The 72,089-nt window shown below is 46.6% G+C and overlaps 2 protein-coding genes and 3 pseudogenes across 2 annotated transcripts in view; 1 reads left to right on the forward strand and 4 right to left on the reverse strand.

Moving 5' to 3' along the window:
• The window catches only part of SELENOW (selenoprotein W), a 5,680-nt gene extending 4,522 nt beyond the window's left edge, over positions 1–1,158 (reverse strand). The window contains exon 1 of the mRNA XM_075537111.1: positions 935–1,158. Coding sequence (XP_075393226.1) covers positions 935–981 — 47 coding nt within the window. The 5' untranslated portion in view covers positions 982–1,158. The remainder of the gene's footprint in view (positions 1–934) is intronic.
• A 22,750-nt stretch (positions 1,159–23,908) lies between these two features.
• LOC142432717 (uncharacterized) lies at positions 23,909–44,436 on the reverse strand. The gene is made up of 4 exons (XM_075537956.1): positions 44,272–44,436; positions 34,693–35,184; positions 33,033–33,159; positions 23,909–25,633 (listed from the first exon to the last, which is right to left on the reverse strand). Exons 2-4 carry the CDS (start codon positions 34,963–34,965, stop codon positions 24,054–24,056), a joined length of 1,980 nt encoding a protein of 659 aa, XP_075394071.1. The 5' UTR covers positions 34,966–35,184; positions 44,272–44,436; the 3' UTR covers positions 23,909–24,053.
• On the reverse strand, positions 25,671–28,121 carry LOC142432513 (protein MIX23-like; annotated as a pseudogene).
• On the forward strand, positions 32,326–32,455 carry LOC142432812 (U4 spliceosomal RNA; annotated as a pseudogene).
• Positions 40,084–40,651, reverse strand: LOC142432102 (leydig cell tumor 10 kDa protein pseudogene; annotated as a pseudogene).
• Positions 44,437–72,089: the final 27,653 nt, after the last annotated feature.

Genomic DNA, 72,089 nt, shown 5'->3' on the forward strand with positions numbered 1-72,089 from the left:
AATCATCACATCAAGCTCACGGTCCAGCCCAGTGTCACAGAATGGAACCGAGCTACGGGTTTGTCCAGGCGTTGCCAACTGTAGGGAAGCAAGTCGCCAGGTCCTCTTTCCCCTCTGGGTGGATTCGAACTGTCACACCAGAGCCAAGAGCAGAATATAGGGATCAAGAGGGGGAAATCCTCGCCCCGCTGGAGGCGTTCGTTCCAGCGGGGGTGGGGAGGGATTCCATCAAGCACGCAAGGTGCCCCCTTGACGCCCTCGCCTCCCCAGAGCACCAGAAGCTCGCCTTTCCTCTTGCTACAAATAAGGGAAACGGGGCCAGAAACCAGATTTGGGTGAGGCCCACTGGGTTTGTCCTTGGGGGTGAGCCACATCCCAAGTCCTGTTCCAACCACACCCAGAAACATTCCAGAAATTGAAAACGGGGCGCAGATTGCCCTACAGGTAGAAAGACATAGGGCCTCTGCTCACTGTCTTCCGGTCAATAGCGACCCATAGCGGCCCGCAAGACCTAGGTGGAACTGCCCCTGCAGGTTTCCGAGCTTGTAATGGGGGTAGAAAGCCTCGTTCCTAACCCCCACACCCATCGCCCCCCACCGTACGGTGGCAGCGGGTGGTTTGGAATTGGGGGCCTTGCAGTTAGAAGCCACATCCCCACTCCCGGGACCCCTACACTGAGCCTCGCAGTGTTACCCCGGGTCACGGGGTGCCTAAAATGGACACACATTCTGGGTGGTCACAGACCAGAGGGAGGGGAGGATCAGCGCCCTCCCCGTGTTTTCGCCCATCCACCTGGAAACCCCTTTTCTGGACTCCTAAAGCCCCAGCCCCACCCCTAGCACCCCCCTTTCCCCAGAAAGGCAGCTCTCCGACCGGATGACCTAGGAGGATTGGGGGGGCGGAGGGACGGCGCGGAGAGGGATGAACCACTCACCAATAAACGACCCGGACGGCGAGAGCCATGGCTCTGGACAGAGACATCCGCTCGCCGCGGACACCACTCGGATGGGGAGCGCAGACGGCGCCAGCCCAACCTCAACATCAAGGGCAAAGCGACGGCTCCCCGGAGCGAACCAACCCTTCGGCGGAGGGGGGGGATCCAAGGGAGAGAGCCCAGACCCGCCGGACAAGGGGGTGGGGGGTCTGTGGCCCCTCCACGGAGGCCTTCTGTCTCGTGCCCTGTGGAGGGGGGAGGTAAATATATTCCAGACGGAGGGGGGCCTCGGAAGTCACGCCCTCGATGGAGAGGGTGCTCAGTAAAGGCGCTTTGCGCGGTTCCACCCAGGTGCCCACCCCCGGGCCCGAATGGTACAGGCTGGGGGGGCGGGGGCGGGGGAGGAGAGCAGGTTAACCCAACGGAATTGACCTTCGGCATCCCTTTACGCCTGGACGCTGGGGGAAGTGGGACCCGGCGGGAATGGAGTCCCCTCATTCCCAGGGAGCAAAAGGATTAGGGGTCGAAGCTGGGCTGGACCCCGCGCGCGCACCCAGAGCCCCCCCAAGCTGATGTATAAAGGCGTATGGGGCTGGACTACATTTTTTTTCCGTGGGGGGGCGGGGGTACTTTTTTTTAACGCCCATAAATAGTTACCACCTCGCAGGGCACTTTTACCCTGTCCTCTAGGGTCGCTTACTGAGTCGGCCGTGACTCGATGGCAGTGATTATGAGAATTGTGATTTTATTTCTCGAAACTATCTCAACGCAGATGTGTGCCAGTGGGGCCCGGCCAGGTCCCTACGTTCCCCTGCCCCCCCACCCTGGTCTCAGGGCTGGAGGCGACCCCGCTGGGCTACAAGCCCGCAAAGACTGGCCGGAGGGTGGAGGGGAGGGGGGCGCAAGCTCCTGAATGCTGTTTTGTTGAGCAGGCTCCAGAGAACTTGCCAAGGGCCTCCGAAGAGGGGGAGTCACCCCCGCTTTCACTGCTGCGAACAAAGGGATCTTTTGTTGCCCAGAAGTGGGGGAGGCTGGAGGAAATTTTCAAAAGCAAATCTGGGGCTGGGGAATCCGTAGGAGCACAAGAACAGAACTCGGGGCGGGAGGGTTGATGGCGACTTGTGTCACCGGATGAAACGGCTCCGTTCGGTTTTCTGGGCCTTCGTGCTGGTTTGGAAGCACCGGAGCTCTGGTTCGTTGTTGGTAGCTACCATCCAGTCGAGGGGGAAAGACGAGGCTTTCTGCCTCCGTAAACAGCTGCAGTCTGGGAGACCCACAGGGGCAGCTCTCCACGGACCTGTAGGGTCGCCATATGCATCGACTCCAAGGCAGGGACTGTTTTTTGGATCATGGGGTCACTACTGCCTTCGTGGCGCCCCCGTGTGTCACAGGGTGGAACTGCCCCGCAGGGTTTTTCTAGGCGGTTGGGATGTCTTAGTGCGGATTTGGGGCTGCCATTGCAAGATCAGCAGTTTGAAACCACCAGCCCCTCTCCCTGGTAGAAAGACTACTTTCTACTCCTGCAAAGAGAACTGTCTCAAACCCACAGGGCCAGTTCTACCCTGCCCTTAGGGTCGCTGTGAGTCGGCAGCGACTTGATGGCAGTGAACTGCGCAGCTGATCTTTAAGGAGTCCTGGAGGCCCTGTCAGGTAGGTGTTGGACTGAGCACAGAGTTAGCAGTTCAAAACCACCAGCTGCTCTTCAGGAGAAAGACGAGGCTTTCTATTCCTGGGAAGGATTGCAGTCTCAGAAACACACAGGGGCAAGTCAGTTCCACCCTGTCCTAGGGGGTCCCAATGGGTCGGACTTGAATTGATGGTAGTGAGTTTTGCTTTGTTTGCATTTTATCTTTCCAGAAGCAGATCGCCAGGCCTTTGTTCCCTGGCACTGCTGGATGGATTTGAACTCCCAGCCTTTTAGCTTAACAGTCGAGTGCAAAGTGCTTGCTCCACCGCAGAACCTCTAGCACTCATAGGCGCACAGCAACACAAACACTCACCTTCACGCAGCGACACAATGGCACATCCAGACCTGTCAAAACACAGTCGGAGACACGATGATGACACGTCCATAACACACGACGCCACGAAACACAGGAGACTAGCAATCTGACAGCCCAAACTCAAACCCACTGCCGCCCCGTCAGATGACTCAGAGCAACCCTACAGGACAGGGTGGAACTGCCCCTCTGGGATTCCGAGATGGTAACTCCTTATAGACGTTGGAAGCCTCATCTTTCCCCTAAGGATGGGCTAGTGAGATGGCAGCTCGTCATTCCCATATTGTGTCACAACCCCTCCACCTCCTGCCCCTTCACCCCAAGATGTATGAAGCACAATGGCACCCACCTCCATTCTGCCACAGGGCACCCCATAGCACAACACACATGCATCCACCCAGGTACACCAGCCTCCTACGCTCAGCCTCAAAACCCATACACCACTGACTTGGGACAGGGCATTGATACACAACAGCACAGCTGGCTGCACACACACACACACATGATCACTATCAACCATGAGACACAAAGAGAAACGTGCAACGCCATCAGCCACCATGAGACATAGCTACACAATGCCACACACCATCCATCATCCAGCCAAAACCAAACTCACTGCCAACTGTCAGGCAGAAGCGGGAGTTCTCAGGGCAGGTGAGCTAGGAGATAGAGCTGGTGAACACACTCCAAGGACACTAGGACAGGCCAGACCCCTCTTCCCAGCTCCTCCTCCTCCCCTTCGGTGGCCTCCAGGCCCAGGTGCATCAAAATCATACCCACAAGTAGAATTCAACTCACAGTAACCTGATAGAGCAGGATAGAGCTGACCCTGTGGGTTATACAGGCTGTAACTCTTCATGGAGGTAGAAAGCCTCATCTTTCTCAATCAGAGCAACTGGTGGCTTTGAACTGCTGACCTTGTAGTTAGCAGCCCAATTTGTAACCCATTATGCCGCCCAAGCTCAGAGCTGCCTTACACAGCACACACTGCCACACTGCTAGGAGTCAGCACACAGCAGTACTGGCTGGAGCACACATACACACCTAGAACCTGAACACAATCACTTAACCACATGACACTGGGTTGAAAGGTGGTCCTCAAAAGAGAAGTCTGCAGCCTATGTCCCTTCCTTTCTCCTTAAAGACTGCTGTAAGGCCAAGAATCCAAATTAGGAGTCTTTATGAGGCCAGTGGCCACAGGAGGGCAAGGGTCACTTAAAACCCCCAAGGTGTACCGACTAGGAGTCAGGCATGGTGCATATAGGCAAAAGCTGCATGCTGTTTTTCAAGCTGAAAGGGGCAGGTCTCCAGCTGCATCCTGTTTTCTGAGCTGCGGAGTACTTCCTCTCTAATTAGCCAAGCTGATTACAGAACTAAACAAAGCTGAAGCCTTAGTCTACATAACTGGGTGGGGGTACATACATCGTACCTGACAATAAAACTTATAGTAACATCCTGGAACGGGGTGGGGATGGAGCGTTCTCTGAAGGCTGCAAACTTAGATTTGGAAATTCACCAGGATAGCTTGACGTAGTAACTGCCAACAGGGCAGTGGGTTATAGGGGACATGGCCTTAAGGCAAGATGGCATGACCAAGGTAAACAAGCAGCCATCTAGCTAAGAAGCAGCAAAGCCCACATGGAAGCACACCAGCCTGTGTGATCACAAGGTGTCGAAGGGATCGGGTATCAGGCATCAAAGAACAAAAAATTATATCATTGTGAATGAGGGGAAGTACAGATTGGGAACCCAAGACTCATCTGTAGGCAACTGGATATCCCCTTACAGAAGGGTCTCAGGGAGGAGATGAGCCCGTCAGGGTGCAGTGTGGCAACGATGAAACATACAATTTTCCTCTAGTTCTTAAATGCTTCCCTCCCCGCACCCACTCCCCGCACCCACTATCATGGTCCCAGTTCTACCTTACAAATCCGGTGAGACCAGAGGATGTACACTGGTACAGATAGGAACTGGAAACACAGGGAATCCAGGACAGATGATCCCTTCAGGATCAGTGGTAAGAGTGGCGATACCAGGAGGGTGGAGGGAGAGTGGGGTGGAAAGGGGGAACCAATTACAGGGATCTACATATAACCTCCTCCCTGTGGGAGTGGACAACAGAAAGTGGGTGAAGGGAAATGTAGGACAGTGTAAGATAGGACAAAATAATAATAACTTATAAATTATCAAGGGTCCATGAGGGAGGGGGGAGTGCCGGGAGTTGCTAGGACCCATGGTGGGGGCCGGGAAAGAACCGAGTATTCTTACTCTTTTTTTTAATTAAATACTTTTATTGGGGGCTCATACATCTCATATCACAATCCATACAATCATCCATTGTGTCAAGCACATTTTTTTGTTTTGTTTTAAATCATTTTACTGGGGTCTCATACAACTCATCACCATCCATACATACATCCATTGTGTCAAACACATTTGTACATTTATTGCCATCGTCATTCTCAAAACATTTGCTTTTGGCTTGAGCCCCTGGCATCAGCTCCTCATTTTTCCCATTCCCTTCCCTTCCCTACCCTCCCTCCCTCGCCCCTGATAATTTATAAATCATTTTTTAATCATTTCATTGAGGGCTCATACAACTCATCACAATCCCTACATACATCGATTGTATAAAACACATTTGTACATTCATTACCCTCATCATTCTCAAAATATTTGCTCTCCATGTAAGCCCCTGGCATCAGCTCATTTTCCCCCTCTCTCCCCACTCCCTCCTTGCTCAGGAACCCTTGATAATTTATAAATTATTATTTTCTCATATCTTACACTGTCTGATGTCTCCCTTTACCCACTTTTCTGTTGTCTGTCCCCCTAAATCATTTTTCCATGTCTTACACTGACCAATGTCTCCCCTCACCCACTTTTCTGTTGACCATTCCCCAGGAAGGGGGTTATATGTAGGTCCTTGTAATCAGTTCCCCCTTTTAACCCACTTTCCTCCACCCTCCTGGTATCACCTCTCTCACCACTGATCCCTGTCCTGGATTCCCCAAGTTTCATTTCTATCTGTCCCAATGTACATCCTCCCGCCTAGTCAGATTTGTAAACTAGAATTGGGATCATGATAGCGGGGTAGGGAGAAGCATTTAAGAACTAGAGGAAAGTTAAATTCTTAGTGCTCTCAGCTTCACAAGGCATTGCTCTAGTGAAATCACCATGTTTGAAGGTGAGGGTGTGTTCTGTGCCGTACTGGGGCTCCCCAGAGGTTTTGTCCCAGATCAGATGCAACCAGGTGCAGAAGAAGTGGCGATGGAAAACTGTGTTCTCTGGACGACTTTCTTTTTTTAAATAAAAGCAATCTGTGGAGTTCAGTGATTGTGGTTCAGTAAGAGCATCAGGGTAAAGGAAACAACAGGAGCACCTGCTTTAGAACCATATCCATCAGAAAGGACGCCCACAAAGGGCGGGGGGGGGGCTCTTGCCCTCAGCTTCTCCCTTCGGCGATCATTTCTAGTTGGACACACTTTGTAGCAGAGTAACGTGATCTCTTCTTAAGCATGATCCGTCCCAGTTGTTCTCTTGACTGAAAATGAATCTCTTCTGCATCCTCTAACTAATACAAGGTTCATATACTCCTCAAAGCTTATGCTACGGCACATTCGCTTGCTCAGAGTCACACCTGAATCTGGGACGCAGGTAATTGAACACCTGAATCCAGGATGTTTTATGCAGGTGTCTGAAGAGGAGGTTGCTGGGCTGTACCATCCCCTTAGGCACTTGCTGGCCACGGTTCGCCCTTGCGGAAGCTCGGAGAGGCCACACTGAGCCACAGGCTAGCTTAAAAAGTGACTTCCAGGAGTAGGAGATGAGCCAGTCAGAGTGCAGTGTAGCAACAATGAAACATACAACTTTCCTCAAATTCTTAAATGCTTCCTCCTCCCCCACTATCATGATCCCAATTCTACCTTACAAATCTGGCTAGACCAGAGGATGTACACTGGTACAGATAGGAACTGGAAACACAGGGAATCCAGGACAGAAGAACCCCTCAGGACCAGTGATGAGAGTGGTGATACCAGATGGTGGAGGGAAGGTGGGGTAGAAAAGGGGAACTGATTATAAAGATCTCTATATAACCTCCTCTCTGGGGGATAGACAACAGAAAAGTGGGTGAAAAGAGGGAGACGTCGGACAGTGTAAGACATGACAAAATACTAATTTATAAATTATCAAGGGTTTATGAGGAAGGGGGGAGCAGGGAGGGAGGGGAAAAATGAGGAGCTGATACCAAGGCCTTAAGTAGAAAGCAAATGTCTTGAGAATGATGATGGCAACACATGTACAAAGGTGCTTGACACAATGGATGGATGGATGGATGGATGGATGGATGGATGGATGGATGGATGGATGGTGAAAAGAGCTGTATGAGTCCCCAATAAAATTATTTTTTTAAAAGATTTACAACAATGGAATCCCCATACCAACACCACCAAGAGCAACAAGACTCACTGCCATCCAGTCAATGCCAACAGCCGCTGTGAGTTTCAGACACAGTACCTCTTTGTGGGAATTGAAAGCCCCATGTTTCTCCCTCAGAGCAGCTGGTGGTTTTGAACTGCCAACCTTGTGGTTAGCATCCCATTGTACAACCACTATGCCACTAGGGCTCTGGAATTCCTATGGGACATTCTTTTGTGTCCTGTTGGACCAGGAGGAGCCACCATCAACTATTTTCTATAGACCAAAGGTTTCTGAATGAGACAAATTGTTTGCCCTCAACTATTAACCTACAATTCTGTGCTTTGTAACCATCCAACAGCCCCACAGAAGGAAGACTGGGCTACCTGGTCTTATAAGGATCCCAGGCATTAAAAAAAAAAAAAAAAGCTATGGGCCATCAGAGCTTACATTGTGCACACCCACTTTGCAGAAGGCTGTGAATGGCAGTGGAAACCCAGAATCCATCTGCAGGGTCCCCACTGGGATTAAGCCGCTGTGGAATCCCCTCTGACCACAGTCCAGGCACGTGAATAGCTTTGGTATCAGACAAGAGAGTGTTGTAAAGTTGATTGTAACAGATTTCATTAGGTTACAGTGTAACAGTAAAATATGTATATATATATATATATATATATTTAAGTGTAATACTGTATCATTTGATCTCCCTTTTAACCTGTTTTAAAATTGTTTCCGTTTTTAATAGTTTCTGCTTTCCTTTTGAATGAGGTTTTTCTGTGCGTTGTCTAGTCATTGCTGTTGGGTTTTGTTTGTTTGTTTGTTTCTTTTAATCATTTTATTAGGGGCTCATACAACTCTAGTCACAATCCATACAGACATCAATTGTGTAAAGCACATTTGTACATTCATTGCCCTGCTGTTGTTGTTGTTTTTTTTTTTTGGTATGTTTGCTTGCTTCTTGTTTGTATTTTTTATGATTGTCTGTTTATGAAATCCAGGACAGGAAGTTCTGTAGAGGCAGGAGCTGGATCGATAAGGGGCATGGCAGGGGAAGACGGGGGAAATGAATGCTAGCAACAAGGAGCATGTGAAGAAACTATTCTGAAATTGACTGTGGTGATAATTGCAGAAACCTTCTGAATACGATTGGACAATTCAATTGTATGATATGCGAAGGATGTCACAATAAAACTATTCTTAAATTGTGAGGGCCAAGTAAAACAAAGAAACCCTGTGGAGTAATTGTAATTTGTAACACACGGGCTATTTCCTTTTGTTTCTTTTCCACCCACTATGATGCCATTGACACTTTATAAGAAATCCCAGTTCAAACAGATCTGTGTACATATAGGTTTCGTATTTTTTAAATCATTTTATTGGGGCTCGTATAACTCTTAGCGCAATCCATACTTACATCCATTGTGGGTCAAGCACATTTGTGCATTTGTTGCCGTCGTGATCCCAATTCTACCCTACAAATCTGGCCAGCCCAGAGGATGTACACTGATACAGGTTGAGAACCACTGAGTCCGGGTCTTCATAGTTGTCTAATGGTCACCTGAGTTCCTCCCAAGCTCCTTAATGGGGGCCTGTGCTGACCCGGGAGGGGCAGCCCCCTTGTTCCTGATCTAGCTCCCTAACAATTTGTTTCTCTGGATCACCAGGCCTAACATACAAAGGTTGTACATTTGTGCCCTCCTCTGCTGCTCTGTTTGTGGTTTGTGTGTTCATCATCCAGCTGGTTCCAATACAGACATCTGTGCAAACCTCCTTTCCTAAGACATCTTTGGGCTGCAGCTTGATGTTCTATTTCGAGCCACTTTTCCCCCAGCGCAGCAAGTTGAGATTTTCTGTGGCATGGGGAATGGGGACTGAGGGGTGAAATAAAAATGCCTGGAAACACCCCCCACCCCCACCCCCGCCCCTTCACCAGGAGGTTCTTGGCTTGGGCTTTGCCTGAGTCACTCCAATACGAAGAGAGGGTGGATGGATCAGGTGGCCCTTTCCACCAATCATCAGGACACTGCCCAGCCTGCAGTGAACAGCTGCAGAGGCGCCTCAGTGACCAGACCTCCCTGTGTGTGTCCTTCATCCGGTTTCCTGCCATTCACAGCTCACTCTGGTGGCTCTGACTTTGCATGCATACGCATAACTCCCTTTCTGGCTATTTCCTTAAGACGTCTTCCCCAGAGGGCAATAACTGGGTCCAGAAAAATGAGAAGGGACAGAAACAGTTACGTAATGCCTTTGGCACAGATTGTAACTTTCCACACACCTTCAAAAAAAATTCCACTGGTGGCACAACGAGATTGCAAAGTGAGAAGTCAGTCACTCCAGCAACTCCATGGGAAATAGACGTGAGCGTCTGCTCCTGTAAATATCTATAGCCTTGGACGCTCTATGGGTCGTTCCTACTCCCCTAGGGGAATCTAAGAGTCAGAATGAACTTGAAGGCCAATACATTGGCTTAAGGACCTTGGGGACACAGGGGTTAAAGTATTCGGCTGCTAATTTGCCAGGGGCTGGGCAGAAGAAAGATGAAGCAGTCTGCCCACTCTTCCATTCATCCACCTGATTGCTTTATTCGAAGTCCCTGATGGTATAAATGGTTCTCTATGAGGGGGGCGGGGGGGGGGTAATAATAGCATGGAGACCCCCTGTCTATTAAGCTCACAGCGAGTAATCCTATAAGGGCAGTTCTACTCTGCTAACACCTGGGGTCGCCATTGAACCAGCAGTAACCGGGTAGGGTTGGAAGTGATGGTTTTTTGCCCTTCCAAGTTGCAAACATCACCATCCAGTCCTTGAAGGCCTCAGCTTGATCATCATAAAAATGCAGTCCCCTTTTTATTTATGTATGTACTTATTAACGTTTGGCTTCTTCATATAAAACCCAGAGAGGGAAATGCAATTCCCTGTGTTTTTGTTTTGTTGTGCACGTGGGGAACAGATGCACTTTCCTGAGTCATTAATGGCAAGGATTTCCTGAGGACGTGTGAAAGGTCTAGCCTGCTGAACATGCACAACTGTGCCGCTCCACCCAGGTATCCACATACGTATGGCCACCTGTGGGCATGGAATGTGGGTTGCCCTGCTCATTGGGCGGTCAACTGTTTAACATGCCACCTGCTCTGAGGGAGAAAGATGAACTGGCCGCTTCCATTAGGATTCGGTTTGGGGAATGCTATAGAAGGTCTCTGTGAGTCAGAAATGATCGTATGGCCATAGGTTCTGGATTTGGGTGTGTGTTCATCTGGGTTGACTAGAGAAACAAATTCATAGACACTCATTATAAGAGAGAAATTGTATATTAAGAAAACATCCCAGCCAAGTCCAGATGAAGCCCTTAAGTCCGATATTAGCCCATAGGTCCAATACCAGTCCGTAAATTCCTCTTCAGACTCCTGCAACACATGTAAAGGAAGATCACAGGCCAGTGGGTGGAAAGTCTTGTGGATCCAGTGGCGGTGGAAGCATCTCAGTGCTAGGGTGGATCTCCATATGGTCTCACCAGCTCCACGGCTCTGGCTCCATCAGCATGGCTCCACTTAGCTTGTCAGCAGGAAGGCCAAGCAGAGAGTATGTGTCTGGCCTCCAGTGAGCTATATTTCTCCTTAGCACCTCTAAATGAGGTCATCAAGCTGCAACCTGATTGACAGGCTAAACTCCATCCCTCCACTCTTAATAGTCTCAAGTTGACACCCGATTATGTAACTATCACAGGGTGGGTTAAACATTTGCCAGTTAATCAACAGTTAAACCTACTAGCTGCTTGGTGTGGGGTAGGAAGTGGGGGGCAGGGGTGGTGGTGGTGTTAGGTATCTGCTCCTGTAAAGATTCATTAGCCTTGGAAACTAGACCAGAGGGTTTGTGTGTCAGAATCAAGTTGATGGCAGTGGCTTCGGTTTGGTTGGGGTAAAGTTTGGTGATGTCAGGTCCGTGCCGATGGTCAGTTTCTTTCTCAGCTTCCTTAAATGATAGTCCTTGGAGGTGAGTAGGGTGTTCAGAAGGGCTTGGGTTTCAGCCCATTGTGGGGCAATGAGAGGCAAGAATGGAGAGGATAAAACTCAAGTCATTCCGTGGTGGGGACTGTGATAAGGGGGATAGATGAGGATGGTGCCTTCAGATTTTTCTGGTTCATTTCTTTCCTCCGTAAGGTCCTCTCTCCCAAAGGAATGGCCTTGCCCACAGCCCACCATTCCCTCCCATAAACACCATCCCTCGCCAGGTATGGAGTGAACAGTTGAGACCTGTAGGAGATGACACCACTACCTCTGGTCTTTCTCTCCCCCTCCTGTCCTCTGTGCTGGAGCCTGGTTGAAGGGCAGCTTCTGCAGGGACTTGGATTCACGGTTCTCCCCACGCCCCCGGAGGGAGGAGGAGCTGTAGCCTCAACCCACTCCTCAGCCTCTAGTTCCTCGGCATAAACGCAGACTCCTCTTTTTCGGGTTCCCATCAAAATAGAAGCCTCGGGCAGGGAGGAGATTTAAATTCTAATACCAGGGTATGAAAGTCTAGACATAGGGAATTTCATTCCGTGTTTGGACTTCTCAGCGGAGCAATCTGACTGTAAAAGGATCTTGTAATGTAAAGATCCATTCTTGGGCCCTTGTTCGCCATCTCCAAGCTGGCATTAGGGTTAGGCAGGATTGCACCAAGAATCATTCTCGTTTTGGCCATGAACTCATAGCTAGACTTCGTCCAGTAATTAGGTAGGCATTCCAAGAGGGGTCCCATGGGAATCAAGGGGGCTCCCCCATTTCTCTAGTAAGCCTCCTTGCTGGTTCAGCTTAAGATTTACAGACAAAGGGAGCCACTGTCACCTGAGCCATCACTTTTTTAGAAGTAGTTTGACCCTTTCTCTTTCATGCCAGTGGGCAAAATGGCATGCCCCTGCTTCTGGACGTTCCTTTCCGTCAGCTTCCCTAATCTGGCACCGACATGCATTTCCTGCTTGGCAGAAATCGCGGTTGACAGTCACCAACTATTTTAGTTTACTTTAACTCTTGATGTCAGAGCAAAGTCAGTGGCCAGGCTTTTCAAGGACTTACAACGTCTGGAAGGAAACATTAAAAGGTACTGTGAGTGTAGTTGGCTTATAACGCATTCATCAGAAGCTTGGCTCTTGAGGCAAGCAAAACGGAGGTTCCAGCAGCCCACCGAGGCCTGGTGTTTCTGCAACATTAGGTATAAAACTGTAATTTCCTGTGGGAGAATCCGACAGACCTTACTGTTCATGTACACTGTGTGCGTGTACTAGGCCAGGTTGTCTAGAGAAGCCAATCCAGTGACACTCATCTATGTATAAGAAAGAGCTTTCTTTCATCACAAGGTTGGCTATATAGCCTCCCCCACTGCCCAGAAAGGAACGAATAACAGACATGGGGGTGCAGGGAGCCAACAGTGTAAGATATGAAATAATAATAATAATAAATAATATAATTGATCAAGGATTCACGAGCATGGGAGGATGGGGGAGGGAGGGAAGAAAAGAGGAGGTGACCCCAAGGGCTCAAGTAGAAAATGTTTTGGAAACGATGGTGACAACATATGTACAAATATGCTTGATACAATCGAAGTATGGAATGTTCTAAGAGCTGTAAGAGCCCCCAATAAAATGATTTTAAAAAGAGATTTTATCAAGAAGCCAGCGCAGGCCAACCCAAGTCTCTACGTCTGATGCTAGCCCATACGCCTTTCTTCAGACTCACATAGCCCACGCCAGGAATGCAGAGTGGTGAACTGGGAAAAAGCTCACAGGCCCACGGCCTGCAGGCACATGGATTCAAAATCAGTGGAAATGTTAGGTTTCTTGAGTGGACATACCTCGGTCCTTGGCTTTGCACGAGAAAGAATTCACTCCGAAGCCTGGTCTGTGACCCAAGTGAGTTTTATAAAGAACAGAAGATGTTTCGTGGTGATCCAAGTGAGTTTTCATAAAGGACAGAAGTTCCAGGTTTTACACAGGTACCCTCAGGGCACTTCACGCCCACACGTGGAAACCTGAGGCCAGGGAAAAAACACAGCCCAGGGGAGGTGCAGCTGGACAGGGAGGGCGATGGGCTTCAGATCCTGTCTTTTCAGGGCTCCTCCACAGACCCCCATTAGGAGGCATGGTCAACTGTACTGATTGACCCCATTGGCTGAATTAAGCTAACCTGGCCCAGATTGGGGCCCACCCAGGTGTACCGCCCACCTAGGTGTACTGCCCCTTTCTGGCTGAATTTGGAGCATGCTCAGTAGACAACCTGGTCCCTGTTCTGGCTACCCAACAGGAATGTGGCAGGTTGCCAACAGCTCTCTGGGTCGGCAGCAGAGCCCTGGCAATCAAGTAGTTGAAGGAGAAGAAAGGGAGGTCCCTAGTGCACTCCCCACCCCCTTATGACAGGCCACACCCTCAAGGAGGCATCATCAGACTGACCTGATTGACAGGTTGGGTTCCATCCCTACACTGCTGTACATCTTCAAGTTGACATAAAATTATCTATCACTGTGGGGAAGGGTGAACGTGGTTTTGTGCTCTTGTTCCTGTTCGTTCCACGTGGTTTTTGACGTTCAGCTAAGAGCATGTGGGCCCAGGGTCTGTGGGCATGGGGGCCAAGAGGCTGTGGGCCCCAAGTAGGCCTGGAGTGGGCCCTGAGGGGGCACACCCAGGAGACGCGTCTTTGCTCACCCTCGGACCTGCCACTCCCCAGCAGCAGGGTAGAAGAGAGAGAGGCCTTCCCACAGCCAGGACATTTCAGGATTGTTCCCACGCAGCCTTGTGTACTTTCCCAAAATAGCGTGTACTTTCCAAGACTATGATATCTGAAATGTCCCTTTTCCTCATGAAAGTCACTTGGATTACAAAAAGTGTTTTTGCCGCCTGAATTCTTTCGGTGTCACAGCTCAGGAATCAAGGTTCCCCAATTCAGGAACCTAACATCTCATTGCTGTTTTTCGGGGGTGCATACTATTCCACTGGGTGTATGTACCAAAGTTTGTGTAGCCATTCTTCTACTGATGGGCATTTGGGCTTTTTGCAGCTTCTTGCTATTGTGACTGTGCTGAAAACATGGGAGAACGTGTCTATTCATGTCCTGTTTCTTATTTCTTTGGCATACATGATTAGCAAAGGCAAGGTGACCATATTTAAACATTGGTAAAGTGGGACACCCTTGATAAAACTCATATCCTGGCGAAATAGCCACATGGCAGCCAAGAACTGTATACCCTAGCTTGTCGTGCATTCTTTCCAAAAATCAGGACTTTTTAAAAACTCCGCAGGACGCGGGAAAAATTGTTAAAAAGCGGGACTGTCCTGCCAAAAGCGGGACATCTGGTCACCTTTGCTTTCCACAATCGTTGAACTTATTACAAGCCCACCAGAAGTGTGTAAGAGTTTCAATCTCTCCCTGACATCTCTAGCATTTGTTGTTCTGTTTTTTATTTTTAATTGGGTTACTGTTGTGGGTGTAAGCTTATTTATGATTGTTGTTTTGATTTGCATCTCTTGCATGCCTAGTGATCATAAGCATTTCTGTTAGGTAGCTAGATTTAGGGAGAAGGGGGGGGTGTCTCTCCTATGTCTGCAAAAGCCCCCATAAAGGAGGTTGGGAAGAAATCAGGCAACCATTAGCCACCTATGAAGACCCCAAACTGAGCATGCTCCTACTCAAGCCCCCAAGCCAGGTAGGAGGTACACCTGAGCAGTCTAAACTAGGCCCAGGCTCATGACATCACCCAGGTGGGCTTAGTTAAGCCAATGGGGTCAACCAATACCTTCAGTCATGTCCCCCCAGCCAGGGGTTTGAAAAATCCTGGCTATAGGAAGGCCTCTCTCTCTTCTACCCTGCTGCTGATCAGCGGCAGGTCGGAGGGTGGGAACATTTTCATCTTATTAAATTTTCCTATCCGAACTGGAAACTCAGGGCGGATGATCCCTTCAGGACCAGTGGTGAGAGTGGCGATACTGGGAGAGTGGGTTGGAAAGGGGGAACTAATTACAAGGATCTACATATAACCTATTCTCTGGGGGATGGACAACAGAGAAGTGGGTGAAGGGAGATGTCGGACAGTGCAAGATATGACAAAATTATAATTTGTAAATTATCAAGGGTTCATGAGGGAAGGGAAGCGGGGAGAGGGGAAAAATGAGGAGCTGATGCCACGGGCTTACATGGAGAGCACAAATTTTGAGAATGATGAGGGCAATGAATGTACAAATGTGCTTGACACAATTGATGTATGTATAGATTGTGATAAGAGTTTTATGAGCCCCTAATAAAACGATTTTAAAAATCTTCCTATCCATGAACACAGGCTATTTTTCCATATGTGTAGGTCTCTTGTAATAATGTTTTGTAGTTTTCTTTGTACAGGTCTTTTTTTGTTTCTTTGGCGAGGTCTATTCCTACATAGTTCCTCTTTTTGTGGGAAAGGAAGGGCCTAGACAACCCTTGTGACTCCAGCACTCGTGTTGGAAGGAAGACCGCCACGGGTCTTGAGATGATTGATAAGCCAGATGCACATATTTCTCCAGGCAACAAGTTCTTCATATATACCCTCCATGAAGTGAGAAGTTGTCTCCCACAGACACCTGACTTCTCACACACACTGTTAAAAAGAAGCTTATCTCTAAGAGTATCCGTTGTGATTAACACCGTTTGTTTACTGCCTGCCAGATTTCCTTAAAGGGCTCAGGATATTCAAATGTAGCACGGTGTCCATTTGATTATGTATGTGCCTGAGGGAGGCCTGCACAACTCGCTGTTACATAAACTCGCTCTCTTACTCACGATTGGAGATGAGCCCCTGGAGTACCTTCTGTTCCGTCTTCTTTATGTTCCCTAATGGCCCACACCACTCCTGAGGACCCTTTGACTGCGGGGCTGGCTCCCACAATCCTTTGGGTGGCTGTTGTAAGTGGTGTTATTTCCCGGATGTCTTTTTCAGAACTCTCCTCGCTGGTATACAGGAATCCGACTGATCTGTTTGTATCCTGCTATTTTAACAAATCCCTCCATTGTTTCCAACAGTCTTTTTGTGGAGTCGTTGAGAGTCTCTTTCGATAAAGTCCTATCATCTGTAAATATCAAGAACTTCTTTCCTTCTTTGCCCAATTATATCTCCTGGACTTCTTTTGTCTTCCAATGGTTCTGGTTAAGACGTACAGCAAGAGTGGTGACATGGGAACCTTTTAGTTCCCTTTTTCAGGGGAAATGTTTTTTTCCCTATTGTCATTTTGGCTGTTAGTTTTCACATAGGGCCCTTATTTTGTCAAGGAGTTTCCCTTCTATTCTTATTTTATGGAGGGTTTTTATTATAAATGGTGTTGGATATTGTCACATGCTTTTTCTCCGCGTATTGGTGTGATCATGCAGGTCTTCATTTCCTGTTTCTGTGGTGGGTTGCATCGTATTTCAAATGTCGCAACATCCTTGCATCCCTGGTATGAATCCCACTTGGTCATGATGCTTTTTGTTGTTGTTGTTGTTGTTGTTGTTGTTGTTGAACTCAATTGACTATCACCTTGTAGAGAATTTTTGCATTTATGTTCCTGGGGGGTGTTGCTCTACAGTGGGCTGCCTTTGTGGAGTTTCTGCCTGGGTTTGGTATCTGTGCTATGCTTTGCTTCATAGAATGCATTTAGGAGTTTGCTGTCCCCACCCCCTTTTAAAAATCATTTTATTGGGGGCTCATACAACTCTTATCACAATCCATCCATCGTGTCAAGCACATTTGCACATTCCTTGCCCTCATCATTCTCAAAACATTTGCTCTCCACTTAAGCTCTTGGTATCAGCTCATTTCCCCCCCTCCCCACTCCCCCTTCCCTCATGAAGGCTTGATAATTTATAAGTTATTTTGTCATATCTTACATTATCCAACGTCTCCCTCCTTCACCCACTTTTCTGTTGTCTGTCTCCCAGGGAGGAGGTTATATGTAGATCCTTATAATCAGTTCCTTTTTGTATTCTGGAATAATCTCTGTAGAATTGTTGACAGCTCTTCTCTGAATACTTGGTAGAAATACCCTGTGAAACTATCTGATCCTAGGCTTTTCTTGATTGGAAATTTCTTGATGATCTTCTCTTTGTGAGATTTCTTCTTGTGTTTTGGGTCTGTTAGATTTCTGGTGTGATTTATACCTCCATTCTTGCTTCACAACCCTGAAAGAATTCACACAGCAGGAGAACTTTTATAAATCCAAGAGACTTTTATGAGGGAAAGGGGAGTTTCAAGTATTCACAGGAAATCCCATGGGCCAAGAGCAGGAAATCCAACAACAGCGCCTGAGAGAGGGAGCTCAGTTACCAGGTCCTGGTAGCGCATTTGCACACACCCCCCACCTCCAACCTCCAAGAGCACACCCCAAAGGAGAAGAGTCAATGAGGCTTGGTCTTGCTGTGACAGGCTCTTATCTCCTCTGGCTGGGAAGGCTTGCTGAAGGTATTGGCCAACTTCATTGGCTGTCTAAGCGCACCTGGGTGATGTCATGTGGCTGGGCCTACTCTGCATTCTGGTGGACCTCCCACCTGGGCCTAGAGGGCTTGTGTCTGAGCATGCTCAGTTTGGATCTTTCCATAGGTGTCTAATGAATGTGCCTGATTTCTTTCCAACCCCTTTGTTGTGGCCCTCGGCAGGTATCAGGGAGACAAAGCCCCTTAATCCCTATTCTGGCTACTTAACAGGTTTATTGAGGTTTTCCACATCCATGCACATTAATTTTGGTAGATGGTGTATTTCTACTAGGTATTTGTTCATTTCTTCTAGATTATCAAACATGGATTAGTTTTTCATAGCACTCTGTTATTTTTTATTTCACTTAGATCTGTTGCGATGTCACTTTTCATCTCTAATTCTAGACATTTGCACCTTCTCTTTCTTTTCCTTTGTTAAACATGTCAAGTTTGCCGATTTTAATTCTTTCAAAAACCCATCTTTTTGTTTGCACCCCCCACCTTGTTTCTGTTTTCAGTTATATTTATTTCTGCTCTAACCTTTTATTTCTTTTCTTCTGTTGTTGGGGGGCGGGGGTGTTATGTTATTGCCCTTGTTCTAATAGTTGGAGGTATTAAGGTGTTGATTGTTGGATAGCTCCTTTTCCCATGTGTTGATTGCGATAAATTCCCCCCAATAACTGTTTTTGCTGTGTCCCAGAGGATATGGCATAATGCGCTATCATTTCTGATTTCTTTTAAGGAATTTCTTAATTTCACCCATTCTATTTCTCGGGTCTTTTACTGTGTTGCCTAATGTTGTTATCTCGTTTTCTGTTTCCTGGGGTTCATTTTGGTTAGTTGTCCATTTCTTCTGTTGTTCTCATGAGCATTCTCTAAATCTCTTGGGAGGATCGAAACATCATTCTTCTGACATCGTGGTACAGCTGTTGTTGAAGTTCAAATAAATGACAGCCACTATGTCTTGATATTTAGAAGAGTCTTTTATTTGGTTATAATCAGACTGCAAGAATCTAAAAGTGATTCTTTAGATTGCAGTGCCGAGTGGACATTTCAGCGAGTTTATAAAGGCAAAAACTCATTTATCATTTATCAGGGACTTAAGCAAGCATATGACAAAAGCAGAAAGCAAAATTAATGTTAACATTCTTTACAGTTGGTGAGTGTTACAGGGTACAGGATTGATTATAACAACATCCTGGTTACTATATCAAAATGGAATAATATTAAAGAATAACAACGTTAATCACAATGTCCTGATCTGGGTACGCAAGAATACATTCTAAAATCAATCACTAGCAGGGATTTCCAAGAAGGGAGGGAAAGTGGGCAGGTCATCTAGTAGTCAGCTTTCTGAGATGGGAGGGGGAAGCAGGAAGGTCCTCTGGGCAGTCAGCTCTCCAAGATGGAGTTACTTTAGTCAGTTTGCCTCATCCTGTTTTAATTTGGGAATCAAACTGTTGATTCATAAGCAACTTCTTTTGGATTTAGGGCTGTATATTGGATTTTTATTACCATAGCTTAACAGCCCTTCTACGGTTTGGGATAAATTTTTACCAGTGTTAATCATGTATGGTCTAAGAGTCCCAATATATATTTTTTAATTAATAAATCTTTTTATTGGGGCTCATACAGCTCTTATCACAATCCGTACATACATCAATTGAGCAAAGCACCCTTATACATTCGTTGCACTCGTCATTCTCATAATTCACCTTCCACTTGGGTTCCTGGAATCAGCTCGGTTTCCCTGGAGTCCCAATATTAATAGGGGACCAGCAATGCCACTAATTAAGGTCGTGACCCAAAGAGACCAATTGAACAATTTTTGATAACTGCCTGTAGACTCCATTTTCTGCCGCCTTTTCCTCCGCTCTCGCGGACTAAGGCTAGAGTTTCCCCATACAATCCCAGTTTTGTTTGCATAAAAACAGGGTTCCTTTCTAAGGGCAGCGCACTGTCCGCCGTGTTTAAGGAATAATAAATTAAGTCCTTATCTATGTGTTGTGCCAATCTTAAAATGGTGGCCCTTAATGTATTCATATCTACGTTAATTTTACTGGCGAGGCTTTTTAAGCCATCACTTTGGGTGGTGAGCGCAGAGATACCTGTGGCTGTGGAACCTGCACTATGTAGTTATTAAACAAAAAAGTAGATAATCGGGTGGTAAAGCCAAAAGAGAAAACACAAAAAACCCACACACACCCCTTTCGGGAAGGGCTTAAAATACAAGTGCGACCCACTATAATTCATGATAACGGGTTGATCACTATATGCAGAAAGCCTAGACTGAGATAACATTATTTTTTAAATGTTTTAATAAATCATTATATTGGGGGCTCTTACATATCTTATTAACAACACATACATCAATTGTGTCAAACACATTTGTACATATGTTGGCTATCATTTTCAAAACATTTTCTTTCTACTTGAGCCCTTGGTGCCAGCTCTTTGCCGCCCCCTCCCACCCTCGTGAACCCTTGAAGAGTTATAAATGATCATGTTCATATATTACACCATTCAGTGGAGGTAACAGTATTACGAAATCCGATAGTCGTAGTTTAAGGGGTCTTCTAGGGGAGAATGATCTTTCATTCTGTTTCAGGAGGGGCAGCTGAGATGCAAGTGGTGAGTTCAGGCAGCAGGTCTCTCCACCTTGACTGTGGCTGGCGTTGTGAGGATGGTGAAGGGCTTTTTTAAAATGTGGTGCAAGTCCAGTGGACATGAAACCCTTGACTGCAACAGTCACCGGGTTGGGATGCGCGCACAGTAGGCTACTTGCTGGTGGCTGGGGCACCGCCTTCCCCAAGAAATTATGGAGTTGGTGCTGGACACCGTCAGGTTTGCAGGGATGTCAGCAAATTATGATTCTGAACCTCTGCCTGCAGGCGTTCTTGGAGCAATGAGGGTGTCGGTGTCTGATTAATGTGACACCTGCACACAACCTTTTAGCCGTACACAGTTTTTAAAACAAGGACAATAATCCTAACAAACTAAAATAGTTTGAAATGTACCAGCCTTATTTTGATAATATTCCCTAAGTGCACAAAACTAAAATATTATATATTTTCATCTATGAAAGGGTATCACTTTATGTCTTTATCCCACCCCCACCCCACTTTGTGGTATCCAATTTCTATAAGGCCCGCCTTTGTCAACCTGGTGCTCTGAGGAGACAAGCATGATTTATTTATTTATTGTGATGTGAAGACTCTTCATTCCAGTTGGAACCTTGGGAGTCCACATTCATAAGAAAGTCACAAATCAGGACAGACTGTCCATATGGTCAGCAGCAATATGCACCCATTCACAGGCTTACAATAAGGCCATCCAGCAGTCAGCTTTCCAAGATGGAGGCACTGGGTCGGTTTGCCTATTAGTTGTGTCTGAGCTGCTGGGGAGCAGAGGGGCGGTTGATCTGTGTAGTGATGCGGGAGAGCTCTAATAGAAGCTGGAAACGACGTGGTGGTGAAATAGGGAAAAGGGACGTAACTGGTAAGTGGGGAAAGCTGGGAGGGGAGGAAGCGCGAAGACAAAACGAATGTAATCATAGTCATAGTAAGCAGGTGCCTGGATAGGTCAACAAAACCATGGGACGTGTACTTTTAAGAGCTGTAATCAGAATTAATAAGCTCCATGGGGATATATTTTACAAGAGAAAGGAGAGAGCAGAAAAAGCCAATGAGCGGGTGTGCACGGAGATGAGGAGCGGGAGACAACAATGAACTGTGAATGTGGACGTGTCTGCACCCTAGGGGTGGGGAGCCCTTGTGTGGGTGTGTTGGAATCTGAAGGGATATGGATTTTTGTTGGGGTGAGGGGAGTCCCCAACCCCAAACAGGTCCTCAGGAGCGACTTGGCAATGGTGGGAAGACAGACAGACAGACAGACAGACAGCAGGGCACAGGGGCTCCTCATCCCAAGTCCGGGCTGAGAGTGTGAATGTATTTTCCAATGGGTATATATAATGGGGCTTACAGATCTTTCAAAAGGCATATATGTCATACAGCAAACATATTAGCTCATGGGCAATATCATAAAGGGATACCAAGCAATGGGGTGAGTCACCATCTTGACCCAGAGCCAGTAACCTCAAATGCCCCTGAGCCTCCCTAGGGGTTTGGCTACAGAATCTGGTTGCTCTTATCTACATATAACCATGAAGCACCGCAAATAGCTGGATGAGAGCATGGGACATCTTTCATGGTGGCTCCTTTATGACAGCTCCTTAATGGAAGGCTATTGCGGGGGGTCACCTTTTGGGCCTGGAGAACGTGTATTTGAAAATGTTTCTCTCTTGGAACAATAGAGATCTTTCTCAAAATAGGGCTAGTTTTCCATGCCCGTGGTTGCAAGGGTAGAAACAAACAAGGTCAAAATAACTTTCTACCAAGTCCTCCGCTGACCGCATATATTTGCCTGAGGGGACTGGGGCTCTCAGAAGAGGGGGTGGGGGCCAAATTTTTTGTGTGGGGCCACATCAGAAGCAGGTGTGGGAGAAGTCCAAAGATATCAGCGTGATCTCACACAGAAGTACAAAACTGGAAGAGACAGAAGTCAAACATAAACCCACCCTCTGTTGGGGATTCCTATTTTGGTATTGTCGTTTTGGGTAAAGATAGGCTGTGTGGAAGAGGTGGGGCAAATGGGATAGAGGGCACCCGAGAAAAAAGCAGGAGAGGTGGAGGAAGGGTGTGTGTGTGTGTGTGTGTGTGTGTGTGTGTGTGTGTGTGTGTGTGTGTGTGTGTGTGTGAAAAATGAAGCTTGGGTACTGATGAAAGGGTCTAGCAGCAGGAGAGGTGGAGGAAGGGTGTGTGTGTGTGTGTGTGTGTGTGTGTGTGTGTGTGTGTGTGTGTGAAAAATGAAGCTTGGGTACTGATGAAAGAGTCTAGCAGCAGCGCTACTGACCCGTCTCAGGCCCACAGCCATCTTTATTTACAAAGGATACTCCGCCCCTCTTCCCGCCTGGCCAAGAGACATCAGCCCTGGGGCTGAGAGATCCAACCAGAAAGATGCTTGGGACCTACTCTGTCTAAAAGAAGAGATGCGGAAGAAATAAAAACCCTGGTATTTCCTTTGTTCTCTCTCTTGCCGCTGGCCCATTTCTCCTCTTCCCCCAGGCTCATCTCCGCAGGTTCTTCCCTCAGCTTCTGCTCTTGGATCTGCTGGCCCAAAGGCAACCGGCTTAGTCTGCTCTCTCACTGCCCTGCTTTCTCCCCACCCTGCCCTTCAGTGACTCAAGAGCACTGGTCCTACTGGCTGCGGCAGAATCATGAACTCTTTCTTTACCAAGTTCCATTGTGCTTCTGCTTTAAGGTTCCTTTTTCTGTTCTGCTGGGGAGCTTCCTGTGGTCTCTATCACCTCTCTCTCCTCCACTGGGCTAGTCCTCGGCTCTAACCTTCTTCTGTGAGACTATCCTACCTTCCTTTCTTCTCACTTCTTTTGTTCTCCTGTTCCCTCTCAATCTCATTTCCCTAATTAAAACGTCTTCATTAAAGGCTCTCGCTTCATCTCTGAAAAACCTAACACTGATTGTGTCGCCACCAGGCCACCCACACAAGGCGCTATCTCCCCGGAGGTCAATTAGGTCAAAGGTTTGGCTCCCACACTGTTGCTGGATGGCGTGGCAGTGACTCGTGATGCTGGCAAATGGTCTAGGGAAATCTGCCAGGAGGTTTTGCTGCTTCCCCCCCCACCCCCACCCCCCTGTTAAGAAACTTGGTACTAGATCTCTTTAAGTTGCAATTCTCACCGCCAGGAAGTATAAGGCAGCCCTCCTTGTAGACTCTCGCTGGTAATTGCTAAGGAGACCTTCCCATGCTTGTTATCCGGAGGCCACCTTCTCTCCCGTCTCCGTTTCCCGGCTGTGCCTTATGCTGTTTGAGGAGTCTGACACCTGGCTAACCCCTTGGCAGCACTGACGACAAACAGGAGGCTTGTCCCAAGTGAGTGCACGGATGGCAAAGGAGATTTCACCCACACTGACACTCATGGGGTTTCCCCCCACTGTGTGTGTTCTTTGGTGCCTGAGGCGGCCTGTCTTCTGGGTAAAGCCTCGCCCATAGGCCTTGCACCACGCAAAGGGGCTTTCCCCTCAGTGCTTGGCTGCCATTTAAAGTCTCGGCCACACTCAACGCAGACAAACAACTTTGCCCCTGAGTGTATATTCAGGTGCCCAAGGAAGACTGCTCGCTTGAGAAAACCTTGGCCACGTTCACGGCAAACAAACAGCTTCTCACCAGAATGGTGTATTTTCAGAATGGACTGGTAGCCAAAGCGCCACCCATCGTCCACAGCCACATGTGTGGCTTCTCAACCGAGTGTGTACTCTCGTGGAGGACAAGCTGTGACTTCCGTACAAAGCCTCGCCCACACTCCTTGCACACATAGGGCTTCTCGTCTGCATGTCTCCTCTGGTGGATAAGGAGGTCTGACTTCTGGATGAAGCCTCGCCCGCACTCACTGCACACGTGGGGCTTGTCCCCGGTGTGTGTCTTCTGGTGCCTGATGAGGTGGGACTTGCGGCTATAGGAGCGTCCGCATTCCTGACACATATGTGGCTTTTCCCCAGAGTGGATTTTCTGGTGGTGAAAAAGGGATGACTTCCAGCTAAATGATTTCCCACATTCCTTGCACACGTGCGACTGCTCCCCTGAGTGGGTTCCTCGGTGCAAGAAGAGGATTGACTTCCGGCTAAAGGCTCTTCCACATTCCTCGCACACGTGAGCCTTTATCCCCGAGTGTGTTGTCTGGTGCATAAAGAGGACTGACTTCTGGGTAAAGCCTCGCCCACACTCATCGCACACGTATGGCTTTTCTCCAGTGTGTGTTCGCTGGTGTCTCAGGAGATGTGAGTTCCGGCTATAGGCGCGCCCACACTCATTGCACACGTAGGGCTTATCTCCCGTGTGTGTTCTCTGGTGTCTCAGGAGATGTGACTTCCGGGTGTAACTTCGTCCACACTCGTCGCACACGTGTGGCTTGTCTCCACTGGACGTTCTCTGGTGTCTCAGGAGGTGTGACTTACGGCTGTAGCTTCGTCCGCACTCCTCGCACACGTGTGGCTTCTCCCCTAAGTGTGTTCTCTGGTGCCTGATGAGATACGAATTCTGGGTAAAACTCTGCCCACACTCCGTGCACACATATGGCTTCTCCCCTGAGTGTATCCTCTGGTGCATGAAGAGTCCTGACTTATGGATAAAGCCTCGCCCACACTCTGTGCACACATATGGCTTCTCTCCTGTGTGTATGTTTTGGTGTGCGGTGAGGCCTGACTTCTGGGTAAAACCGCGGCCACACTCCTGGCACATGTAAGGCCTCTCCCCTGAGTGCGTCCTCTGGTGGATGATGAGAACTGACTTGTAGCTAAAGCCTCGCCCACACTCGCTACACACATGGGGCTTCTCCCGGAGGAGGGACTTCTGGGTGGTGGTCACGTTTGGCTTTAGACCATCTTCTCTCTGGCTGACTGCTCCAAACCTTGAGGCTTCTAATTCCTTCACTGCCTTATTTGTTCCCAACGGACAAATAAACATCTGTTGAGTTGGGTTGGGCGCTACTGCCCCTACATGGTCTTCTCTTGCAGACTTGCGTGTGGAGATGTCTTCTTTCTCTTGACCACCTGAGTTTTCACTCCAGCAGCTCTGACCAGAATCCCGCCGCTCTGGCTTCTCCTCTGAGTGCTCCCCGTGCCCCAGACTGGAAGCCCCGTAGTGGGAGCGAGGGTCTGTACCCACATCTGGGAAGGTCTGAAGCACGTGTTGGTTGAAGAACTGCTGACAGGAGAAAGGCAGAAGGCTGGAGGAATAGGGGTAGGTTTCTGCATTTGGTTCTGCTGAAGAAAGAAAGTTTACAGTTAGAGAAGCCATGAATGTGCCTGCCTGGGCTGTCTGTCTTCATGCGCGGTCGTCTCTGGCTGCGGCAAGACCCTGGAGGGCACCAACAGTGAAGTGTGTGACAAACAGCTGCAAGGCTGGCTTTATGGAAGACAGGCGGGCAACCTGCTTGTTCCAGACTCTAAAGCAGGGGTCCTCAAACTATGGCCCGCGGGCCACATGCGGCCCGCTGAGGACATTTATCCGGCCCGCCTGGTGTTTTTGCTCCATTTGTTTTTTTTACTTCAAAATAAGATATGTGCAGTGTGCATAGGAATTTGTTTATGTTTTTTTTTTAACTATAGTCTGGCCCTCCAACGGGTCTGAGGGACAGTGAACTGGTCCCCGGTTTTAAAATTTTGAGGACCCCTGAAGGTCTAAAAGGTCACAGCTTTGAAAACCCCATGGAACAGTTCTGCTCTGAATTGAACTGAGCCAAAAGCAACGAACAGACGTCTAATTCAACAAGGGCCCAAACACACGGTCACAGTTTCTTCTGACTCATAGTGACCCTACAGGAGAACTGCCACAAAGGGTTTCTAAGGCTTATTATTATTGATCAGAAAGTTACTTTAATAGTTATAGAACCTTTTCCCCACATAATCAGTATAAAAGACATTGATATTTTCTTAATGGTCAGAATGACTTGCGTTTGAGGGCTTGGTGAAGTGGGTCTGAAATCAACAAAAGGTCTGGACTGTTGGCTCTGAACTCATCCTGGGAAGCGCACCCTGCTGATGGTGGCTGTGCTTAGCTCTCAGGAGATGGCCCAGTCCTTTTAAGAAACCACATCTCCCTTCCTCTGGTCGCTCTCTGGAGGCTGGAAGTGAATCTGGCAGCTCACTAACCATCTTCCAGATCCTGTCATGTATGACGTCTTCAACATTCAGCTCTGACTGCATCCATTTCAATTTTCTCTCTTCCTTTCGAAGTTGCTTTAGTAATGCTAAATCACCCAAAGTATTTTCTCTTTCTTCTCAGAGGTTTCTTACTACTGCTGAGGTGTAAAGTATACAATTGTTTTCTGACCCTGTCCCTACTGGAATAAGCTACCATCAGAGATGCAGAGGCTTTGTTTACAGGCATGGCTGGCATCCGTTTTCCTGGCAAAGGAAGCTGTTGGAACTGTAGTGTTTAATTCGTGTACTATTCAGTCATCAATCATCCTCGTCACCTTGAGCACTTCCTACATACATTTAAAACAAAATAACTTAGAACTTGGCAAACCCGTCACAGTTTACCCTGCCACTGGGCACGCCATATTGGACCAAGGCTTTAAATCTTTAGCAGAGCAGACTGACACCTCCAAATGAAACGTCTCACCCACTGATTTCTCCATGGGTTTGAATCACTGACTTTCCAGTTAGCAGCTAAATGCCAAAGTAATGTGCCACCAGGGGTCCTATGCCTTGATCCTTATTAAACCGAAAATATCGAACCAGTTGCCGTCCCATCGATATTAACTCATGATAACTCTATGTGTATTACAGCAGAACTCTGATTCGTGATTGATTTTTTTTCAGAAGTAGGTCTCTAGAGGCCTTTTCCAAATCTTTGGGGATTCTAACCTCCAACCTTAAGATTAAGATGACAGTGCGTGCATGCCTGTCGGCACCATTTAGGCTTCTGGATCCTATCGGTTTTCCAAGATTCAGTTCCAGCTTCCCTCTTGTGGCAAATTTTATTGTGGTCAAATTACATCACGCCATTCCCCACTTAGCCCATCCCTGCTGAGCCATTCTTCTCTACGTTAGGACATGCGCTCACACACAGCAAGTTGAACAGAAAGCCCATCTTTCTCCCTGGAATGTTCCGTGGACTTCAACTGCCGACCTTGCCGCTTGTAGCCCAACACATAACCCACTACACCACCAGGGCTCTGATAACAGCGTAAGTCTGACTGCATGGCCTGGGAGATACTGCAGGGTTGGTTCCAGACCACCGTTATAAATACAATGAAAGTCACATTAATTTCACACACACGCGCACATACACGCACATACACACATGCACACACACACAAGGTGGGTGAGGTTGCAAACTGGTCTGCTAGCCACTCTAAGGAACAAAGACGTGGCAGTCTATAAAAGTGTACAGCCTCAGAAACTCCATGGAGACAGTTCCTTTCTGTCCTACAGGGTTGTGAAGAGTTGGAATCAACTTGAGCACAGTGGGTTTGGATTGTCATCGTCTACTGCATGTGTGGTGATCATTGTGAATAGACCGGAAATACTGTAAGAACGATCAAAATGTAACACAATAAAGCGAACACAGGTTGTTGTTGTTCTGTCGGGTACCACTGAGTTGGTTACGACCCGTAGCAACCCTATGCACAACAGAATGAAACACCGCCCGGTCCTGCACCGTCCTCCGATTGTCCCTCGGCTCGAGGCCATTGTTGAAACCGCGGTGTGAATCCATCCTGTTGAGGGCCTCCTTATCGAACATGGTGTCCTTTCTCTGGGGACTGGTCTCTCTCTCCTGACAATAGAGCCAAACGACACATTGAGTTGAAGTCTCCCCATACTTGTCTCCAAGGAGCATTCTGGCTGTACTTCTTCTAAGTAGATTGGTCTGTTGTTTGGGCCATCCATGGGACTTTGTCTTTCTATAGTCTTCACCAGAACCCTAACTCAAGTACATCCTTCCTGCGGTGCCCTCCTCCAAAGTCCATCTTTCACATGCACATCAGGCAAGGGAATACACCATGGCTGGGGGCATGCACACCCACTCCTCCCAGGAGCCTACCTGCTTTCAACCCTCTAAAGAAGTCTTACGCAGTAGATTTATCCAGTGTGATGCCTCATTGAGCTCTTCACCGCTGCTCCCACGAGTATCGCCTGTAGATCCAAGAAAATGAAATCCTAGACAACGTCTGCGTCTTCTCCGTTTAGCATGATGCTACAACGATCCAGTTGGGAGGACCTCATTGAGTAGCACTCCAAACTGAAGGGAGCCAGCCTTGGCCTTCATCACCAAGTGCATCAAGCCTGCCTCAATTGCAGCAAGCATGGTTGGGTCAACTGCATAGCACAGGTTGTTAATACGCCTTCCTCCCATCCTGATGGTGCCTTCTTTTCCACATAAGCCAGCTTCTCTCCTTATGCACTCAGCATGCAGATTGAGTAAGTACCATGAGGGGATGCAACCCTGATGCGTCTTTCCTGATTTTAAACCAGGCAGTATGCCCTTGTTCTGTTCACACCGCTGCCTAGTAATCCATGTACAGGTTCTGCTCCAGTATAATGGAGTGCAATGTGATTCCTGGTCGTCTCATAGATTATCCATAGTTTGTGATAATGCATGCAGTCAAAGACCGTACCATACTCAATAAAGCACAAGTGCATATCTCTCTGGTATTCTCTGCTTTCAGTCAAGAGCCAGCCTTATTGCACATCCTGTTCTGAATCCCGCCTGTACCTCTGGCAGCGCCCTCTCAACGTACCACTGCAATTGCTGTTGGATGATCTTCAACACAATTTTACTTGCATGCGGTAGTAATAGTAGTCTATGATTTGAACATCCTGTTGGGTCATCTTGGTTGGAACGGATGCAAACATGGATTGCTTCCAGGCCTTTGGCTTACTTCGTGATGGTTTTGACGTCAACCCACAGCTCAGCAGGTCTGGCGTCATTAGTGTTCAGTGCAAATCTGTTCTTGAGATAGTCTCAGAATTCGGGTGGGATGGATGCAAGGTCATATTTTGACCCTTGTGGATTGTTTGAATTTTCTTCAGCTTCCACCTGAACTTACATATGAGCAATTGATAGCATGTGCCACAGTCGGTCCCTGGTCTGGTTTTAGCTGCTGATATTGAGCTTCTCCAACTTCTCTTCCCACAGATGCAGTCAATTTGATTTCTAAGTAGTCCATCTAGAGAAGTTCATATGTATGTAATGTATAGTCATCATTTGTGTGATTGAAAAAAGGTATTTGATATGAACAAGTAGTTAGTCTTGCCAAACTACCGTGCATTCTCCAGCTTCAATTACATCACCGGGAGCATATTTCCCAACTACTCTTCCTTCCCTTTGTTTCTAACTGTTGCACTCCAATTACCAATTTTTTTTTCTATTCACCAATTACCAATTATTATCCGTGCATCTTGGTTACATATTTGATCAATTTCACACTGAAGACATTTTTGATGTAATTCTTCAATTTCTTCCTCCCTAGTTTTAATTGTTGGTTCACAAATCGGAAACAATAGTTATATTGACTGGATTCCTCTGAGGGTCTATAGATATAATCCTATCACAGACAGCATTGTATTTCAAGATAGATCTTGACACATCCCTTTTGACAATAAATGCATAACAATTCCTCTTGATTGTATCATCTATGGCAGAGTAACTGTGGCAGTTACATAACCTACTGTCAACCTGAGAAAGGGGTGGAGTCTAGCCTGTCAAAGCAGGTTGCAGCTTGACGACCTCATTTGGAGGCACACCAGAGATAAACAGCTCACTGGTGGCCACTCACTCTGCTTTGTCTCACTGAGAGACATTCCTGCTGACAAGCCACATGGAGTTAAGCTGAGGGAGCCAGAGCCCTGGAGCTGCAGGAGCCAAGTGGAGACCCACACCAGCACTGAGATGCTTCCACCGCCACTGGATCCACAAGATTTTCCATTCACTGCCCTATGATCTTCCTGTATTCTGTGTCATTGCATGTGTTGCATGAGTTGAAGAATTTATAGTCTGATATCAGACCTACGGGCTAATAATCAGACTTATGGACTTGATCTGGATTGGGCTGGGATGTTTTCTCAATACGCAATTGCTCTTTCATATAAAGTTCTTTCTTATATACATGAGTCTCCCTGGATTTCTGTATTCAACCCAGATGAACATAGTAACCATATGATTTTGATTCAAAATGACCAATATGAGTCAATTTCAGCTCGCTAACACCTAGAGCAGGGGTCCTCAAACTATGGCCCGTGGGCCACATGCAGCCCACCGAAGACATTTATCCGGCTCGCCAGGTGTTTTTGCCCCATTTGTTTTTTTACTGCAAAATAAGATTGCAGTGTGCACAGGAATTTGTTCATGGTTTTTTTTTTAAACTATAGTCCATCCCTCCAATAGGTCTGAGGGACAGTGAACTGGCCCTGTTTAAAAAGTTTGAGGACCAAAAGGAAAATGAGCTGATTCCAGGAACCCAAGTGGAAGGCAAATTTTGAGAATGACGAAGGCAACGAATGCATATGGGTGCTTTGCTCAATTGATGTATGTATGGATTGTGTTAAGAGTTGTATGAGCCCCAATAAAAAGATTTATTAATTTTTAAAAGTTTGAGGACCCCTGACCTAGAGTATCGATCTTTACACGTTCCAGTTCATGTTTGACTTTGTTTGCCTAGATCCATATTCCGTACATGCCCAGTTCCAGTTTTCAGATGTTTACAGCTGTTTCTTCTCATTTTGAGTCTGGCCCATCAGCAAATGAAGAACCAGAGGCTTTACTCCCACGGGCTTAACTCCCTCAGCAGCATCATGGTCAACTCAACATTAAGAAGGCAGCTCCTCTTACATTACATGTCAAGTGTCTTCCGAGTTGAGGGGCAGCCTCTGACACCATCTGTGACAAGGTTCTTCTTACGTGTGGTAGGCATGCAGGATCTGACAGTGTTTGATGCCGTGCACAAGACTTTCAGCCTTTATTTCCTCTGAAGCGGACAGCTTAATGTGCTCTTACTCTGGAAGCTCTGCTGAAACCTGTTCGCTTTGGGTGTCTGCTGGCCTTTGTACCAGTGATATCGATTCCAGCATCCCAGCAACACACAAGTCACCACAGTGCCACAAACTGACAGATAAGTCGTCGAAGGGAACACATGCTGTGGGGAAAATGGTGCCAATTGATCTTCTTAGCGCAAGGTTGCCGCAAACCTTCAATTTCTAAAAAAGGCAGTGCTGGCAAAATGTCATCAGTAAAGCATACTGAATGAAGTAAGACGTGTCTGGATACGTCAAAATTGGTCGTTTGCTATGTAGGCCACTCGATGGGGTTTGTGTGATGAAATTACCCAGTCTATATTTACTGAAATATCTCTCCTGTGAATTCTTTACAGATCATTTCAGGGAGAACTGGCCCACTTACTGTTAATAGTACACTTTAATAAAACATATCATAACATGAAGCGATGGAAGGAATCCAGGAAGAGAGAATGATTGAGGAAGAAAAATAGCATGATATCAAATTCTGATAATGTTGAGAATCAACTTTTAATATTTGTAGGCACAGAAATAGAGCTATGGCAGTGACAGAGAAAATGGGTGCATCACCATACGTGAGGGTGGGGATCATTGTGAGGGCTCACAGGTTGTTGAAGGATGTGACGCACACACAGAAAAAGGGCACGAGGTCAAGTCCTATGGATCTCTAGAGTTGGAAGAGAAGAAAGAGAAAACCCCAAGAGAGGGACTAGAGAATGGAGAACACTGTGGGGTCACACGAGAGAGAAATATGTTTCACAAAATCCAACTGGGTTCAGATATACCAGCTTTCCACGGCAAGATGAATTTGAACCAACCTTATGACTTCCCTCTAAGCCAGTTGAATGTGTCCACAGAGAAGACCATGAGAGAAAAATAAACAGTCAATCTGATAAGACTGACTACTGATCGCCATGTCAAAACATGCTCAACTCACCTTTGCACAGTGGCAAGGTAGTAGCCAATGAGGTCGATCCGAGGTGTGATTATTGCTAATTGAAAAACAAACCAAATCCGTATTCAACTAAACTGAAACGGGCACATTTCTACAGGTGGCCTCAGACTTCGGACAGAGTTCTATTCAGATGGAACCATCTAGCGTTGACCGTGAGCTAAGTTGGATATATCTCATGTTGGTTGTCTTTATCATTGGTGGAAATGATAAAAATAAATAAGTAAATTCTCCTTTCGACGTCTACAGCTACGCTGGCTCCTTATCAAGCCAGGAGTGAATACTACAGTAAATAAATAAAAATACCAACCTAACTGCCATGAAGCCAATTCTAATTCATGGACAGCCAATGTGTTATAAAATAGAATGGTTTCCTCGGGTTTACTTTTGGGTTTTATCTTTATTTATTTTATTTGGCCCACAAGGATCTTTATGGCCTGCCTTCTGTGGTGCCAGTGGAGACTCACAGTGATCCTACAGGACACAGAATGCTCTCCAGTGATTCCAATCTTTACACAAACAGACGCACACAATGTGTCCCTGTAGAGTGGCTGGAGGGCTAGGAGAGCGGACTTTTCAGTAGCACGTCAAGAAGCACACCATCAGTGATTTTTTTTTTTTTTGCGCATGGTAGGGATCAATACATATCTAATGAACTAATGAAGGGAAAGAAGAGAAGCACACTCTCACCTACTGAGAGCAGATTCCCATAGATCTCCAGCATCACTTCTTTGTACAGGTTCTTCTGCTCAGCGCTCAGCCTTTCCCATTCTTCCTCCGTGAAGACCACGGTGACATCCTCAAAGGTAACTGGTTCCTAGAATAAGTGTTAAGTCAATGCTCAGAATATCACCTCTCCTACCAACAGCAGGTGCTGCAGAGCACCCTCCACATCCTGACAAGGGGAGTGTGTGAACAGATAACAGCACCGCATGACGAGCCGTGCAGGCCTTAGGACGCAACTGTTGATGGACACTGTGATCTTCTAGACAACAAACACTTTAACACTGTTGTGGAGTAGGGCCCAACTCACTGACACCCTATAGAACAGAGTAGACGGCTGGAAACTGTTATGAAGCAGACTTCCACATCTGTGACTACACAGCCAAATATTGAATCACAAGGACTCCTGTCATGGAATAATTTGAACATAATCAGCTGTATCATTCACTCACTTTAAATACAGAGGTCCTAACTATGCATCGATCCAATATGCATTCATGTCAGGCTTTGCCCTAAGGATCCCCACCCTTCCTTTATATCCAGTTTTGCCTTACTAAAGCTGAAATCACAAAACAGAGCTCCTTTTGTGAGTTTTGTGGGTTGTTCTAGTGGATATCCCAGACAAAGGAGTAATGGGAGTCAGCAGGTCAGAGGGGCGGGAGTACTGGGAGATCACAAGTTTGCGGCTGACATCCTAAAGAAGTAGAAGGAAAACCTGAATTGTAATCAGAGGGTCAAAAGTGAATGAACTTTGGTGACACTGGGGGTTAGGCTATGGGATGCTAACCCAAAGTCGGCAGTTCAAACCCACCAACTGCTGTGGGAAGGAAAGATGAGGGGGCTGCACCCATTCAGATGTACAATTCCAGAAACCTTACACAGGGTTGCTGTAAGTCAGAATCAATTGACTGCGTACATTTGGCTTTTTAAGTCATCAATGAGAGAGCCCAGACTAAAGGGCAGTATTGTCTGAGCTCCTGAAATATGATCTTGCTCTAGATAGCTAGGGCCAGAGCAGTAATGGCTACACAGGCAACTGGTTTCATAACGGAATGGATAAGTGGAAATTGTGAGATTTATTGGCAAAATATCATATTCCTATAAATATCACGGCTATTACAGATGATTGTTGAAGGACATGAACATTTTACTATGTTCTCTATGTCTGTATGTTTAGAAAGTTCAGTTATTAAAAAGTAAAAAGGTGCCTAGTATACAAGATGAACGTGCAGTGGAAATTAATAGTGCAAATAAAATGTTTCAAATCTCGACTTAAAAAAACAACAACAAAATAAAGCAACCCAGCACTCTTCTGTTACAATTACATGGATTCTCAACACTAATCTTTTATTATATTTTCCAAAAGGGAAAATAAAATGCAGAAACAATGCCAAAACATTTACAATTAACACCAGGTATTAGACAAGAGACCTTAAAATAATATGTAAAGGTTAATTGCCCTTTCCCTTGCTCAAGACGGAGGTTATGAACCTATAATCAGTAATGCGTAAAATAGTACTTGACATGAGGCATGAAAATCTAACACTTGATCACTCTCTTTTCTCCAGACAGAAAGCACTGGTCCATTCTCTGAACATTTCAGAAAAATATGGTAATTCCAACTCACCTGTAATTCAGGCTTCCTCTTCTCTTCCTGGGACATGTCAGTAGTCTTAGAAGGCAAACATACGGGGAGAAAAAGAAACTGGGAAGGAACAGACATCCCATAATGCTCCCAGAGCAGCTCTTCTGACATGGGCCAGAAGGAAGGAGCCACTTCACTGAACCGTGGCCCCAACACATCCTCACTGAAAATGGTGCCTGGGTACTCCTCTCCTCCCCTCTCCGTACCCTCGAAACTCTCATCTTTTGCCTTCTGTCTGTGAGTCAGTGTCTTCATGGTTGTCCTGTCTTTCCTGTGCTTCCAAGCCAAAATCTTCTCTCAGTCCCGAGTTCCCCACGCAGAAGGATCAGCAGCCGTGTAATGGCCCCAGACTCAGTCCCATAACTGCCTGGAAACTGCTACAGGACAAGCACTTCATCTGCAGCAGATGTCTGCTGCCGGGGTGACTGCTCCACACCTCAGGTAGGGGCGTCCCTCTTTTCGTGCATCCAGGGCCTGTGGGAGGGAGAAATGACTTTGAGACGCTAATTGTGTGCTCTACACGCGGCTTCATCAGCAGTGAGGGACTCACGCCTTAGACGAATCAGTCATCTGACACCAGAAGGAGAAAAACATGGGCAAAGTTCAGGTGGTTAGCTGGGTCTTTAAAACCATCTGAACAAGACAAAGAGAAGGGGGACGTCGGACAGTGGCAGACATGACAAAATAGTAATGATTTATAAATTGTCAAGGGTTCGTGAGGGAGGGTGGATGGGGAGGGCGGGGGGAGATGAGGAGCTGATACCAAGGGCTCCAGTAGAAAGCACATGTTTTGAGATTGAGGATGGCAGCAGATGTACCAATGTGCTTGACACCATGGATGGATGGATGGATGGATGGATGGATGGATGGATGGATGGATGGATGGATGGATGGACGGACTGTGATAAGAGTTGTACGAGCCCCCAATAAATGATTTTTTTTAAAACAAAGAAAGAAAAATCATTGCAATGGAGTTCATTCTGACCTGTGATTAACCTACTAGGCAGAGGAGCAGAGACCCTCACCCCTGGTTTTCAAGGCTGTAAATATTGACCCAAGCAGAGAGCCGCCTGCCCCTTCCTCCATCAGAAGGGCTGGTGGATTGCATATGGTGACCTCAGTCACCAAGATTCCTCCTGAGCGCCTCCAGGGGCAGAGGCAGGCTTGGCCTGTGGAGTTGGAGACCATAAGCCATGGGCCCGACATCAAGACCACTCCATCACCCCTTGGCGGTGGTGGCAGCGGAGGGCAGTATGCTTCTCCCTGGCCATCTCAGAGGCAAGTACTAGACACTAGCAGGTAAGTGAATGGACGGTGGCAGCACTGCCCACAGGGATGTGGGGATGGACCAAAGCAGAGGGAAACCAAACTCAGCCAGCCCAGGACAATGACTGGCATGTAAGAGCAGAACCGGGGAGAAATGCCGTTCCAGGGGAGAGCCCCATAGGGGAACCAAGTGGATCAGAACCTCTCAGCAGCCCTGGAGAAGCGATCAACAAGGAGGTACTGCCCTGGATCAGACCTGGATACCAATGGAAAGAGAAGGCCATGCCATGCAGGGAGGACCCTAGGATCAGAGACATCCCGCCCTTCCCCCTCAGTCACCACCACACAGCCACCTTCCCACCCACCCCCCATGAAAAGCATGAGGAGGAAATAATAAACAAACAGGGAGCTGCTGTCCTCTCTCTCTCTCTCTCTCTCTCTCTCTCTCTCTCTCTCTCTCTCTCTCTCCCCATGAGGCTACAAACAGAAATTCAGTTAAACTGCCTGAACAAAGGCAAAGCGATACGCTACAAGGGCAATGAGGGGGAAAGATGTTTTGGGACAAGCTTATTTTTGAATCGTTCTTAATGTTTCCAACTTTTTGGAATGCTGTATCTGCCAGACATATTTCCGATGCAAAGGAATATTTTTCATAGGGCAAATCAGCGCTTGATGACCGGAAGTTTAAATCCCAAATCTACTTCACCATGATCTCAATAAAAGGGATATTACCTGATCCTGCTCACCAATCCTTGTGTCATTAAATGACAGGGACTTAAGATTTGGATCCACTGCCCCAATTTTAAAAAGTCATGGTTGTGGTCAAAACAATCCAACCAGTGCAGGGCTAAGGTGCCTGACTCACGTCATGGTATTTTCAATGGCCTCTTGTGCACGTGAAAGGTGGGCATTGAATAAAGAAGGCCGAAGAAGAATCGACGCATTTGATTCGTGGTGCTGGTGAAATAGACTGAAAGCAACGTGAAATGCTAAAGGACAAACTAATGTCTTGGAAGAAGTATGGCAAGAGGGCTCCTTAGAGCAAGGATGGCAGGACTTTGTCTTAAATACTCTGGACAGCTTCTCAGGAGAGACCAGTCCCCGGAGAAGGACATCATGCTTGGTAAAGTGGAGGGGCAGCAAAAAAGAGGAAGGTCCTTACAGAAACTCATGTTAAGACAGAGTTTTAGATAAAAGGAAAGTGCACATCAAGAAAACATCCCCACCCAGTGCTGCCCAAGTCCAAAATTAACCCATATGTCCAACACCAGTCCACAAAGTTCTCCTCCATCTCACAAAGCACACGCAATGATGCTGACTGTAGGAGGAAAGCCGAATCAGTGAGCATGTAAGCATCTCAGCGCTGGCAGGGGTCTCCACATGGTGCTCCAACACCCAGGGCTGCATCAGGGTAGGTCCATGCGGCTTCTCTTCGGGGATGTCTTGCAGGAAGTGAGCCTTGCCAGCTGAAGCAGGGAACTGGCTAAGGTAGCTGCACCCTGGTCCGACCATCACAAAGCAAGAGACCCGAGAACTAGAACTAGAAAGGGGAGGCTCACTGAGCCATTTATCTCTCTGCCCTTCAATTAACCCCATGTGTTTATCGGCCAGGTTGGCACAATAAACATTAAGCATCTCACCCTTCAGGGGATGAATGGACACAGTGGCTGCGACCACAGGCTCCAGTTTAGGAACAATTGTGAGGATGGAGCAGGACCGGGCAGTGTTTCCTTCCGTTGTGCAAAGGGTTGTTATGGGTCAGAACCGACTCAATGGCACGTAACAACAATATAGGACATAGATCTGACCCATAAGCTTTTCCAGGGACATCAATCCACCACTTGTCGGGCAGTTTGGCATACTGTGGCGGTTTGCAGGCTACTGCAACACTGGAAGCTGTCACTGGCATTTTAAATACTAGTTGAACGGGGTGCAGTGAAGCTTCCTGACTAACAACAGACTACAAAGGCTGTCCACTGCTGAGGATCGGCCACTGGAAACTCTGTGGATCGTAGCAGGGCACTGTCAGATAGAGCGCTGGAAGGGGAACCTCTCAGGATGGAAGGCCCTCAAAGTACCAGTGAGGATGTGCATGGAGGTCAGTTGTGGCCGGCCCTTGGGGAGGAGGCGCTAGGCAAAAGGAGAAGTAAAAGCTGCAGACACCCACCATCATCATCGCAATGGGGAACGTTCAATGTATGCGTCCAGGAAAACCGGAACTCATCAAAAAGGAAATGCAATATTAAAATAATCGATAAACCAAGCATTAATGGACTGAAAGGGACTGGTATTGGCCATTTTGAATTAGAAAGTCGGACAGTCTACGATGCTGGGGATGACAGACGGAAGAATGCTGCAATACCATCATCCAAAAGAACATTTCCAGATGTATCTTTAAGTGAATGCTAAGTATCGACACGCCTACATGGAAGCACCATTATTTAAATGCATGATCCAACCACAAAAGCTAGTGCTGAAGAACTTGAAGAAGCCTATCACCTGCCTCCGTTTGAAATTGATCAAGCCTGCACGGTAATTATTGCCGATGGGAATGCAAAGATAGAAACAAAGAGTCTGGGACAGTACTTTGAAAATATGACCTTGGTGACAGAAATGAAGCTGGAGATCCCATAACAGAATGTTACAAGACCAGTAACGGCATTGTAAATACTCTCTCTCTCCACCAACATAAATGGCAACTGTACGCATGAACTTCACCAAACAAAATACACCAGACAAGCTCAATATTAGTAGTACAAATGACACCAGGGGCTGACTGTGGAATAGATCACCAATTGTTCATATGGAAGTTGGAGAAAATGTAAACAAGTCCATGAAAGCCAAAGTATGACCTTGACTATATCTCACCTGAAGTTCAAGAACATCTCAATAACAGATTTGACCCATTGCACACTATTGACAGGAGACCTGATGAGGTGTCTTGAAGTAGGATGTCATGGAGAACATCATACATGAATAAAGCACAGGGTTATTAAAACATCAACAAAAGAGAAGGGTCACAGTGTATGTCAGAAAAGACTCTGAAATTTGCCCTTGAACATAGTGTAGCTACAGCAAATGGAAGAAATGATGAAGTCAAAGGACAGAATAGAAATGTCCAAAGGGCAGCTAGAGACGACAAAGGATTCTAATAAATGTGCACACACCAGAAGTTAGAAAAACAAGAAGGGCCCATTCAACATACCTCAAGCTGAAAGATCTGAAGAAGAAAATTCAAGCCTCGAGTCCCAATAATGAAGGATTCCACGGGCAAACCACTGAACGATCCAGGAAGAATCCCAAGAAAATGGAAGAGAAACACAGACGCTATGCCAAAAGAAAGTGTCTGAAACTCAGTCCTTGAAGAAATAGCCTATGATCAGGGACCCATGATGCGTGAGGGAAATTTTAAGCTGCACGGAAGGCATTAGCAAAAAACAAATTCACTGCAGTCAACTCCTAGTGACCCCTAGGACAGGGTAGAACTGACCAGTGAGTTTCTCAAACTGTAATTCCTTTAGGAGAGTACAAACCCTCCTCCTCCTCCTGCCGAGTGTCCGGTGGTTTTCAACTGCTGGCCTGGCACTCAGCAGCCCACTGTGGAACTCCTCTGCCACCAACACTCCACAATTGACGGAACACCGACTGCAACATTTCCACGAGCTGATGAAGCTCCGGAACAGCGGTTCTCCACCTCCCTAATGCCCGACCCTTTCATACAGTTCCTCATGAGGTGGGGACCCCCAACCATCAAATCTTTTTTTCTCTTTTTTTTTCACAAAATCATTTTTGTTGCTACTTCATCACTGTTATTTTGCTATGGTTATGAATCATCATGTAAATAACTAATATGCAGGAAGTATTTTCATTGTTACCAATATCATGAAAGCGTAGCGCTTCGTCACAAAAACATGTCATTCTATATTGTGAAATATTTCTTTCTAATAAAATCAATGAAATTTTGTCTTGAAGCATGGTGTAGCATGGGTAACAGTATCAGGCCGGGTACTCATATGTGGGCAGACCCACGTGGAGACGAATAGAGGAGCGATGTCTCTGGTCCCATGGGAAAGATGTGTTTTCTTGGTTTTTTTTAGACAACAAAGCCTGTTTTATTGCTCGGGGTGAAAGCAGCAGAGATGGGGCCTGGGGACAGGTGGCAAAAGCACTTGCCTAGGTGTCCCTGGGTTCTGGGCCTCAGCACCTGGACCTGCTGGCCATTGGCTTGTAGGCTGGGCCCTCACTGAAGTCAAGTGCCCTCAATCCTGGGAGCCGGGTCCCTCCTCCTCCTCACAGTGGCCCGGGGGACTGCCTGGAGACTGGTCTTGGACACGGGGTGTGACACTGGGTTCCACAGTGGGGGGAGGCCTTTAGGAGGTCTTCTTGGCAGAGGCTACCCCCTTCTTTCTGGGGGCCTTCAGCAGTGCCAGCTTCTTGGGCAGACTGCTGTTGGCCTTCATCATGACGTCATGTTCGATCTTTTTCCGGATGCCAACCTCCAGGTCCTTCTTGAGCTTTCGCTGCTGCACCACGCACGCCTTCTTGGGGGGCGATGACCCAGCCGCCCTTCCTCGGGCCCGGATCCGCTCCGAGGCGGCTGCCGACGGACGCCGCTGCCTTGCTCTTGGCCGACTTCTGACTTCTGCGCCTGGAACTTGTGCTGTCCCTGCGCCATGGCCCCGTGTGCACCGGCAGGGGCGGGGCCAAGGACCGGGAAAGATATATTTTCTGATGGTATTAGGTGACCCCTGTGAAAGGGCTATTTGACCCCCAAAGGGGTCAAGAACCACAGGTGAGGTAGTTTATTGTGCCAACCTAACCGATAAACACATGTGGGGTTAATTGAAGGGCGGAGGGATAAATGGCTCAGTGAGCCTCCCCTTTCTAGTTCTAGGGTCTTTTGCTTTCTGATGGTCGGACCAGGGTGCAACTGCCTTAGCCAGTTCCCTGCTTCAACTGGCAAGGCTCACTTCCTGCAAGACATCCCTGAGAAGCCACATGGACCTACCCCAATGCAGCCTGGGAGCTGGAGCAGCTGTGTGGAGGCCCCTGCCAGCACTGAGATGCTTACACATTCACTGATTCAGCTTTCCTCCTGCAGTCGGCATCATTACGTGTGTTTTGCGAACTGGAGGAGGGCTTTGTGGATTGGTTTTGGACATATGGGTTAATGTTGGACTTGTGGGCTTGGGCAGCACTGAGTTCGGATATTTTCTTGATGTGCACTTACCCTTTATATAAAACTCTGTCTTATACATGAGTTTCTGTGAATTTGTTTCTCTAAAGTACCCAGACTAACACAAGGACCTTCCTCTGTTTTGCTGCCCCTCCACTTTACCAAGCATGATGTCCTTCTCTAGGGACTGGTCTCTCCTGACAACATGTCCAGAGTATTTAAGACAAAGTCCTGCCATCCTTGCTCTAAGGAGCCCTCTTGCCATACTTCTTCCAAGACATTAGTTTGTCCTTTAGCATTTCACGGTGCTTTCAGTCTATTGCAGCAGCACCACGAATCAAATGCGTCGATTCTTCTTCGGCCGTTATTCAATGTCACTAGAACTTTATTCAATGTGCCAAGAACTTTAGAGCATAGCTACCTGGTCAACTGACAGGAAGAGACTCGTTATTCATGGCCACTCCAAAGAAAGGTGGCCCAATAGAATGCAGCAATTATAGAACACTATCAATAATATGATCACATGCAAGTGTAGCTTCACGGCCGATAATTCAACAATGGCTGCAGTAGCACATCAACAGGGAGTTGCCAGAAACTCAATCTGGATTCCAGGTGTCCGTGGCATGAGGAATCTCACTGCTGATGTTTGATGGAGCTGGGCTGAAGGCAGAGGACACCGGAAACGTGTTTGCTGTTGTGGTTGTTAGGTGTCATTGACCTTATGCACAACAGAATGAAACACTGCCTTGTCCTGCCTGCACCTTCCTCACAATTTTTTCCTGGGATGGAGCCCATTGTGTTGCAGCCACGGGGTCAATTCTTCATACTGAAGGTTTTCCTCTCTTTTCTCTGTCCCTCCACTTTACCACACATGACGCCCTTCTCCTGGGACCAGTCTCTCCTGGCACGAAAAGTGTTTAGTTGTGTTTTATGGACTATGCAAAGGCATGTGACTGTGTGGCTCATAATAAACTATGGATAACATTGAGAAGAATGGCAATGCCGGACTACTTCACTGTGCTTATTCAGAACCTATAGGTAGACCACAAGTCAGTCGTTCCAATGGAATAGGAGAACACTGCATAGTTTAAAATTAGAAAAAGTGTTTGTCAGAGTTGTATCCTTTCGTCAGAATGATTCCATCTGTATGCTGAGTAAGTACGATTTATCCAAGGAGCTGGTCGATGTTGCTTTGGGGTCTAAGGAGTGCTTGATCCAAGCTGTGGTATTTCCAACTGGTTTACAGGCAGCTCAGAGTTGGACAATGAGGCATTTGAATTCTGGAACTAGTGTAGAATACAGAAAGTACAGTAGGTTCCAGAAGAACACACAAATCTGTCTTGGAAGAAGTATAACCAGCAGGCTCCCTAGAAGCAAAGATGATGAGACTTCTCAGATGCTTTGGACATGTGACCGGAAAACAACACCATGCTTGGCAAAGTAACACAATGTGGCAGTTACATACTCTCCTGTCAACTTGGCTGGAGGGGTGGAGCCTAGCCTGTCAATCAGGCCACCACTTGATGACACAAAGGCAATAAATAGCTCACTGGAGACCAGACCCACTCTCTCTGCCTTGCCTTTCCTGCCGAGACACAGAACTAGAGGAGACATGTGGAGACCCGCGCCAGTGTTGAAATACTTCCGCTGCCACTGGATCCACAAGATTTTCCACCCACTGGTCTGTGATCTTCCTGCATTTGGCACCATTGCATGTGCTGCCTGAGTCTAAAGAGAAATTTATGGACTAGTATCAGACATGTGGGCTAATATGTATAGGCCTTATGGACTTATTCTGGACTGAGCTGGGATGTTATCTCAATAAACAATTGCTGTTTTATATAAAGCTCTTTCTCATACACAGGAGGGTCTATGAAATTGTTTCTCTAGTCCACCTGGACTAACACACACAGTGCAAAAGAAGATCATCAAGGGGATGGATTGATATAGTGGCTGCAAAATTGGAATGAAACGTAACCATTCTAAGGACGGCACAGGACTGGGTAGTGCTTAGTTCTGTTGTACAGACGGTCACTAAGAACTGGAACCGGCAAGATGGCACCTGACAGTATCTTTATAGGAGCAAACAACCTAAGTTTTCTCCTGTGGAATGGCTGGCGAGTTGAAGCCACCTACTATTCTATCAGCTGTCGAGCAATGAACCCAAACCATACACGCCTTAATGTGTCTGTTAAGAACTGGATTATCTCTGTGCCCCAGAAAGACACCATCAAGGACGCATCCCAACCAATCAACCCCCGATAAAACCCTAGGTTTTTATAATCTTAGCTGCACCCCCCAACTGGGTGTGAGTCGACTGGAATCTGGCTGAACTCATTCGCAGGAGTCCTGGTGGTGTCGTGGTTATGCATCCGCGTGGTCTGCAGTTCTAAAGCACCGGTAAGGTTCTGCAGGATAAAGACTGGACTTTCCATTCTCTTAAGCAGTTACACTTTCAGAAATCTCCAGGGGGTCGCTCTGAGTCAGCATTGACTCGATTTGGGGGCCCGGGAGGGGAAGAACTCATCCACACGCCGTTTAATTACCACATTCTGCGAGTTTAATCCCACCCCAAACCCCAAAAGAAAAAAAAAAACCAAACCAATGTCAACTTCCTAGTCAACCTCCCCAAATACCAATCCGGGGGCTGGAAGGTCCACGTCACGTCCTGCGAGGATTCAAGGCTGACGTCGAACCCAAATGCGCCTCCAGAGGCGAGACCCTAGGCGTTGAGCGGTCAGGGCCCAGATCCAAGTCCCACCACCGGCCCCAATGACCTGCGAACAGACAGACCTACACCTGCCGCCTTCACACCTGGCTCCACCTGTCTGGGGACAGAAAGATGGGGGCTTTCAACTCCCGCCAACAGTTGCAGCCTCGGAAACCCACGAGGGATCGCTAGGAGTCAGCGCTGACTCGCTGGCAGTGAGTCGGGTCCCAAGAGCCCCCTGCCCGCCGGGGAGAGCGCAGTCTGGGGTCAACGGCCCGTGGGAACGGGTCTGCAAGCCCTCGGCCTCGCGGGCAGACTCCGGAACTACCATTCCCAGAATCCTCGCGGGCGGGCGGGCGCTCGTCGGCCGTCACCACAGCCGCGGCAGGCACCCAGGGGACCGACTCACCGGACGCAGGTGGTTGTGGTGACGGCTTCGCCGCTTCTCAAACTCCGCGCCCATCCCAGAGGCAGCCGCTCCCGTGCCCAGTCTCGGTTCGCCCCGTGCGCCCCAGAAGCGACCCTCGGGAGCGTGGGGCGCGTGGTCTCCACGGGAGACTTCCGGGTCCAGCCGTGGGCGCGGGTGACGTAAGCGCGTTTGCTGCGTCGCTTCGGCCACGCCCCCGAGCGCACATTGGAGGCTTTTTTTTTTTTTTTTTTTTTGCAGTGAAGTCGAGTTCCCAGGGTTGAAACTCTTGATTTGTGAGCGCCCCGTGGAGGCTTCTCCTCCAACTGCACAGAGATCGCGGCTCTCCGGGTCGGTTGAGTCCTGACAGCAGCCGCGCGAGATTTGAACAGCGTATCCTTCCCACTGCCTGGTGCTTAAAAGTCGCGGGCAGCCTAGCCTAAAGCTTCTGACCTATTCCCCTTTGTTCGGGGACCGCGCAAAGCCCTAGATAATGCGACCTTTCTAGCCACTTTCTAGTCTTTGTATCCTTCCTGAGAGGGTTTGAGCCCATCCCAGGGCAGAGGTATCTCACCACAGAGCCCTGAGGGGCATGCCACTTGAACCAAAATCCCATTGTTGGGAAACTCTTTGAGGTTAAAGACTGAGAACTATGAACACTCACTGCCACTGAGTCAATGCTGACTCAGGGAGCCCCCCTGTGGGTTTCTGAGATGGTAACTAATTCGTATTGCCTGCTCTTTGAAGAGCAGCTGGTGGTTTTGAACTGCTGACCTTGTGGATCGCAGCCCCTTGCTTAACCACTAGACCTCAAAGCAGGAGCAGAGAGACGCACCAGAATCAGGAGATGGGCAGGAGGAGACTTACAGAAACCAAGGCCTCATAACAAAGTGAAACAGATCAATTATATCCACTTGAAACCCAAGCTCACAAAATACCGTGTACTATAAAAATATACGGAAGCCAGTTTCTTAAAATGTATACATTCAAAGTCATGAAAGCTTCTATTGCACAGTGAGCACCAGATCACAAAACCCAGGTGAATTCAAAAGATGCTTAAGTTTTATTTCCATATGCATAGGGAAGGAGAAATGCCTGCCTGGAATGATAAGCCCAAGGAGGGAAAACAAAACTTTGTTTTAACAAAAGATCTTGTGTTACAGAGCTTCAGTGGGGTATGCAGGTTCTGGCTCTTAAGGAGGGAAGGAAGGAAACCTAGGAGATTCATAACACTCAGATAAGCAAATAATCCTTAGCTAGTACCCATAAGAATTCATGCCTGGACACTATCACTGGCTACTATTTGAGACAAGTCATCAGGGTTTAGCTCAGGGTTACAGCAAGGGAGGATTTCTAGCTAAATTACAGCTAAACACAGCATATACATTTTTAAACCATATTATATTTCCATCGCAAATAGGTTGACTTTTTAAGTCCCCCCCATCATATCCCCACATCTCATTTTAATTTTATTTGCATCTATGAGATCTGTTTAGGATGGAAATATTTGTGGCTGATGATCAGAAGAAACTCAGTAGGAACTCATTGTTTGTGAGAACTTTGCAATAGATCTTGCGCTTCACTGTGAAAGCGTTTTAAAGTACTGGGAATTTGAGCTCACATGCAATTTTTCTTTCTGACTGTGGATGATACTAATAACAATCCTTTGCCCACACAGACTGCTGTGCTTCTGTGTGGACTTAGTTGGCAGTTTACTTAGACAGTTCCTTGTTTTAGGACAAACTTTCAAGACTCCAGATGCTATTTTTTCTTGATAGCTGGGCACCATCTGATTTCTTCACCACACTTTGCTATACAAGGACATCGTCAGGGATCCATGCACAGAGTGGGAGGGGGTGGGGTGAGTATTGAGCAGTCACATCATGAGAACAAATTGTTCTTAGGTTAGGGCTTAGACCAAGTGTAAGTTCAAGATTCATTCATACACCTAAGGTATCCATATATGTATGGTCCTCTTTAGCAGCAGCTGGAGACATAATGTTAATAAACCTCTGTCAGATAGTTGGTATTTTTAAGAACAATAGTAACCTAGCTAATGATAAAGAATCTAAATGCCTGTACAGCTTTTCGGACTCAAATCCATGAAAGTTCACCTGTACAGATCTAAAACTTAAATGACAGAGCATGGTTTAAGATTCTGTCTAACTTTGACTGTTAGACCCAAAGTCATGGGGGAAGCTATTGGTGTTCAGAACTGAGACAGCACAAAAGAAAACAAAACAAGCCAACGCGAAAGTGGCAACTTTTCGGTCCTCTCAAGTTGTCAGGGTGCAAGAGATCACCAAGGAAACACGCAACATTCCTCTAGGTCTTTGATGCTTCCCCCACCCAGCACCCTAACCCCAGTCCCACCTCACGAATCCGGCTAGACTGGAATAGATACAAAGGTACAGATAAGAGCCTTCGCCCTCAACATGGAATCCAGGACAGATAAACCCTGCAGAAACAGTAACAGAAGTAGCGATAGCATGAGGGTTTGGGGAAGATGGGTGGAGAAGGGGAGGAAGGGGAACTGATAACAATGATGGATGTGCAACCACCACCCCAGGAGGATGAATAACAGAAATGTGGATGAAGGGCACAGCAAGGGTTTAAGATATGAGTGTGTGTGTGTTAAAGGTTCACGAGGTTGGGAGGGGGATAAAGAGCTGATATCAAAGTTCAAATAGAAAAGATGATGTTTTTAAAATGATGATGGCAATAGATGTATCAGATCGCTTGATAGAATTGATGTATGGATGGTTATAAGAGCTGTAAGAGCCCCCAATAAAATGTTTTTATTTTTTAAAAGCTTCAGGTTGTGTCTGAACAAAGAACGTAGGAGCTTTTACTGTTGTTTTGTTTCACAACCTGTAATTCTAACTTTACCAGCTTCTCTATTATTTTATGAATTTATTATTTAAAATGCCAATGGAATTTTTAGCCCTGAAAGTCATGATATTTGAAACCTCTCAAAGTTCAACCATCTAGAAGTGAATAAAAATAGTTATTACATACAGAGGCTAGCTTTAAAATGCCATCAGAGTTTTATATATAGAACTCATAGAAACAGTGAATTTGTTTAGTAGCTTACTTTTATTCTTGGCAAATTTTGGACTAGTTATAATTTACAATCTCATCATGTTACAGAGTTCTGGAAATCTTGATTGAAATATATGGGTTTTAACTTAGGATATTAATTTTTTTAAAATAAGTCCAATATGGCTCACTGTCTTCTAGGAATTAAGTGTCTCAGAGGGTCTACAAAGCAAAGGTTTATCTCTAAATGACATTGACATGGCTATGGTTAAGTTACAATAAGATATATATATAAATAAATACATGTAATTTAAAAAGACATCAGTGGGAAATTCACAAACTAATGTAAACTAAGCAACGTCCATTAAAAAAAGGAAACATCTCAAAGTGTTACTTTTAAAGTTGCAAATATCAAATCAGCTTCTACTGTTTTTCACAGCCTGGCATGGGCAGATATTCAGTTCAAAGAGTTGGGGGGTGGGGCAGGTTATAGATATCAAAGTTTATTCGTGGTTACTAGGGTCAGTATACAGAAAGTGGAGGGTGGAGGGTAGGGGTGATGGAAAAACGACATGGATCATGGAATGGCATGCTTGCAAACAGATTCTTGTAATTGCTATCAATATGGCTTAAACCTGTAAATAATTGAACAGGCAAAAGTTGTGGAATAGATACACAAGGAGGCTTCAAAACGTTTTGGGGAAACTTTCCTTATTTTTAAATGTATTTGTAGTCATCACTGAGGCTAATTCTTACTGATTTGTCTGCTGGCCTGCTGTCCACCTGCATGGCCCGGCACGGGGCTTCCTGAAACCTTGCTGAGAGGTACTTGGTAAGGCTGGCCAGGGTGGAGTCTGCTTTGTTCTCAATGGTCTCCAGGTCACAGTCAAGCTGCTTGGTCATCTCAAGAGCTTAAGTCAGGCTGGCCCTTGCTTTGAGCTGAAGAGGTGAAAGAAGTCTTGGGCAGAAGATGCCGCTGGGAGTGCCAGCCAGCCAGCGCGAGGTGTGCAGGCTTCGCATTGAGTTGTGGGTTTTAACGTTTTAGGAGGGGGGGTTGTGTGTGTGTTTTAAAATAAGTCTAATATCACTTATGTTCTGCTGGAAATTTTGGTTAAGACTACTTTATCTTTCCTTCTCAAAAAAAACAAAACACACACACACACACAAATACCATCATTCTGTCCTCCCTCCTGCCCCTCAGTCCAGGTTATATTGTATTTCCTCCTTGAGTCTCTCACCTTAAAAGTTACACTTTACGAATTCAATGTGCTGCACACACGTTAAACCAAGGAAGATAAAACAAGCCTGAAAAGGCACCGGAGTCAAAAGGCAAATCCCAATCAACTCTAGAGGCAAGCCGTTAAGTCCCCGAAGAAACTAGCTGGCAATTAAAACCAGACCTCTTATAAGACACTCACAAGCTAGACATTTATTACAGCATCCAGACAAAACAACATCTCCAACCTACAGGATGCTTGACCTCACTGCCGCCGCCCAGTTGATGCGGACTCCTTCGGATCTCTACCGGAATGGACTGAGAACTGCCCCAGTGACTCAGACTGTGTAACGCTTTATAGGAGCAGAAAGCCTTTCTTCCCAGGAAACCACAAGCCAACCTGGAAACACTAGGCCACCAGGCTTCCGTGGGTGGTCACACAGTCCTCTTGTGCATCTTAATGACCCCCTGGATACATAGTGTCAAGTGGTCCTTCGCAAGGCTGGAGCTTCCGTTCTTGCTGAGACCATGTGGTTTGCTAAATCCAATCCACCCTCCACCTGGAAGCCAGATCATTCCAAGAAGGAATTAGATTGCTAACCTAGTAATAAGAAAGCCTTTTTCTTTGTGGCCTGAAACTCAATTCTGTGTTAATATTATTAATGAGGCTTCCAGTCAGACAGGTAGAGTTTCAGTTACATTTAACAATGAGTTCTTCGGCTAATTTTTTTTTCTCTTACAATCACTCTGTATAGTGAGGGAAAAGAATCGGCTCTTGAGCAGCTATATCTGTGTACAGATCGATATAGTCACTTTATATTCTGAATTATCACAAATATTTATTAATTTAATTGTAACATTAGCAGATTCTTTCTGAAGGCTTAAAATTATTTATGCACTACCAGATACTATTGAAATGTCGTTCGATCGATTTTTTTTCCTGTTCGATCGATTTTTAACTCTTTTTTTTCCTATCCAAATTAGATTCGTTAAAATTTCTACATTTAGACTTAAAATCAACTTGGTAATCAGGTTGATTTTAACTCCGGTGGGATAAAGCAGAAGCTGTTGGTGAGGTGGTAAAATTCAAACGAAGTGGTTGAACTTTTCTCCCCTTCCCCCTCCCTCCCCCCATTTTTCCCCTTCTGGTTCTAAACGGAGAAAGTGAGATAAGCCTGCTCCCTCTTAAAGGGGCAAGGCCCCAGCTCGCTTCCAGAAGGGAAGCTTAGCCTGACCAGGGGCGCTTTAACACAAAGGGACCTCTTCTCCAGAGCCTGGCAAGCTGGGCTCTCTGTCAGGGAACTTCCGACTGCAGGAGAGAAATCTTTAAATACATATATATTTAAAGAACTATGTATATATTTAAAGAACTATGTACATATTTAAAGAACTATATATATTTAAAGAATTATATTTATATTTAAAGATATACATATATATATTTAAGGAAATATATATATGGTTCTGCCACTGGTGGCTGGGTCCAAGGAAAGAAACCTGTCGCCAAACAAATGGCCGATCTTAAACTAGCCCACGACGACAGGTCTCTCCCACCTGGCACCAAGCGTGGATGAACTGACAGCCCTGCAGCCGTCCCCCTGCGGGTGAGACCCCTCTAACAAAGCAGCTGTAGCCCCCCAAGAAACCGTATTTGCACGTTTATTTCGCTACTCAGGCCGACCGGCCCAGAGGAGATGCCTTACCTAGGTTGGCCCTTGGCTCTGTGGTCACGACAGATAGGAGACCTGGACAGACGGACAGCGGAGGCGTGCCCTTCCGCAGCAGGGCGGCCAGACCCCAGGCTCAGCATCCTGAGCCCTGGGTGGACGCTGGCGGGGGGCCGGGAGGGGACGATCGCGGAGCGGCAGCCGCACCCGCAAGGGTTAAGTGGCCCGGGGGGGGCCTTGGCCAGAGGTCTCGGGGCTCCCCTCCCCCGCCGGCCTCGCCCGGGCAGGCGGGGAAAGTGCCCCGACCGGGGTTTCTCCGCTTACCTGCAGGCTCCCCGAAAATGCACCTTCGCGAGCAGGGATCCGGTTACCCGAAGATCGCCAACGCGCGGTCACACCGCTGGGTGCGAGGAGGGCCCGGGCGGGGACCCCAAGCCCATCGGTAGACAATTGGCCATCCCCTCGCCGCCGGAGGGTCACTGGGAAGGGACGATTCCGCCCAGGGTGCCCTATCGCACTGACGACACAGGCCACATCCCCCCGGTTCTTTAACGCTTCCTCCCCCCACTGTCATGACCCAGTTCTACCTTACAAATCCGGCTAGACCGGAGTGTGTGCGTCCGTGCAGATAAGGGCTCTCCGCACGCGGAATCTAGGCCAGATAAACCCCTCGGGACCAGGAATGGGAGCAGCGATACCAGCAGGGGAGCGGGGGGAGGGGAGGGGAGGGAGGAGGGGGAGAAACCGACTGCCAGGCTGCTGTAGACCCACCCCCACCCCACGCCCAGGGGGACGGCGGACAGTGTAAGCTACGAAAATAATAATAATTAATAATGATGCCTAATTTATCAAGGGTGCACGAGGGTGGGGGGAGGGAGGGGACACGGTGGAGCTGACACCAGGGGCTCCCGCAGAAAGGACACATGTATAAAGGGTGATGGCGACCTATGGACAAGGGTGCTGGATACCAATTGATTGCTGGATTTGGTGTAAGATCTGTAAGAGCCCCCAGGAAAGGGTGACTTTTAAAAAGAAAAGAAAACGTCCCTTCGCGTGGGGGCCAATATGTTGCAGACCCCCCCGCCCCCGCCCAGTGTCCTGACACCATTGCCAGAGTACAGCAACCAGGTCCATTAGAAAGAGTCTAAGTTTTATGTTCACATGCAGGGGAAAGGCGAAAGGAGAGATGTCCTGTCTCCAAACGCCGGTCTCTCAGTCTCTTTGTTCTCACCGGATACGCACACCCAGGCTGCACGACGCGGGTTCGTGCTGTTTTTCAGACAGACACACATCTTGGAACGACAGGCACAGCTGGGAAAACAGTTTTGTTGGAACAAAGATCGCCATGTTACAGAGTTCCATTTCTTAGGGACCCTAAAGCTGGCGGAGACTGGTCAGGTGTGCAGACGCTGGCTCTTAATGGGGAGGGGGCGGAGGGGGTGGGTGGAGTGAGGAAGGAAGCCTGAGAGATTAATAATCCTCAGATTAAGAACTGGGTCATTGGTTTAGCTGGTCCCCATGAGGATTTGTACCTGGCCACTATCACAGGATACTCTTGAAACAAGTTAGGGTAGGTTTTGCTTAGGGTCACAGCTGTGGATGATTTTTTAGCTATATTACAGCCAATCAAAGTATATAGTTTTTTCTAACTATTAAACTGCAGTTATAATCCTAAAATAATTGCGGGTTTGTTGTCCCATGGGCACAGAAAGGGCCCTTATTGCCTGGTCACCTTGCCAGATCACAGAAACCAGGTACACTCTAAAGATTTTTAATTATTTTGTTTAGATTCAAAAGATTGTAAGGTGTTTTCTTTTTCTTTTTTCACACTCATGGGAAGGAGAACAGGGAAATCTTTTCTCCAAAGGGCCCCCACTCCCCGTCACCTGGTCCTCACAGGATGTCTAGACCCAGGCTGAGGGAAAGAGTTATTCCAGACACACACACACACACACACACACACACACACGAATCTCTTGGCTTGACAAAACAAGCTAGGAAAAACAACGGTTTGTTTGAACAAAGAGGTTACGAGAGACAGAGCTCCCAGGGCTGGCTTGGAGACCCTAAACCTCTGAAAGATAGGTCAGGTATGCAGGTCCTGGCCCCTGGTGAGGGGAGGGAGGAAGCCTGAGAGATTCGTACCATTCAGATAAGAATCTGGGCATTGGCTTAGCTAATACCAGCAAGAATTCATGCCTGGATCCTATCACGGGACACTGTGAGACAAGTTAAAGGGGGTTAGCGCAGGGTCACCGCGATGGAGGATCTCTAGCTAAGTTACAGCTACACAAAGTCTATCTATCATTCTCTGAATGACATTATGTTTTCATCCTAAAATAAGAGTGGATTGGCTCTTCAAGTCCCCCCTGGCCAATATCTGGGACCCCAGGTGGAACCCAAATATGGGGGGAAATGAAGATCATTATAAAAGATGTATTCTAGCAGAAATGACAACGCAGATAACTGAACAAAAATGTCTGAATATGGCTCTTGCTGTACAGCAGAGAGCAGACAAAGGTCCGTCCTCCTTCCAGGAAAGGATTTATGCATGTATGTGGATTCTGAAAAGCCTGAGAATGTTCCTAGAATTAACTGCACTTTTTCAAACAATTATTTTATTGGGGGCCCTTACAGCTCTTAACACAATCCATACATCAATTCTATTGATCACATTTGTGCATACATTGTCATCATCATTTTCAAAGCATTTTATTTCTACTTGAGTCCTTGGTATCAGCTCCTCTCTTTTCTCTCCCTCCCCCACCCTCATGAATCCTTCATAAATTATAAATTATTATTATTTTCATATCTTACATGGTCTGCTGTTTTCCTGCACCCATATTTCTGTTATTCGTCCCCCGGGGTGGGGTGGGGAGGTGTTATACGCTGATCATTTCCATCAGTTTCCCCTTTCTCCCCACCTTCTCCCCCCACTTCCCGCTACCCTCATGGTATCGCTGCTCTCATTACTGTTCCTGGGGGCTTTATCTGTCCTGGATTCCCTGTGTCGAGAGCTCTTATCTGTACCAGTGCACATACGCCGGTCTAGCCGGATTTGTAAGATAAAACTGGGTCACAGTGCTGGGGTGGAGGAAACATTAATGAACTAAAGAAATGGGGTGGGGGAAGGAGGGGAGGAAAGAGGAGCTGATACCAAGGGCTCAAGTAGAAATAAAATATTTTGAAAATGATGATGGCAACAGATGTACAAGTGTGCTTAATACAATTGAATTATGTATTGCTGTAAGATGTCAGAGCCCCAAATAAAATGACTAATTAAAAAAGAAAGAGGAATGTTGTGTGCTTTGTCAGTGCTACACTGCACCAAGTCTGACTCATTCCTTCCTTGTGACCCTTCTGTGAAGGGATGTCCAATTGTCTACACATCGGATTTGAGTCTCCACTCGGACCCTCCTCATTTGCATTGATATAATTGTTTGCTTTGGATCTTCTGTTGCCTGATACCTGATCCCTTCAAAACCTCATGATCACACAGACTGGTGTGCTTCCTCCATGTGGGCTTTGTTGCTTCCCTGCTAGACAGCCGCTTGTTTAACTTCAAGCCTTTAAGACCCCAGACGCTAGGTCTTCTAATAGCCAAGTGCCATCAGCTTTCTTCACATTTGCTTATGCACCCATTTTGTCTTCAGCAATCATGTCAGGAAGGTGAGCATCACAGAATGCCAGGTTATTAGAACAAAGGGTTCTTGTGTTGAGGGAGGACTTGAGTAGAGACCCCTCACTCTCCCTGGTGATATCTTCAGCGTTGTCCTCTGGAGTGCGTTCTTCTGGGGAGGGGGTCAGTGCAGCTGGGATTGGGGCTGGCCCGCAGACCTCTCCATGAGTTCACTGCTCCATGGCTTGGAGCACCAGGATGAGGTCTGGGCCCTCACTCCATTTCCAGTGGAGACATCAAAATACCTTCCACGTGGGTGGGTTGTTGCCTTGTTCTCCCACTACCCTCAGCCTCTTTTTCTTTTCCCTTCCTTCTGAGTCGCTGCCATTTTCATCCCTGGGTTGGGCCTGACCCCTGCCACAGGGCTTGGACCTCGGCCTGGGAATGTGTGCATTGAGTGGTGTTGACCTTATGCCTACTGTGCTTTTTAAGCTTGCCCTGGCGGATGCATGTTGTACTTGTCCCTTTATGCTTGGCTTACTTCACTTAACAGTGGTTCTCAACCTTCCTAATGCGGCGGCCCTGTAATGTCTGCTTATAAGGAGACAGAACCAACCACGTGCGCACTTTAAGGCAGCATAGCTGTTAAGGGGACACTCTGTGGGGGTGAGTTTTAAAGCAGGATCATGGACTTGGACTTGACCTCTAACTTACCGAAGTTAACTTTCCTGCCATGGAATACCAGCTTTCCAGATTCCCTCTCTTATAAGTGAGGGATATAGTCCTCATCGTATCTCCTTCAGGGTGAGGCTCCCATGCCTGGGCACCTTACAGGGCCCTCTGTGGCGGCTCTCGAGCTAACAGACCAGCAGCCAAACAAGCAGCTCCAGTAGTGACAGCCCAAGCCCTGCTTCCTCAGGTGAGCCTGTCCAGTTTCAAGTCTGGATCCACACTTGCTGATTTAGCCAAGGTAGGGAACAGAGACTTTACCTTGGAAGAAGATGGAAGGAGGGGAAATGAAGATGGGGTTATCCACTTACCTAAGGCCCTGGTGGGCCTAACAATCCAACACTTTGGTCACTTTGGCTGGCTGGGGACAGCTCACATCAGGCAGCCTATGTGACAGTTCGGAAACATGAACTGTGTCAAAGGAACAACGTAAAGAGAACACAGACCAAGCTGACCAAGCAACTCTGCCGTTGACTCAACAAGCTTGCTTGCTGAACGGGAAGGCTTGAGGCACTTGTTGATGATCAAGGTCAAGATTGCAGCCTTCAGTACAGATTACGACTCAGTGTAAAGAAAAACCAAAACCCTCACAATTGAACCAATAGTCACGTCCTGATAAATGGAGAAAGGGTTGAAGATGTCAAGGATTTTTATCTTTCCTTGTGTCTACAACCAATGCTCATAGAAACAGCAGTCAAGAACTCCAAGGACGCATTGCATTGAGTAAATGTGCTCTACAAAGCCCCTTACAGTTCTACAGAGCAAGGATGTTACTTTGAGGACTAAAGTGGGCCTGACCCCAACCGTGGTATTTTTTTTTAATTCGTGTTATTGGGGACTCATACAACTCTTATCACAATCCATACATGCATACATCCATTGTGTCAAGCACACTTATACATTCGTTACCCTCAACATTCTCAAAATATTTGTTCTCCACGTAAGCCCCTGGCATCAGCTCCTCATTTTCCCCCTCCCTCCCCTCTCATGAACCCTTGATAATTTATAAATTATTATATTTTCATGTTTCACACTGTCTGATGTCTCCCTTCACCCGCTTTTCTGTTGTCCATCCCCCAGGAAGGAGGTTATATGTAGATCCTTGTAATCAGTTTCCCCTTTCCACCGCACCCTCCGTCCACCCTCCTGGTATCACCACTCTGACCACTGGTCCTGAAGGGATCATCTGTCCTGGATTCCTTGTGTTTCCAGTTCCTATCTGTACCAGTGTACATCCCCAGATTTGGGATCATGATAGTGAGGATGGGGTAGAGAGGAAGCATTTAGGAACTAGAGGAAAGTTGTATGTTTCATCGTTGCTACACTGCAACCTGACTGACTTGTCTCCTCCTTGAGACCCTTCTATAAGGGAATGTCCAGCTGGGGTCTTGGGTCCCCAATCTACATTCCCCCTCATTCACAATGATTTGATATTTTGTTCTTTGATACCTGATCCCTTTGACACCTAATGATCACACAGACTGGTGTGTTTCTTCCATGTGGGCTTTGTTGCTTCAGAGCTAGATGGCTACTTGTTTACCTTCAAGCCTTTAAGACCCCAGATGCTATATCTTTTGATAGCTGGGCACCATCAGCATTCTTCACCACATTTGCTTATGCACCCATTTGGCTTCAGCGATCGTATCAGGGAGGTGAGCACACCATGATATAATTTTTTTTTCTTTGATGCCTGATAACTGATCCCTTTGGCACCTCGTGATCACACAGGCTGGTGTGCTTCTTCCATGTGGGCTTTGTTGCTTCTCAGCTAGATGGCTGCTTGTTTACCTTCAAGAATTTAAGACCCCAGATGCTATACCTTTTGATAGCTGGGCACCATCAGTCAGCCATGATCTTTTAGATTGCCTATATATATGCCTGTGAAAGTTGGGTGTTGCGTTAGGAAAGCCGAAGACAAATGAGTGCGTTTGAATTGTGGTACCGGTGAAGAAGGTGAGAAGTACCATGGACTATGCAGCCAGAAAGCACTTCTGGAAGCAAGGAGCATGAGATGTTGTCTCGCATACTTCAGACATTCGTTATCAGGAGACACTGGCCCCTGGGAAAGGACACCATGCTTGGTTAAGTAGCTGGTCGGTGAAAAACAGGAAGACTCTCGATGAGATGGTTGACACAGTGGCTGCAACAGTGGGTTCAAACATGAGCATTGTGGGGATCATGCAGGGCCAGGCAGTGTGTTCTTCTGTTGTACATACCCAGGGTGGCTGAGGCTGAACTGAGGTGTCAGCACCTCACAACACGTACAACTACCACCCGGAATGTCACCATCAGAAAACACAGATTTCTGATGCTCTTAGAACTGAGACACCGTCTCCAGGCAGGTCCGTCCACATGCAGATATGCCCACGTATGAGTCCCCGGCATGAAGACTGTTACCTATGCTACAACATGCTTCAAGACACAATGCCATTGATTTGTCATTAGAAATCAATATTTCACAATCTATAATGACTATTGTTTTGTGATGAATCACTACACTTTAATGATATTCCATTTGTAACAACGAAAATACACCCTGCGGGATGGACATTGCACCTCCACTCAAGTACTCCCTCAATGTAAGAATAATCTGTTCTATTAAACTGGCATTCCATGATACTCACCTAAGCAAATGTGGTGAAGAAAGCTGATGGTGCCCAGCTATCAAAAGATATAGAGTCTGGAGTCTTAAAGGCTTGAAGATAAATAAGTGTCATCTAGCTGAGAAGCAGCAAAGCCCACATGGAAGAAGCACACCATGATCACACATGGTCACGAGGTGTCAAAGGGATCAGCTATCAAGGATCAAAGAACAAAAATTCAAATCATTGTGAATGAGGGGGAGTGCAGATTAGGGACCCAAGACAACTGGACATCCCCTTACAGAAGGGTCTCAGGGAGGAGAGGAGCCAGTCAGGGTGCAGTGTAGCAACAATGAAACATACAACTTTCCTCTAGTTCCTAAATGCTTCCTCCACACCCCATTTCCACTATCAGGACCCCAATTCTACCTTACAAATCTGGCTAGACCAGAGGATGTACACTGGTACAGATGGGAACTGGACACACAGGGAATCCAGGAGAGATGATCCTTTCAGGACCAGTGGTGAGAGTGGTGATACCGGGAGGGTGGAGGGAAGGTGGATTAAAAAGGGGGAACTGATTACAAGGATCTACATATAACCTCCTCCCTGGAGGACAGACAACAGAAAAGTGGGTGAAGGGAGACGTTGGACAGTGTAAGACATGATAAAATAATAATAATTTGTAAATTATCAAGGGTTCATGAGGGATGGGGGAGCATGGAGGGAGGGGGAAAATGAGGAGCTGATACCAAGGATTCATGTAGAAAGCAAATGTTTTGAGAATGATGATGGCAACAAATGTACAAATGTGCTTGACACACTGGATGTATGTATGGATTGTGATAAGAGTTGTATGAGCTCCCAATAAAATGATTTTTAAAATAATTAGAAATTCTAAAAAAGAAAATACATCCTGCATATCAGATATTTACATGATAATTCATAACAGTAGCAATATTACAGTTATGAGGTAGCCACGAAAATACTTGTATGGGTCCTCAACACATGAGGAACTGTATAAAAGTGTCAGAGCGTTAGGAAGGTTGAGAACCGCTCGTCTATAACATTTACTGTTTGTTGTGTGCCTCCTTATACTTTCAGGTACGCCCAGTGAGTTCCTTTGCTAACATGTTCTTGGTGTCTAGAATGTTATTTGTCCCACAGTAAACTCACCACACACCTATGGCTCCTCCCCTGAGTTTGTCCTGTGGGACCTAAGATGAGACTTCTAGCTAAAGCCTCACCCACACTAACTTACACACATGCGGGATCCAGCCCACATCTGGATGGGTCCTGAGGGACGGTTGTGTCATTGAAGGGAAGCAGTGAAGAGGCAGACAGAAGTTATGGGGTGCTCACCTCCGCCATGGCATCAAGGACCAGGTCTGGGACAGAGAGCGAGAAAATGTATTCTTACACCAGCTTCTATGTCCCCGGCATGAAAGCCTCCTTACTGAAAGGTAATCACCTACATAACAAAGTGAGCAGTACCTTAACCTTAGAGGTCTCTAAGTTCAGTGAAGGAGTGACCTGACACCAGTGCTGGGGCAGGTAAGGGGGAGGGACCATCCCCTGAGCAGGGAGAGCAACAGTCTGCTCCCATAGATAAAGCTGGCAGCCAGATCAGACAATCAGCCACGTGCTTGTAAGATGTTGTGGGGATTCATCTTAATTATGACATTGTGACTGGGGCTCCTCTCTACCTCACAAGTGTGAAGGCCTCCCTCCACCCAGAACGTTGGCCTCCCAGGCTTCTTAAGTATAAGAATAAAGAATTTGTCCACATATGCCCCCCCAACCTCCAACACACAGATACACATAAGTTTCCCTCCTGAGTGTGTCCTCTGGTGTTGAACGAGAATTGACTTCCAGGAAACGGTTCGTCCATCACTACCTGCACAGGTCAGGCTTCAACGCCGAGTCTATCTTCAGGGGTCGAAGGCTTGACTTCTGACAAAACCTCGCTGACACTCCTTGCCCAAGGTTTCTTCCCTGAGTGTGTCGTCTGGTGGTGCAGGGGGTCTTTCTTACAGGACCAAGCTCACCCACGCTCCTTGCCAGCCCGTGGTTTCTCACCTCTGTGTGCTCGCTGGCGGCCGATGAGCTGTGCTTTCTGAATCAGGCCTCACCCCCACGCCTGGCACACAAATGGCTTCTCCCCTGAGTGAGTCTTGTGGTGCCGAGGGCGGTATGCATTCTGCATAAAGCCTCACCTTGTGCGGGTAGACGTCATCTCCAGGTGTTCTCTCTGGCGAAGAGGGGGAACTTTGCAAGGTCCCATTTTAGACTCTAGCAGGGCAGGGGGGTGGGGGGGAAGACTGCCTTGCAGGAAAGGGCCGCTCAAACTCACTGCAAACACTCTCTGCTTCGAGTCTGAGTGTGCTCTCTGGCATGTGATGAGCTGTGCCTTCTGGCTGTAGCCTCGCCCCTCCTCACCCCCCTCCCCCCACCCCGCACTCCTTGCACACATGTGACTTCCCCCAGTGAGTCCTCCTGAAGATACGGAGGTTTGACTTCTGGGTGAACGTGGGGGGGCAGAGAACTGGAAGAGAGTGTATATAGATGAATCATTTGATCTCCTCTATTAAGGAGCCTGGCAGGCTGGGTCTCTGGGGGTGGAGGGAGGCCTTCACCCTTGTGAGTTGCAGGTGAGTCCCAGTCACATCCTCATCATTAACGCTGTTCCCTCCTGCAAGCACATGGCTGATTCTCTGTGTAGCCGCAGCTTTACGTATAGGAGAAGACGCAGTGTTATTTCTCTCCAGGCTCTAAAGCCAGCCCTTCCCCCTTTACCTGTCCCAGCACTGGTGTTAGGTTACTCCCCCTATGTACTCAGGGACCTTTAGGGCTAGGGTACAGCCCACTTTGTTGCATAGGTGATTACCTGTAATTAGGGGGACATGCATGCCCCCTGTCTATAAGCCGCAGTTGGAAATATATTCTGTGTGTGTGGAGCTGGCTGCTGAAGTCATGAAGGTCCAGCAGGTGAGCCCTCGCATGCTTTATCTTGTCTGATGTCTCTTTCATTTCACCCCTCAATGACACAACCATCCCTTGGACCCATTGGATTGTGGGGGCTGGAACGCCACAGGTGAAGGGGGGCCCACAGTGCATGCACAGTTGAGTTTCTCCCCTGAGTGTGTCCTCTGCTGTGTGATGAAGTGGGTGACCTGAAACAAAAACCTCACTCACACTCACTGCAAACACGGAGCCGTCTCCAAAGGAGGGAACCTCTGCTTTGCGATGCCATTTGACTTCAGGCCACGGTCTGGTCGGGTCTTCTCTATGATTGACTGCTCCAAACCTTGAGCTTGTAAATTCCTTCCATGCTTTATAAGTTGACACAGACTGCATCTTCGGCACTGACTTGGGTTCCATTCCCACCCCTGTGTGGCCTTTGCTTGGACCTGCTCACGCTCTCAGGGCCGGATTGGAGGGTTCCCTTGAAATCTCGCTCTCGGTTGTCCTCGTGAACAAGGGCGTGGAGGCATCTTCTCTCTCCTGGCCTTCTGTGTTGTCGCCCTTGCAGTTCTGCCTAGCACCCTGTTGTTCTGGTGGCTTTTGATGACCTGGGCTGGAGCCGCTTGGTTGGATGTAACAGATCGCACGCGTATCTATGGAAGCACCTGCTGGCTGAAGAACTGCTGATGGGAGGGTGGGAGCAGACAGGGGGAACGGGAGTAAACTTGGGCTCGGTTGCAAAGAGAAAGGTTTCCATTAGAGCAACGATGAGTGAGTAGGCTGGACTGTCTGCCTCTTCTCGTGACAGACGGCCTCTGATTGCTGGAGCCCCTGGGGGGGCACAAATGGTTCGCCCCAAACCCCCGCAAGCTCACTGCCATCGAGTCTATTCCAGCTCATAGATACCCTATCAAACAGGTTAGAACTGCCCCTGCGAGCTTCCGAGACTGTTAACTCTTCACGGCAGTAGAAAGCTTCCCCCCCGCCCGTCCTCTCCTCCTCCTCCTCCAGACAAGCAGTTAAGCAGCTGACAATTAGCTGAGAGGTTGGCAGTTCCTAACACAGGCCTGGTGATGTGCTTCCCATAGACCACAGCTTTGAAACCCCTCCGGAACAGGGGCCTCCTCTGCATAGGTGGGACCACCATGGACCAGAATCAGATGGCACACTTGTAACTGGCATGTATACAGCAGAACTGGCTTTCCCACCAATGACTGCTTTCGTTTCTATTTTTATCAATTCCGCTTTCTGTTGACGGCTCTCAGGGAGACCCGGTGACACAGCGGTGGGGTGCTCTCCTGCGAGCAGAATGGTAGGCATTTGGAACCCACCATACACATGACAGGAGAAAGAGATGGCAGTCTTTACCAGCAGTTTTCCACACTTTCTGAAGTGCCATCGTATATAAACATTTACTGTTTGGTGTGTGTCTCCTTATACATTCAGGTAAGCCCAGTGAGGAATGTTTGTACGGGTTCCTTTACTAACATGCTCTCTGGGTCTAGAACTTATCTGGCCCACAGTAAACACAAAACAGAGCAAACATGACCCAGGACGTTGCCATCAAGCTGTTTCTAACTCATGAGTTAGAAGGCTCCTGGCAAACCAGGACAGATGTGTTAGTCCGGGTCGATTGAGAAACAAATTTAAAGGCAATCATATGTGTATAAGAACGAGCTTCCTATCAAAGAGTAACTGTATATTAAGAAAACATTCCAGCCCAGTCCAGATCAAGTCCTTAAGTCCGATATTAGCCATATGTCCGAGACAGTCTATAAATTCCTCTTCACACTCATGCAACACATGCAATGATGCTGAATGTAGGAAGATCACAGGCCAATGGGGGTTGGGGAATCTTGTGGATCCAGTGGTGGTGGAAGCATTTCAACACTGACATGGGTCTCCACCTGGCTCCTTCAGCTCCAGGATTCTGGCTCCATCAGCATAGCTCCATGTGGCTTGTCAACAGGAATATCTTTCAGGGACAGAGTGTGTGTCTCACCTCCAGGGAGGAGGACAGGAGTTCCCACAATCCTCAGGAGAAGGCTATGCCCACACAGAGTCCTTATTGGCTATGATCTGATTGACAGGCTAGACTCCACCCCTTCCCTCAAGTTGGCAGTAGATTATGTAACTGCCACAACTGATGAACCTATAGAGTCAGCAAGTGGAATAAGGGTTTTGGGGGGAGTAGGACACAGAGGTGGTGGGGGTGTGTGTGAAGGGGTGATGAGTATAAAAAAGGATGTTTGGAAACTGTGGTAGCAAATGTACAATTCTGCTGGATGTGATTGAACTAAGGAATGATTTGATATACCATATATACTTGAGTATAAGCTGATCCGAATATCTACTGAGGCACCTGCTTTTACCACAAAAACTGCATTTAAAATGTGCTGAAAAAAACTCGGCTTATACTCGAGTATATACGGTAGGTACGAATCCCAATTAATTAAAAAAGTGTGTGTGTGTGTGTGTGTGTGTGTGTGTGTGTGAGAGAGAGAGAGAGAGAGAGAGAGAGAGAGAGAGAGAGAGAGAGAGAGAGAGAGAAATGTTCAGAAATAGTAAGCATGTTACAGAATAGAACTTCTCTATCAGAATTTTTGGAGTCCATTCCCTTATTTACTTGACTGTAATCTTTAGTGAGGCAAATTTCAAGGCCTTTCCTCTGCTGTCATTGAATGACTTCGAATCACCAACCTTTAGCTTAATAGGTGATAGCAAACTGTTTGCATCACCCAGAAACACTGAACACATAGAAAATCAAATACACCTATTGTTGGTAAATAGATTTCACCCCATAGCAGTCCTACATTTAAATGTGGAGTGCCACATAAGGATTCCAAAGCTGTAAATTTTTGTGGAAGCAGACTACTACAATTTTACTCGACAGAGTTGGCTAGGGGGAACAGTTGAGTGTTTAACCCCCACCCCCTATGCCCTGGGGGAACATCGTTGGTGGCCAATCCATACAGGCTGAATTAATGAAAGGCAAGAAGAGAGGCACACCCTATAAATCTCCAGCCTCACCTCTTCATACAGGTTCTTCTGCCCAGAGCTCAGTGTCTTCCATTCTACCTCTGTGAAGACCACGGTGACACCCTCAGATGGTATGGGTTCCCAGACTAAGTGATAAATAAATGCATAAAAATCACCCTCACTTTTCCTGGTGGCTCTGAAAAGCCAGCATCTGAAGACGTTTGTCCAATTCTTTCAGAGAATACAGTTCTCTCCAGAGCAAGGTCTTCTGGCCTTGGCTGGTGTGGGAGTTACATAATCTGTTGTCAATTTGAGAGGATTAAGAGTGAATGGGGTGGATTTAGTTTGTCAGTAAGATCGCAGAGCTTGATGACCTTATTTGGAGGCGCTAAGGAGATAAATAGCTGGTTGAAGGCAGGACACATGCCCACTCCCTGGGAGACATTGCAGCTGACAAGACACACGGGGCTCCACTAGTGTCCTGAGCTGGAGAAGCCACATGGAGACCCCAGTAAGCCAAGCTGGTGTGTTTACAGATCCATTAAGTATCTCGAAGTCGTCAAAAATGCTCCTTCCAGGCTTAGCTGTTCACACAAATGTTCTCTCTATGGTGGAAGTTGCCTTCCATCTTCTCCTTAACAGCTTTCCCATCGCAGGATGCTATCCGCTCTTTCCTAGCCTGTCCTATATTCTTCCACCTTGACATCCTTCAGTATGAAACCTCAAAGTCATGTATTTGAGTGCTGCAGAACGCTGTCAGAGTCATTCACAAATCAATTCCCTAGTGACTTTGGCCAGTGGCCTTCAAGGGCACTGTGTGTTTTGTACACCATCACTGATGCTCCCCATGGAGTTGGTCCCAGAGCCAGGTATCCAGCTGTGTTAGTCCAGGTGGATCAGAGAAACAAATCCAGGGAGACTCATATGTGTATAAGAAAGAGCTTTATATAAAGCGTAATTGTACACTAAGAAAACATCCCAACCCAGTCCAGATCAAGTCCATAAATCCAATATTAGCCCATATGTCTGCTACCAGTCTATAAAGTCCTCTTCAGACTCATGCAAACGTGTAATGATGCTGAATGCAGGAAGATCACAGGCCAGTAGGTGGGAAGTCTTGTGGATCTAGTAGTGGTGGAAGCATTTCAACGCTGGCAGGGGTCTCCACCTGGCTCCTCCAACTCCAGGATACTGGCTCCATCAGCATAGCTCCATGTGGCTTGTCAACAGGAATATCTTTCAGGAACAGAGTGTGTGTCTCACCTCCAGGGAGGAATACAGAAGTTCCCAGAATTCTCAGGAGAAGGCCATGCCCACACTGAGGCCTCATTGGCTATAATCTGATTTACAGGCCTTTTAATTAATGACCTTTTCTCAGAAAAGTCTTTAACACTTCACTCACCAGGTAATGTGTAATCTTATGTAACATAGAATTGATCAACTGATTTGACAACAGCACCAATATTTCAGGAAAGGGGCCCGGACAGACAGTGGCATCACCATGGTATGGTGTCACAAATCACAGATCAGTGTCACAAATCACAAATCAGGAAGGACACATGGTGTCATTTCTTCATCTCCACTCCTATGGGTGATGGTAGCAGCTAGTTGGAAATTCTTCAACCTTCCTGACGGAGAGCCCCCTGTGCCCCTCCTGTGCCCAGAAATGAGATGGATTGATACAATGGTTCCAACAACAGGCTCAGACATAATCATTGTGAACATGGCCAAGGCTGGATAGTGTTTCCTTTTGCTATATATTAGGACTCATGGGTCAGAGGACACTCAAGAGCATCTAATCACAGCAACGACAATGACAATTCCCACTCATCAACATATGGGGCTCCCTGCTCCCCTTTTGGAGTCAGTCACTAATCCTATAAGATAAACTGTGGTAGTTACATAATCTGCTGTCAATTTGAGAGGATTAAAAGTGAAGGGGTGGAGTTTAGCCTGTCAGTCAGGTCTCAGCTCGATGACCTCCTTTGAAGGTCCAAAGCAAATAAATAGCTCACTGGAGGTGGGACACATGCTGATGCCCTGGAAGACATTCCAGTTGACAAGACATATGGAGCTATGCTAGTACCCTGAGCTGGAGGAGCCACATGGAGACTGTTGCCAGTGCTGAGATGCTTACAACGCCACTGGATCCACAAGACCTCCCACCCACTAGCCTGTGCTCTTCCTGCATTTGGCATCATTGCATGTGTTTTGTGAGTCTGAAGAGGATTTTATAAATTTGTATCGGACATATGGGCTAATAATTGGACTTATAGACTTGATCTGGACTGGGCTGGGGCATTTTTTCAATATTCAATGACTCTTTGATGTAAAACTCTCTGTTACACACATATGAATGTCCATGGATTTCTCTAGTCAACCCAGACTCACAAACCTAAAATAAAAAATATATGGCAAAGCTGGTGTCAAAGGAACCTCAAGCTCTAGCGACATGATCCACAGGTTGGCTGTCCCACAGGTAATGTAGCTCACAAGTTGAGGCAGAAAACTAGCTAAAGCAGCTGCATGCTGGTCTGGTCACCAGAGAGCAAGAAAGAGAAGCGAGATGGGGATTGCCGAGCCATTTATCTCTTTGCCCTCCAATCAAACTTCAACCTTATTAAATCCACATGTTCCTATTATCCAGGTTGGCACAATAAACCTACCTATCACACACACACACATAACTGTTGCTTGTTGCTGGTGCTAGCTACCATTGGGTCAATTCTATGCATAATGTGCAGGATAGAACTGCTCCAGAGGGTTTTCAAGTATTGAACTTTTGAGACTGATTGCCAGCCTCACCTTCCAAGCCTGGTAGGTTTGAGCTCCCAATGTTCAGACAAGTAGTGGAAAGTTGGATTATGTGCACTGCCCAGGGGCTCCATATTGTGCCTAGTGAAATGACTCTGTCTCCCTCCCTCACTGCCATTGAGTCAAGGCTGACTGATAGCAACCCCCTATGAGTTTCTGAGACTGTAACTTTATGGGAGTAGAAAGCCCAAATTTTCTCCCTTGGAGCTGCTGCTGGTTTTGAACTGCTGACGACACAGATTGAAGTCCTCGGGCAACCACTACATCACCAGGGCCCCGGTGAGTCTGTAAAACAGAGTAAAACTGCTCTCTAAGCCAGGCCACATAACGTCAGCTTTCTCCCATAGAGCTGCTGGTGCATATAAACCACCCACCTTGTGGTTAGTTGCCCCATACCACCAGGGCTAGTGAAAGCGAACAAACACTTTTCCAGGGAGTGATGAAAGTTATCTTCAAAGAACTGGCTGCCTAGTCAACTTACTAAAATGTCCTGGGACATGAGCTCATCCAGACACCTATGTTAAACTAACTTGTTTAGCAATTAATTCTTGACCGTAGTTTGAATCCATTCTGAGTCTGAAACCTTTCCCACAAAGTGTCCATGTGGGAATTCTGATCCATTGGCTTCTCCCACACAAAATGAAAGTTTTGTACCAAGTTTCAGAGTGAATCCAGTTGCCAGCACAACAAGAGCTAATACAGAGCCAGTTTCAAGTGAAAATACAGCATTCCACTGGCTCCCATACTTACCCTTTGCTTTCTTTTTTCCATTCGTAGCTATACATGTTCTAAGATTACTAATGCTGATGGGATGACCTATTCCGTGTATTAAGAATGGAAATCATGCAACATTTGCAATCAGACGACCCTTATTTGTCCCAGTCTTCAAAGACCATCAGAAACAGAAGAAAGATCTTTTGAGGAGCTGATGCCAAGGGCTCAAGTAGAAACAAAATGTTTTGGAAATGACGATGGCAACATATGTACAAATGTGTTTGATACAATGGATCTGTGGATTGTTATAAGAGCTGTAAGAGTCCCCAATAAAATAATTTATTAAAATAAAAATAAAACAAATGAGTGATTAAAAAAAAAGAGTAGGTCTATCTAGACAAGATAGGCTGGATGAGCAGTCTGGAGGAGGAAACAATGGGACCAATGGTTCAAGGGGGACATGGGTGGGGAGGGTGGGGGGAAGAAGAGATGGTGTTGACCAACCCAGGGACAAGGGAACAACAAGTGATCCAAAATTAGTGGCAAGGAGGGTGTGAGAGGCCTGGTGGGGATTCATCAAGGGCAATGTGACTGAGAGAAATTACTGAAACCCAAATGAAGGCTGAGCTTGATAGTGGGACAAAAAGAAAGTAAAAGGAAATATAAGAAAGGACTAGGAGGCAAAGGGCATTTAGAGGTCTAAATACAGGCATGTACATATGTAAATATATTTATATAGGATGATAGAGCTACATACATATATTTATAGGTTTAGTATTAAGGCAGCAGATGGACATTGGGCCTCCACTCAAGTAATGCCTCAACGCAAGAACACTTTGTTCTATCAAATTGGCATTCCATGATGCCCACCCTCCCGACATAATTGCTGAAGACAAATGGGTGTATAAGCAAATGTGAAGAAAGCTGATGGTGCCCAGCTATCAAAATATATAGCGTCTTAGGTCTTAAAGGCTTGAAGGTAAACAAGCAACCATATAGCTCAGAAGCACACAAACCTGTGTGACCACAAGGTGTCAAAGGGATCAGATATGAGGCATCAAAGAACAAAAAATAATATCATTGTAAATGAAGGGGAGTGCAGAGTGAAAACTCAAAACCCATCTGTAGGCAATGGGACAACTCCTTACAGAAGGATCTTGGGGAGTAGATGAGCCAGTCAGCATGCAATGTAGCAACAATGAAACATACAACTTTCCTCTAATTCTTTTTTTTCCCCTCTAATTCTTAAACGCTTCCTCCCCCGCCCCACCACCACTATCATGATCCCAATTCTACCTTACAAATCCGGCTAGACCAGATGATGTACACTGGTACAGATAGAAACCAGAAACACAGGGAATCTGTGACAGATGATTCCCTTCAGGACCAGTGGTGAGAGTGGCGATGCTGGGAGGGTGGAAAGAAGGTGGGTTTGGAAGGAGGGAACTGATTATAAGGATCTACATATAACCTCCTCCCTGGGGGACAGACAACAGAAAAGTGGGTGAAGGGAGAAGTCAGACAGTATAAGAGATGACAAAACAATCATAATTTATAAATCATGAAGGGTTCATGAGGGAGGGGGGAACAAGAAGGGAGGGGGTAAGAATGAGGGGCTGATACAAAGGTTTAAGTGGAGAACAAATATTTTGAGAATGATGAGGGCAACAAATATACAAATGTGCCTTACACAATTGATGTATGTATGTATGGTGATAAGAGTTGTATGAGCCCCTAATAAAATGATTAAAAAAAGAAAAAATAAGCCAAAAGGAAACTACACAAATGGAAGAATATCCCATGCTCATGGATCAGAAGACTGAATATTGTAAAGATGTCAATCCTGGCTAAGGCACTATATAAAATCAATATAATCCCAATACAAATTCCAGAACCATTTTTCTTTTTCCAGAACCATTTTTCAAACAAACGGAAAAACTGACTACCAACTTCGAATGGGAAGGGAAGAAACCCAGAATTGGCAAAGAACTCTTCAAAAAGAGCGAAGTGGGCGGGCTTGCACTGCCTGACTTTAAACTTTATTAGACAGCCACAGTTGTCAAAACAGCATGGTACTGGTATAATGATAGATACTAAGACCAACGGATAAGAACAGAAAATCCAGAAATAAAAATAGGAGCATACGGACAACTGATCTTTGACAAAGGCTCAAAAATATTAAATGGAAAGCAGATGCCCTTTTCAACAAATGGTGCTGGAAAAAATGAAACACGACTCTTAGGTCACTCCATACACAAGAACAAATCCAAGTTGGATCGCAGACTTCAACATAAAATCCAAGACTATCAGAGTCATGAATGAGAAAACTGGGACAAAGCTAAGAACTTCAGCGCAGGGAATACACAGGCTATAAGGAAGGATAACACCAAGAGGAAGATAAAATAGATGAGTGGGACCTATTAATGATAAAACACTGTGTACAATCAAAAGACTTCATCAGGAGAGTAATAAGAGGGTCCACGGACTGGGGAAAGATATTCAGTAACAACATAACAGACAAAGAGCTTTTTACTAAAATCTAAAGAATTTCACAAGTTTACAACAAAAACTGAATAGCACATTGAGGAGGTGGGCAAAAGATTTGAGCAGAAGATTCAATAAACATGAGACTGTTTATTCTGGCCAATATTTATGGCCAATAAACATGAGAAAATGTTCCCGATGATTAGCCATTCAGGAAATGTGAATTGGAACAACTATCAGATACCACCTAACACCCACAAAGATAGGCCAATTCAAAATGACAGAAAGCAACAAATGCTGGAGGGGGTGTGGTGAGACAGGAACTCTTATTCACTGCTAGTAGTCTTATAGATACATACAGCCTCTGTGGAAAGCATTTTGGCATTACCTAAAACAGATGGACATTGAGCTACCATATGACCCAGAAATTCCACTACTGGGCATATAACAAGAAGAAAGAGACCAGACATCTGCTCTCCTACTGTTTGTTGTTGTGCAGTTTACAATTGCAAAAAAAAATAAAAACGACACAGCCTAAATTTCCATCAATAGAAGAATGGATAAAGAAACTCTGGTACATACACACAATGAAATACAATGCATCCCTGAACAGTGATGAAATCACGAAGCACCTCATCTCATGGAAAGATTTGGAAGATATTATGCCGAGTGAAGTTAGCCAAGCACAAAAGGTAAAGTACAACAGGAGCCCACTGAGGTAAATTCAAATAGAACGAGCATAAGGGAAAATATGTATAACACACAATCCTTGGGCTGACGACCAGGTATTCTGGCAAGAACCAGACCAGAACCAATGATCATTAACACCAGATTTAGATAGCACTTGTGCTTAAAGGCATCTTTTTCTGTCCTCTCATATGCCTGTAAGGCCCACTGAGGTGTGGGGGAAGAATAAAAATGGAAATGGAAATGGGTGTGGTGGTGTCAGGGCATTCACCTACCCACAGGAAAGTGAGAGCAAGAGCAGACCTCATTCCGGCATGCCAATTCACAAGGACAATATTCCTGCTCAGAGCAGCTTGTTTCCAGAGATGACTGCAGCTTCGGTCTCAGCTGTGACGTCCTCTCCCTTGATGACAGTCCTGAAGATACAGCTCGAGAGAGGCCAGTCCAATCCACCCATGTGGGGTCAAACCAAGATGGAAGTGCAACAGACCAGCGATGTGCGGAAAACCACAAAGTCCCCGAAGAATCCCAAGCATAGACTTCTGACTCGGGGGGTAGTACTTGGCACCCCAACTGAAGTGGTTGTGGATTACTCACACTGAAAGACTAAAGGTGTCACTGGGATGGGGTGGGGTGGCACAAGACCATCACTGATTTCTGGAAAAGCAATGTGGACTTACAGGATGCTCACCTTTCGGACACAATTGCTGAAGACTAAAAGGATGTATGAGTGGTTAGGGAAGCAGGACCCAGGTTAGGTAACCCTGAAATAAATGGGGATTGGAATGATGGTTTTTAACATGTCCTTTTCTTTAACATAGAGATATTTATCTACTCTGTCATTATTCTTGTTAGACTTGTGACTATTTGTATGTTGTGTGTGTGTTTATCTGTACAAGCAATCCAGGATAGGCAACCTTACAAAGACAGCTACTGGACATGGGGGACATGGGAGGGGAGGGGAGGTGGGAGTCAATAATGACGGGTACAAGAGAATAGTAAGTGTTCCAAAATTGACAGCGAGGAGTTGGTAGTTTTTCTTGATGTATTTGAACAATTGAATTGTATCTGAGAGGAATTACTGAAATTGAATGATGGGTAAACAAAACTGTGTGGTAAGAATATATATATATATATATATATATATATATATATATATATATATATATATATATATATATATATAGACTTTGGGCTTCTACTTAAATCTTACCTCAGTGCAATAAAGGTTATTCTAATAATGTGGCCTTGTATGACACTCACCTTCCTGATAATCGCAGAAAACATAGTGGGTGCATAAGCAAATGTGAAGAAAGGTGATGGTGCCTGGCTATCAAAAGATATAGCATCTGGGGTCTTAAAGGTTTGAAGGTAAACAAGCGGCCATTTAGCTCAGAAGCAACAAAGCCCACATGGAAGAAGCACATCAAGCTGTGTGATCACGAGGTATCAAGGAGAAGAGGTATCAGAAATTCAAAAAGCACGTATCCAAATTGTTATGAAGGCGACTGGATGTAGTGGAGACCCAAAGTCCACCAGCAAGACAATGGGACAGTCCCTCTTAAAAGAGCCTCACAGAATGGAGGATAAATCCTTAGCCACATAACTATTCTCTAGTTCTTTACGATTTCCTCCCCTTACATTTATGGCCTGTATGTGATATACCTCATTGGTCATGTTAGACTTGTGTATGTTAATTTGTACACTTAAGGTTGCTCAGTACATGGTAGTCAAGACAGATGAACCCTCAGAGACACTGACAGGAGTAAGGGTTCCCCAAGGCTATGGGAAGTGAGTTCGGGGGCGTGTAGAGGGGAGGTGATAGCATTGATGATTGTATGGCTCCATCCGATGGGATTGAACAAAATAACTGGATAGGGTTTTATTGGAATGATATGTTAATAAAGCTTTTATTAAAAAAAGATACAGCATCTGGGATCTTAAAGGCTTGTAACTAAACAAGTGACCATCAAGCAGGGAAGAAACAAAGCCCACCTGGAAGAAGCACACCAGCCTGTGTGATCACGAGGTGCCAAGGACAAGAGGTGTCAGAAGTTCAAAAACACGAAACCAACTCAATGTGAAAGGGCCATGGACGCAATGGAGACCCAACACTCACCTGCAAGGTAACTGGAGAGTCCCTCTCAGAAGGGCCGCATGGAAAGGATGAGAAATCCAGGGAGTGGTTTGGCACTGATGAACCACATGATCGTATGCTCGTTCTTCAATATTTCCTCCCCTTACTATTAAGTTGTAATTTGTTTTTCCTCATTAACCATGTTAGATTTGTGTATGTTCATTTGTATATTTAAGATTGTTCGGTACAT

The sequence above is a fragment of the Tenrec ecaudatus genome, chromosome 18 (assembly GCF_050624435.1).
Source record: "Tenrec ecaudatus isolate mTenEca1 chromosome 18, mTenEca1.hap1, whole genome shotgun sequence".
Taxonomy (NCBI): Eukaryota; Metazoa; Chordata; class Mammalia; order Afrosoricida; family Tenrecidae; genus Tenrec; species Tenrec ecaudatus.

What these genes read in the sequence shown, in the direction of transcription:
- LOC142432717 (XM_075537956.1), bottom strand. Translation starts at nt 34,965, where the DNA reads ATGAAGACACTGACTCACAGACAGAAGGCAAAAGATGAGAGTTTCGAG. An exon ending in AGAGGAAGCCTGAATTACAG is followed by an intron (nt 33,160 to 34,692) that starts GTGAGTTGGAAT and finishes CACTTATTCTAG; the next exon opens with GAACCAGTTACCTTTGAGGA. An exon ending in TGGGAATCTGCTCTCAGTAG is followed by an intron (nt 25,634 to 33,032) that starts GTGAGAGTGTGC and finishes TTCTTTCTTCAG; the next exon opens with CAGAACCAAATGCAGAAACC.